Here is a 70,062-nt window from a genome sequence, read left to right on the forward strand (position 1 = left end):
CTCTGCGCGCGGCCTCACTCTCTGACCACTCTGCAATCAGCCTCACTCTCTGACCACTCTGCGCGCGGCCTCTCTCTCTGACCACTCTGCAATCAGCCTCAGTCTCTGACCACTCTGCGCGCGGATCCTCTCTCTCTGACCTCTCTGCGCGCCGCCTCTCTCTCTGACCACTCTGCGCGCAGCCTCTCTCTCTGACCACTCTGCGCGCCGCCTCTCTCTCTGACCACTCTGAGCGCCGCCTCTCTCTCTGACCACTCGGCGCGCCGCCTCTCTCTCTGACCACTCTGCGCGCGGCCTCTCTCTCTGACCTCTCTGCGCGCCGCCTCTCTCTCTGACCACTCTGCGCGCCGCCTCTCTCTCTGACCACTCTGCGCGCCGCCTCTCTCTCTGACCACTCTGCGCGCCGCCTCTCTCTCTGACCACTCTGCGCGCCGCCTCTCTCTCTGACCACTCTGCGCGCCGCCTCTCTCTCTGACCACTCTGCGCGCCGCATCCCTCTCTGACCACTCTGCGTGCCGCCTCCCTCTCTGACCGCTCTGCGCGCCGCATCCCTCTCTGACCACTCTGCGCGCCGCCTCCCTCTCTGACCACTCTGCGCGCAGCCTCCCTCTCTGACCACGCTGCGCGCAGCCTCCCTCTCTGACCACTCTGCGCGCAGCCTCCCTCTCTCACCACTCTGCGCGCCGCATCCCTCTCTGACCACTCTGCGCGCCGCCTCCCTCTCTGACCACTCTGCGCGCAGCCTCCCTCTCTGACCACTCGGCGCGCCGCCTCTCTCTCTGACCACTCTGCGCGCCGCCTCTCTCTCTGACCTCTCTGCGCGCCGCCTCCCTCTCTGACCACTCTGCGCGCAGCCTCCCTCTCTGACCACTCTGCACTCAGCCTCCCTCTCTGACCACTTTGCGCGCAGCCTCCCCCTCTGACCACTCTGCACGCAGCCTCACTTTCTGCGCAGAATCACTCTCTGACCACTCTGCAATCAGCCTCACTCTCTGACCACTCTGCGCGCGGCCTCTCTCTCTGACCACTCTGCAATCAGCCTCACTCTCTGACCACTCTGCGCGCGGATCCTCTCTCTCTGACCACTCTGCGCGCCGCCTCTCTCTCTGACCACTCTGCGCGCAGCCTCCCTCTCTGACCACTCTGCGCGCAGCCTCCCTCTCTGACCACTCTGCGCGCAGCCTCCCTCTCTGACCACTCTGCGCGCAGCCTCCCTCTCTGACCACTCTGCGCGCAGCCTCCCTCTCTCACCACTCTGTGCGCAGCCTCCCTCTCTCACCACTCTGCGCGCAGCCTCCCTCTCTGACCACTCTGCGCGCAGCATCCCTCTCTGACCACTCTGCGCGCAGCCTCCCTCTCTGACCACTCTGCGCGCAGCCTCCCTCTCTGACCACTCTGCACGCAGCCTCCCTCTCTGACCACTCTGCGCACAGTCTCCCTCTCTCACCACTCGGCGCGCAGCCTCCCTCTCTCACCACTCTGCGCGCCGCCTCCCTCTCTGACCGCTCTGCGCGCCGCATCCCTCTCTGACCATTCTGCGCGCCGCCTCCCTCTCTGACCACTCTGCGCGCAGCCTCCCTCTCTGACCACTCTGCGCGCAGCCTCCCTCTCTCACCACTCTGCGCGCCGCATCCCTCTCTGACCACTCTGCGCGCCGCCTCCCTCTCTGACCACTCTGCGCGCAGCCTCCCTCTCTGACCACTCGGCGCGCCGCCTCTCTCTCTGACCACTCTGCGCGCCGCCTCTCTCTCTGACCTCTCTGCGCGCCGCCTCCCTCTCTGACCACTCTGCGCGCAGCCTCCCTCTCTGACCACTCTGCACGCAGCCTCCCTCTCTGACCACTTTGCGCGCAGCCTCCCCCTCTGACCACTCTGCACGCTGCCTCACTTTCTGCGCAGAATCACTCTCTGACCACTCTGCAATCAGCCTCACTCTCTGACCACTCTGCGCGCGGCCTCTCTCTCTGACCACTCTGCAATCAGCCTCACTCTCTGACCACTCTGCGCGCGGATCCTCTCTCTCTGACCACTCTGCGCGCCGCCTCTCTCTCTGACCACTCTGCGCGCAGCCTCCCTCTCTGACCACTCTGCGCGCAGCCTCCCTCTCTGACCACTCTGCGCGCAGCCTCCCTCTCTGACCACTCTGCGCGCAGCCTCCCTCTCTGACCACTCTGCGCGCAGCCTCCCTCTCTCACCACTCTGTGCGCAGCCTCCCTCTCTCACCACTCTGCGCGCACCCTCCCTCTCTGACCACTCTGCGCGCAGCCTCCCTCTCTGACCACTCTGCGCGCTGCCTCCCTCTCTGACCACTCTGCGCGCAGTCTCCCTCTCTCACCACTCGGCGCGCAGCCTCCCTCTCTGACCACTCTGCGCGCCGCCTCCCTCTCTGACCACTCTGCGCGCCGACTCTCTCTCTGACCACTCTGCGCGCCGCCTCTCTCTCTGACCTCTCTGCGCGCCGCCTCTCTCTCCGAACTCTCTGCGCGCCGCCATCTCTCTCTGACCTCTCTGCGCGCCGCCTCTCTCTCTGACCACTCTGCGCGCCGCCTCTCTCTCTGACCTCTCTGCGCGCCGCCTCTCTCTCTGACCACTCTGCGCACCGCCTCTCCCTCTGACCACTCTGCGCGCCGCCTCTCCATCTGACCACTCTGCGCGCCGCCTCTCTCTCTGACCTCTCTGCGCGCCGCCTCCCTCTCTGACCACTCTGCGCGCAGCCTCCCTCTCTGACCACTCTGCACGCAGCCTCCCTCTCTGACCACTTTGCGCGCAGCCTCCCCCTCTGACCACTCTGCACGCTGCCTCACTTTCTGCGCAGAATCACTCTCTGACCACTCTGCGCGCGGCCTCACTCTCTGACCACTCTGCAATCAGCCTCACTCTCTGACCACTCTGCGCGCGGCCTCTCTCTCTGACCACTCTGCAATCAGCCTCAGTCTCTGACCACTCTGCGCGCGGATCCTCTCTCTCTGACCTCTCTGCGCGCCGCCTCTCTCTCTGACCACTCTGCGCGCAGCCTCTCTCTCTGACCACTCTGCGCGCCGCCTCTCTCTCTGACCACTCTGAGCGCCGCCTCTCTCTCTGACCACTCGGCGCGCCGCCTCTCTCTCTGACCACTCTGCGCGCGGCCTCTCTCTCTGACCTCTCAGCGCGCCGCCTCTCTCTCTGACCACTCTGCGCGCCGCCTCTCTCTCTGACCACTCTGCGCGCCGCCATCTCTCTCTGACCACTCTGCGCGCCGCCTCTCTCTCTGACCACTCTGCGCGCCGCCTCTCTCTCTGACCACTCTGCGCGCCGCCTCTCTCTCTGACCACTCTGCGCGCCGCATCCCTCTCTGACCACTCTGCGTGCCGCCTCCCTCTCTGACCGCTCTGCGCGCCGCATCCCTCTCTGACCACTCTGCGCGCCGCCTCCCTCTCTGACCACTCTGCGCGCAGCCTCCCTCTCTGACCACGCTGCGCGCAGCCTCCCTCTCTGACCACTCTGCGCGCAGCCTCCCTCTCTCACCACTCTGCGCGCCGCATCCCTCTCTGACCACTCTGCGCGCCGCCTCCCTCTCTGACCACTCTGCGCGCAGCCTCCCTCTCTGACCACTCGGCGCGCCGCCTCTCTCTCTGACCACTCTGCGCGCCGCCTCTCTCTCTGACCTCTCTGCGCGCCGCCTCCCTCTCTGACCACTCTGCGCGCAGCCTCCCTCTCTGACCACTCTGCACTCAGCCTCCCTCTCTGACCACTTTGCGCGCAGCCTCCCCCTCTGACCACTCTGCACGCAGCCTCACTTTCTGCGCAGAATCACTCTCTGACCACTCTGCAATCAGCCTCACTCTCTGACCACTCTGCGCGCGGCCTCTCTCTCTGACCACTCTGCAATCAGCCTCACTCTCTGACCACTCTGCGCGCGGATCCTCTCTCTCTGACCACTCTGCGCGCCGCCTCTCTCTCTGACCACTCTGCGCGCAGCCTCCCTCTCTGACCACTCTGCGCGCAGCCTCCCTCTCTGACCACTCTGCGCGCAGCCTCCCTCTCTGACCACTCTGCGCGCAGCCTCCCTCTCTGACCACTCTGCGCGCAGCCTCCCTCTCTCACCACTCTGTGCGCAGCCTCCCTCTCTCACCACTCTGCGCGCAGCCTCCCTCTCTGACCACTCTGCGCGCAGCATCCCTCTCTGACCACTCTGCGCGCAGCCTCCCTCTCTGACCACTCTGCGCGCAGTCTCCCTCTCTCACCACTCGGCGCGCAGCCTCCCTCTCTCACCACTCTGCGCGCCGCCTCCCTCTCTGACCGCTCTGCGCGCCGCATCCCTCTCTGACCATTCTGCGCGCCGCCTCCCTCTCTGACCACTCTGCGCGCAGCCTCCCTCTCTGACCACTCTGCGCGCAGCCTCCCTCTCTCACCACTCTGCGCGCCGCATCCCTCTCTGACCACTCTGCGCGCCGCCTCCCTCTCTGACCACTCTGCGCGCAGCCTCCCGCTCTGACCACTCGGCGCGCCGCCTCTCTCTCTGACCACTCTGCGCGCCGCCTCTCTCTCTGACCTCTCTGAGCGCCGCCTCCCTCTCTGACCACTCTGCGCGCAGCCTCCCTCTCTGACCACTCTGCACGCAGCCTCCCTCTCTGACCACTTTGCGCGCAGCCTCCCCCTCTGACCACTCTGCACGCAGCCTCACTTTCTGCGCAGAATCACTCTCTGACCACTCTGCAATCAGCCTCACTCTCTGACCACTCTGCGCGCGGCCTCTCTCTCTGACCACTCTGCAATCAGCCTCACTCTCTGACCACTCTGCGCGCGGATCCTCTCTCTCTGACCACTCTGCGCGCCGCCTCTCTCTCTGACCACTCTGCGCGCAGCCTCCCTCTCTGACCACTGCGCGCAGCCTCCCTCTCTGACCACTCTGCGCGCAGCCTCCCTCTCTGACCACTCTGCGCGCAGCCTCCCTCTCTGACCACTCTGCGCGCAGCCTCCCTCTCTCACCACTCTGTGCGCAGCCTCCCTCTCTCACCACTCTGCGCGCAGCCTCCCTCTCTGACCACTCTGCGCGCAGTCTCCCTCTCTCACCACTCGGCGCGCAGCCTCCCTCTCTGACCACTCTGCGCGCCGACTCCCTCTCTGACCACTCTGCGCGCCGACTCTCTCTCTGACCACTCTGCGCGCCGCCTCTCTCTCTGACCTCTCTGCGCGCCGCCTCTCTCTCCGAACTCTCTGCGCGCCGCCATCTCTCTCTGACCTCTCTGCGCGCCGCCTCTCTCTCTGACCACTCTGCGCGCCGCCTCTCTCTCTGACCTCTCTGCGCGCCGCCTCTCTCTCTGACCACTCTGCGCACCGCCTCTCCCTCTGACCACTCTGCGCGCCGCCTCTCCATCTGACCACTCTGCGCGCCACCTCTCTCTCTGACCACTCTGCGCGCAGCCTCCCTCTCTGACCCCTCTGCGTGCAGCCTCCCTCTCTGACCACTCTGCACGCAGCCTCCCTCTCTGACCACTCTGCGCGCAGCCTCCCCCTCTGACCACTCTGCACGCAGCCTCACTTTCTGCGCAGCATCACTCTCTGACCACTCTGCGCGCGGCCTCACTCTCTGACAACTCTGCAATCAGCCTCTCTCTCTGACCACTCTGCGCGCGGCCTCTCTCTCTGACCACTCTGCAATCAGCCTCACTCTCTGACCACTCTGCGCGCCGCCTCCCTCTCTGACCACTCTGCGCGCAGCCTCCCTCTCTGACCACTCTGCGCGCAGCATCCCTCTCTGACCACTCTGCGCGCAGCCTCCCTCTCTGACCACTCTGCGCGCAGCCTCCCTCTCTGACCACTCTGCACGCAGCCTCCCTCTCTGACCACTCTGCGCGCAGTCTCCCTCTCTCACCACTCGGCGCGCAGCCTCCCTCTCTCACCACTCTGCGCGCCGCCTCCCTCTCTGACCGCTCTGCGCGCCGCATCCCTCTCTGACCATTCTGCGCGCCGCCTCCCTCTCTGACCACTCTGCGCGCAGCCTCCCTCTCTGACCACTCTGCGCGCAGCCTCCCTCTCTCACCACTCTGCGCGCCGCATCCCTCTCTGACCACTCTGCGCGCCGCCTCCCTCTCTGACCACTCTGCGCGCAGCCTCCCTCTCTGACCACTCGGCGCGCCGCCTCTCTCTCTGACCACTCTGCGCGCCGCCTCTCTCTCTGACCTCTCTGCGCGCCGCCTCCCTCTCTGACCACTCTGCGCGCAGCCTCCCTCTCTGACCACTCTGCACGCAGCCTCCCTCTCTGACCACTTAGCGCGCAGCCTAGCCCTCTGACCACTCTGCACGCAGCCTCACTTTCTGCGCAGAATCACTCTCTGACCACTCTGCAATCAGCCTCACTCTCTGACCACTCTGCGCGCGGCCTCTCTCTCTGACCACTCTGCAATCAGCCTCACTCTCTGACCACTCTGCGCGCGGATCCTCTCTCTCTGACCACTCTGCGCGCCGCCTCTCTCTCTGACCACTCTGCGCGCAGCCTCCCTCTCTGACCACTCTGCGCGCAGCCTCCCTCTCTGACCACTCTGCGCGCAGCCTCCCTCTCTGACCACTCTGCGCGCAGCCTCCCTCTCTGACCACTCTGCGCGCAGCCTCCCTCTCTCACCACTCTGTGCGCAGCCTCCCTCTCTCACCACTCTGCGCGCAGCCTCCCTCTCTGACCACTCTGCGCGCAGCATCCCTCTCTGACCACTCTGCGCGCAGCCTCCCTCTCTGACCACTCTGCGCGCAGCCTCCCTCTCTGACCACTCTGCGCGCAGCCTCCCTCTCTGACCACTCTGCGCGCAGCCTCCCTCTCTGACCACTCTGCGCGCATTCTCCCTCTCTCACCACTCGGCGCGCAGCCTCCCTCTCTGACCACTCTGCGCGCCGCCTCCCTCTCTGACCACTCTGCGCGCCGACTCTCTCTCTGACCACTCTGCGCGCAGCCTCTCTCTCTGACCTCTCTGCGCGCCGCCTCTCTCTCCGAACTCTCTGCGCGCCGCCATCTCTCTCTGACCTCTGTGCGCGCCGCCTCTCTCTCTGACCACTCTGCGCGCCGCCTCTCTCTCTGACCTCTCTGCGCGCCGCCTCTCTCTCTGACCACTCTGCGCACCGCCTCTCCCTCTGACCACTCTGCGCGCCGCCTCTCCATCTGACCACTCTGCGCGCCACCTCTCTCTCTGACCACTCTGCGCGCAGCCTCCCTCTCTGACCCCTCTGCGTGCAGCCTCCCTCTCTGACCACTCTGCACGCAGCCTCCCTCTCTGACCACTCTGCGCGCAGCCTCCCCCTCTGACCACTCTGCACGCAGCCTCACTTTCTGCGCAGCATCACTCTCTGACCACTCTGCGCGCGGCCTCACTCTCTGACAACTCTGCAATCAGCCTCACTCTCTGACCACTCTGCGCGCGGCCTCTCTCTCTGACCACTCTGCAATCAGCCTCACTCTCTGACCACTCTGCGCGCGGATCCTCTCTCTCTGACCACTCTGCGCGCCGCCTCTCTCTCTCTGACCACTCTGCGCGCCGCCTCCCTCTCTGACCACTCTGCGCGCCGCCTCCCTCTCTGACCACTCTGCGCGCAGCCTCTCTCTCTGACCACTCTGCGCGCCGCCTCCCTCTCTGACCACTCTGCGCGCCGCCTCCCTCTCTGACCACTCTGCGCGCCGCCTCCCTCTCTGACCACTCTGCGCGCCGCCTCCCTCTCTGACCACTCTGCATGCCGCCTCCCTCTCTGACCACTCTGCGCGCCGCCTCCCTCTCTGACCACTCTGCGCGCCGCCTCTCTCTCTGACCACTCTGCGCGCCGCCTCCCTCTCTGACCACTCTGCATGCCGCCTCCCTCTCTGACCACTCTGCGCGCCGCCTCCCTCTCTGACCACTCTGCGCGCAGCCTCCCTCTCTGACCACTCTGCGCGCAGCATCCCTCTCTGACCACTCTGCGCGCAGCCTCCCTCTCTGACCACTCTGCGCGCAGCCTCCCTCTCTGACCACTCTGCACGCAGCCTCCCTCTCTGACCACTCTGCGCGCAGTCTCCCTCTCTCACCACTCGGCGCGCAGCCTCCCTCTCTCACCACTCTGCGCGCCGCCTCCCTCTCTGACCGCTCTGCGCGCCGCATCCCTCTCTGACCATTCTGCGCGCCGCCTCCCTCTCTGACCACTCTGCGCGCAGCCTCCCTCTCTGACCACTCTGCGCGCAGCCTCCCTCTCTCACCACTCTGCGCGCCGCAACCCTCTCTGACCACTCTGCGCGCCGCCTCCCTCTCTGACCACTCTGCGCGCAGCCTCCCTCTCTGACCACTCGGCGCGCCGCCTCTCTCTCTGACCACTCTGCGCGCCGCCTCTCTCTCTGACCTCTCTGCGCGCCGCCTCCCTCTCTGACCACTCTGCGCGCAGCCTCCCTCTCTGACCACTCTGCACGCAGCCTCCCTCTCTGACCACTTAGCGCGCAGCCTCCCCCTCTGACCACTCTGCACGCAGCCTCACTTTCTGCGCAGAATCACTCTCTGACCACTCTGCAATCAGCCTCACTCTCTGACCACTCTGCGCGCGGCCTCTCTCTCTGACCACTCTGCAATCAGCCTCACTCTCTGACCACTCTGCGCGCGGATCCTCTCTCTCTGACCACTCCGAGCGCCGCCTCTCTCTCTGACCACTCTGCGCGCAGCCTCCCTCTCTGACCACTCTGCGCGCAGCCTCCCTCTCTGACCACTCTGCGCGCAGCCTCCCTCTCTGACCACTCTGCGCGCAGCCTCCCTCTCTGACCACTCTGCGCGCAGCCTCCCTCTCTCACCACTCTGTGCGCAGCCTCCCTCTCTCACCACTCTGCGCGCAGCCTCCCTCTCTGACCACTCTGCGCGCAGCATCCCTCTCTGACCACTCTGCGCGCAGCCTCCCTCTCTGACCACTCTGCGCGCAGCCTCCCTCTCTGACCACTCTGCGCGCAGCCTCCCTCTCTGACCACTCTGCGCGCAGCCTCCCTCTCTGACCACTCTGCGCGCATTCTCCCTCTCTCACCACTCGGCGCGCAGCCTCCCTCTCTGACCACTCTGAGCGCCGCCTCCCTCTCTGACCACTCTGCGCGCCGACTCTCTCTCTGACCACTCTGCGCGCAGCCTCTCTCTCTGACCTCTCTGCGCGCCGCCTCTCTCTCCGAACTCTCTGCGCGCCGCCATCTCTCTCTGACCTCTCTGCGCGCCGCCTCTCTCTCTGACCACTCTGCGCGCCGCCTCTCTCTCTGACCTCTCTGCGCGCCGCCTCTCTCTCTGACCACTCTGCGCACCGCCTCTCCCTCTGACCACTCTGCGCGCCGCCTCTCCATCTGACCACTCTGCGCGCCACCTCTCTCTCTGACCACTCTGCGCGCAGCCTCCCTCTCTGACCCCTCTGCGTGCAGCCTCCCTCTCTGACCACTCTGCACGCAGCCTCCCTCTCTGACCACTCTGCGCGCAGCCTCCCCCTCTGACCACTCTGCACGCAGCCTCACTTTCTGCGCAGCATCACTCTCTGACCACTCTGCGCGCGGCCTCACTCTCTGACAACTCTGCAATCAGCCTCACTCTCTGACCACTCTGCGCGCGGCCTCTCTCTCTGACCACTCTGCAATCAGCCTCACTCTCTGACCACTCTGCGCGCGGATCCTCTCTCTCTGACCACTCTGCGCGCCGCCTCTCTCTCTGACCACTCTGCGCGCCGCCTCCCTCTCTGACCACTCTGCGCGCCGCCTCCCTCTCTGACCACTCTGCGCGCCGCCTCTCTCTCTGACCACTCTGCGCGCCGCCTCCCTCTCTGACCACTCTGCGCGCCGCCTCCCTCTCTGACCACTCTGCGCGCCGCCTCCCTCTCTGACCACTCTGCGCGCCGCCTCCCTCTCTGACCACTCTGCATGCCGCCTCCCTCTCTGACCACTCTGCGCGCCGCCTCCCTCTCTGACCACTCTGCGCGCAGCCTCCCTCTCTGACCACTCTGCGCGCAGCCTCCCTCTCTGACCACTCTGCGCGCAGCCTCCCTCTCTGACCACTCTGCGCGCAGCCTCCCTCTCTGACCACTCTGCGCGCAGCCTCCCTTTCTGACCACTCTGCACGCAGCCTCCCTCTCTCACCACTCTGCGTGCAGCCTCCCTCTCTGACCACTCTGCGCGCAGCCTCCCTCTCTGACCACTCTGCGCGCAGCCTCCCTCTCTGACCACTCTGCGCGCAGCCTCCGTCTCTCACCACTCTGCGCGCAGCCTCCCTCTCTCACCACTCTGCGCGCAGCCTCCCTCTCTGACCACTCTGCGCACAGCCTCCCTCTCTGACCACTCTGCGCGGACCCTCCCTCTCTGACCACTCTGCGCGCAGCCTCCCTCTCTGACCACTCTGCGCGCAGCCTCCCTCTCTGACCACTCGGCGCGCCGCCTCCCTCTCTGACCACTCTGCGCACCGCCTCTCTCTCTGACCTCTCTGAGCGCCGCCTCCCCCTCTGACCACTCTGCACGCAGCCTCACTTTCTGCGCAGCATCACTCTCTGACCACTCTGCGCGCGGCCTCACTCTCTGACCACTCTGCAATCAGCCTCACTCTCTGACCACTCTGCGCGCGGCCTCTCTCTCTGACCACTCTGCAATCAGCCTCACTCTCTGACCACTCTGCGCGCGGATCCTCTCTCTCTGACCACTCTGCGCGCCGCCTCTCTCTCTGACCACTCTGCGCGCCGCCTCTCTCTCTGACCACTCTGCGCGCCGCCTCTCTCTCTGACCACTCTGCGCGCCGCCTCTCTCTCTGACCACTCTGCGCGCCGCCTCTCTCTCTGACCACTCAGCGCGCCGCCTCTCTCTCTGACCACTCTGCGCGCCGCCTCCCTCTCTGACCACTCAGCGCGCCGCCTCTCTCTCTGACCACTCTGCAATCAGCCTCACTCTCTGACCACTCTGCGCGCGGCCTCTCTCTCTGACCACTCTGCAATCAGCCTCACTCTCTGACCACTCTGCGCGCGGATCCTCTCTCTCTGACCAGTCTGCGCGCCGCCTCTCTCTCTGACCACTCTGCGCGCAGCCTCCCTCTCTGACCACTCTGCCCGCAGCCTCCCTCTCTGACCACTTTGCGCGCAGCCTCCCCCTCTGACCACTCTGCACGCAGCCTCACTTTCTGCGCAGCATCACTCTCTGACCACTCTGCGTGCGGCCTCACTCTCTGACCACTCTGCAATCAGCCTCACTCTCTGACCACTCTGCGCGCGGCCTCTCTCTCTGACCACTCTGCAATCATCCTCACTCTCTGATCACTCTGCGCGCGGATCCTCTCTCTCTGACCACTCTGCGCGCCGCCTCTCTCTCTGACCACTCTGCGCGCCGCCTCTCTCTCTGACCACTCTGCGCGCCGCCTCTCTCACTGACCACTCAGCGCGCCGCCTCTCTCTCTGACCACTCTGCAATCAGCCTCACTCTCTGACCACTCTGCGCGCAGCCTCTCTCTCTGACCACTCTGCAATCAGCCTCACTCTCTGACCACTCTGCGCGCGGATCCTCTCTCTCTGACCAGTCTGCGCGCCGCCTCTCTCTCTGACCACTCTGCGCGCCGCCTCTCTCTCTGACCACTCTGCGCGCCGCCTCTCTCTCTGACCACTCTGCGCGCCGCCTCTCTCTCTGACCACTCGGCGCGCCGCCTCTCTCTCTGACCACTCTGCGCGCCGCCTCTCTCTCTGACATCTCTGCGCGCCGCCTCTCTCTCTGACCACTTTGCGCGCCGCCTCTCTCTCTGACCACACTGCGCGCCGCCTCTCTCTCTGACCACTCTGCGCGCCGCCTCCCTCTCTGACCACTCTGCGCGCCGCCTCCCTCTCTGACCACTCTGCGCGCCGCATCCCTCTCTGACCACTCTACGCACCGCCTCCCTCTCTGACCACTCTGCGCGCAGCCTCCCTCTCTGACCACTCTGCGCGCAGCCTCCCTCTCTGACCACTCTGCGCGCAGCCTCCCTGTGTCTGCGTGGGTTTTCTCCGGGTGCTCCGGTTTCCTCCCACAAGCCAAAAGACTTGCAGGTTGATAGGTAAATTGGCCATTATAAATTGTCACTAGTGTAGGTAGGTGGTAGGGAAATATAGGGACAGGTGGGGATGTTTGGTAGGAATATGGGATTAGTGTAGGATTAGTGTAAATGGGTGGTTGATGTTCGGCACAGACTCGGTGGGCCGAAGGGCCTGTTTCAGTGCTGTATCTCTAATCTAATCTATTAATCTAATCTCCCTCTCTGACCACTCTGTGCGCAGCCTCCCTCTCTCACCACTCTGCGCGCAGCCTCCCTCTCTCACCACTCTGCGCGCCGCCTCCCTCTCTGACCACTCTGCGCGCCATCTCCCTCTCTGAGCACTCTGCGCGCTGCCTCCTTCTCTGACCACTCTGTGCGCAGCCTCCCTCTCTGACCACTCTGCGCGCAGCCTCCCTCTCTGACCACTCTGCGCGCAGTCTCCCTCTCTGACCACTCTGCGCGCAGCCTCCCTCTCTCACCACTCTGCGCGAAGCCTCCCTCTCTGACCACTCTGCGCGCTGCCTCCCTCTCTGACCACTCTGCGCGCAGCCTCCCTCTCTGACCACTCTGCGCGCAGCCTCCCTCTCTCACCACTCTGCGCGCAGCCTCCCTCTCTGACCACTCTGCGCGCAGCATCCCTCTCTGACCACTCTGCGCGCTGCCTCCCTCTCTGACCACTCTGCGTGCAGCCTCCCTCTCTGACCACTCTGCGCGCAGCCTCCCTCTCTGACCACTCTGCGCGCAGCCTCCCTCTCTGACCACTCTGCGCGCAGTCTCCCTCTCTCACCACTCGGCGCGCAGCCTCCCACTCTGACCACTCTGCGCGCCGCCTCCCTCTCTGACCACTCTGCGCGCCGCCTCTCTCTCTGACCACTCTGCGCGCCGCCTCTCTCTCTGACCACTCTGCGCGCCGCCTCTGTCTCTGACCTCTCTGCGCGCCGCCTCTCTCTCCGAACTCTCTGCGCGCCGCCATCTCTCTCTGACCTCTCTGCGCGCCGCCTCTCTCTCTGACCACTCTGCGCGCCGCCTCTCTCTCTGACCGCTCTGCGCGCCGCCTCTCTCTCTGACCACTCTGCGCACCGCCTCTCCCTCTGACCACTCTGCGCGCCGCCTCTCCATCTGACCACTCTGCGCGCCGCCTCTCTCTCTGACCCCTCTGCGCGCAGCCTCCCTCTCTGACCCCTCTGCGCGCAGCCTCCCTCTCTGACCACTCTGCACGCAGCCTCCCTCTCTGACCACAGTGCGCGCAGCCTCCCCCTCTGACCACTCTGCACGCAGCCTCACTTTCTGCGCAGCATCACTCTCTGACCACTCTGCGCGCGGCCTCACTCTCTGACAACTCTGCAATCAGCCTCACTCTCTGACCACTCTGCGCGCGGCCTCTCTCTCTGACCACTCTGCAATCAGCCTCACTCTCTGACCACTCTGCGCGCGGATCCTCTCTCTCTGACCACTCTGCGCGCCGCCTCTCTCTCTGACCACTCTGCGCGCCGCCTCCCTCTCTGACCACTCTGCGCGCCGCCTCCCTCTCTGACCACTCTGCGCGCCGCCTCCCTCTCTGACCACTCTGCGCGCCGCCTCCCTCTCTGACCACTCTGCACGCAGCCTCCCTCTCTGACCACTTAGCGCGCAGCCTCCCCCTCTGACCACTCTGCACGCAGCCTCACTTTCTGCGCAGAATCACTCTCTGACCACTCTGCAATCAGCCTCACTCTCTGACCACTCTGCGCGCGGCCTCTCTCTCTGACCACTCTGCAATCAGCCTCACTCTCTGACCACTCTGCGCGCGGATCCTCTCTCTCTGACCACTCTGCGCGCCGCCTCTCTCTCTGACCACTCTGCGCGCAGCCTCCCTCTCTGACCACTCTGCGCGCAGCCTCCCTCTCTGACCACTCTGCGCGCAGCCTCCCTCTCTGACCACTCTGCGCGCAGCCTCCCTCTCTGACCACTCTGCGCGCAGCCTCCCTCTCTCACCACTCTGTGCGCAGCCTCCCTCTCTCACCACTCTGCGCGCAGCCTCCCTCTCTGACCACTCTGCGCGCAGCATCCCTCTCTGACCACTCTGCGCGCAGCCTCCCTCTCTGACCACTCTGCGCGCAGCCTCCCTCTCTGACCACTCTGCGCGCGGCCTCCCTCTCTGACCACTCTGCGCGCAGCCTCCCTCTCTGACCACTCTGCGCGCATTCTCCCTCTCTCACCACTCGGCGCGCAGCCTCCCTCTCTGACCACTCTGCGCGCCGCCTCCCTCTCTGACCACTCTGCGCGCCGACTCTCTCTCTGACCACTCTGCGCGCCGCCTCTCTCTCTGACCTCTCTGCGCGCCGCCTCTCTCTCCGAACTCTCTGCGCGCCGCCATCTCTCTCTGACCTCTCTGCGCGCCGCCTCTCTCTCTGACCACTCTGCGCGCCGCCTCTCTCTCTGACCTCTCTGCGCGCCGCCTCTCTCTCTGACCACTCTGCGCACCGCCTCTCCCTCTGACCACTCTGCGCGCCGCCTCTCCATCTGACCACTCTGCGCGCCACCTCTCTCTCTGACCACTCTGCGCGCAGCCTCCCTCTCTGACCCCTCTGCGTGCAGCCTCCCTCTCTGACCACTCTGCACGCAGCCTCCCTCTCTGACCACTCTGCGCGCAGCCTCCCCCTCTGACCACTCTGCACGCAGCCTCACTTTCTGCGCAGCATCACTCTCTGACCACTCTGCGCGCGGCCTCACTCTCTGACAACTCTGCAATCAGCCTCACTCTCTGACCACTCTGCGCGCGGCCTCTCTCTCTGACCACTCTGCAATCAGCCTCACTCTCTGACCACTCTGCGCGCGGATCCTCTCTCTCTGACCACTCTGCGCGCCGCCTCTCTCTCTGACCACTCTGCGCGCCGCCTCCCTCTCTGACCACTCTGCGCGCCGCCTCCCTCTCTGACCACTCTGCGCGCCGCCTCTCTCTCTGACCACTCTGCGCGCCGCCTCCCTCTCTGACCACTCTGCGCGCCGCCTCCCTCTCTGACCACTCTGCGCGCCGCCTCCCTCTCTGACCACTCTGCGCGCCGCCTCCCTCTCTGACCACTCTGCATGCCGCCTCCCTCTCTGACCACTCTGCGCGCCGCCTCCCTCTCTGACCACTCTGTGCGCAGCCTCCCTCTCTGACCACTCTGCGCGCAGCCTCCCTCTCTGACCACTCTGCGCGCAGCCTCCCTCTCTGACCACTCTGCGCGCAGCCTCCCTCTCTGACCACTCTGCGCGCGGCCTCCCTTTCTGACCACTCTGCACGCAGCCTCCCTCTCTCACCACTCTGCGTGCAGCCTCCCTCTCTGACCACTCTGCGCGCAGCCTCCCTCTCTGACCACTCTGCGCGCAGCCTCCCTCTCTGACCACTCTGCGCGCAGCCTCCCTCTCTCACCACTCTGCGCGCTGCCTCCCTCTCTCACCACTCTGCGCGCAGCCTCCCTCTCTGACCACTCTGCGCACAGCCTCCCTCTCTGACCACTCTGCGCGGACCCTCCCTCTCTGACCACTCTGCGCGCAGCCTCCCTCTCTGACCACTCTGCGCGCAGCCTCCCTCTCTGACCACTCGGCGCGCCGCCTCCCTCTCTGACCACTCTGCGCACCGCCTCTCTCTCTGACCTCTCTGCGCGCCGCCTCCCCCTCTGACCACTCTGCACGCAGCCTCACTTTCTGTGCAGCATCACTCTCTGACCACTCTGCGCGCGGCCTCACTCTCTGACCACTCTGCAATCAGCCTCACTCTCTGACCACTCTGCGCGCGGCCTCTCTCTCTGACCACTCTGCAATCAGCCTCACTCTCTGACCACTCTGCGCGCGGATCCTCTCTCTCTGACCACTCTGCGCGCCGCCTCTCTCTCTGACCACTCTGCGCGCCGCCTCTCTCTCTGACCACTCTGCGCGCCGCCTCTCTCTCTGACCACTCTGCGCGCCGCCTCTCTCTCTGACCACTCTGCGCGCCGCCTCTCTCTCTGACCACTCAGCGCGCCGCCTCCCTCTCTGACCACTCAGCGCGCCGCCTCTCTCTCTGACCACTCTGCAATCAGCCTCACTCTCTGACCACTCTGCGCGCGGCCTCTCTCTCTGACCACTCTGCAATCAGCCTCACTCTCTGACCACTCTGCGCGCGGATCCTCTCTCTCTGACCAGTCTGCGCGCCGCCTCTCTCTCTGACCACTCTGCGCGCAGCCTCCCTCTCTGACCACTCTGCCCGCAGCCTCCCTCTCTGACCACTTTGCGCGCAGCCTCCCCCTCTGACCACTCTGCACGCAGCCTCACTTTCTGCGCAGCATCACTCTCTGACCACTCTGCGTGCGGCCTCACTCTCTGACCACTCTGCAATCAGCCTCACTCTCTGACCACTCTGCGCGCGGCCTCTCTCTCTGACCACTCTGCAATCATCCTCACTCTCTGATCACTCTGCGCGCGGATCCTCTCTCTCTGACCACTCTGCGCGCCGCCTCTCTCTCTGACCACTCTGCGCGCCGCCTCTCTCTCTGACCACTCTGCGCGCCGCCTCTCTCACTGACCACTCAGCGCGCCGCCTCTCTCTCTGACCACTCTGCAATCAGCCTCACTCTCTGACCACTCTGCGCGCAGCCTCTCTCTCTGACCACTCTGCAATCAGCCTCACTCTCTGACCACTCTGCGCGCGGATCCTCTCTCTCTGACCAGTCTGCGCGCCACCTCTCTCTCTGACCACTCTGCGCGCCGCCTCTCTCTCTGACCACTCTGCGCGCCGCCTCTCTCTCTGACCACTCTGCGCGCCGCCTCTCTCTCTGACCACTCGGCGCGCCGCCTCTCTCTCTGACCACTCTGCGCGCCGCCTCTCTCTCTGACATCTCTGCGCGCCGCCTCTCTCTCTGACCACTTTGCGCGCCGCCTCTCTCTCTGACCACTCTGCGCGCCGCCTCTCTCTCTGACCACTCTGCGCGCCGCCTCCCTCTCTGACCACTCTGCGCGCCGCCTCCCTCTCTGACCACTCTGCGCGCCGCATCCCTCTCTGACCACTCTACGCACCGCCTCCCTCTCTGACCACTCTGCGCACAGCCTCCCTCTCTGACCACTCTGCGTGCAGCCTCCCTCTCTGACCACTCTGCGCGCAGCCTCCCTCTCTGACCACTCTGTGCGCAGCCTCCCTCTCTCACCACTCTGCGCGCAGCCTCCCTCTCTCACCACTCTGCGCGCCGCCTCCCTCTCTGACCACTCTGCGCGCCATCTCCCTCTCTGAACACTCTGCGCGCAGCCTCCCTCTCTGACCACTCTGTGCGCAGCCTCCCTCTCTGACCACTCTGCGCGCAGCCTCCCTCTCTGACCACTCTGCGCGCAGCCTCCCTCTCTGACCACTCTGCGCGCAGCCTCCCTCTCTCACCACTCTGCGCGCAGCCTCCCTCTCTGACCACTCTGCGCGCAGCCTCCCTCTCTGACCACTCTGCGCGCAGCCTCCCTCTCTCACCACTCTGCGCGCAGCCTCCCTCTCTGACCACTCTGCGCGCAGCATCCCTCTCTGACCACTCTGCGCGCAGCCTCCCTCTCTGACCACTCTGCGTGCAGCCTCCCTCTCTGACCACTCTGCGCGCAGCCTCCCTCTCTGACCACTCTGCGCGCAGCCTCCCTCTCTGACCACTCTGCGCGCAGTCTCCCTCTCTCACCACTCGGCGCGCAGCCTCCCACTCTGACCACTCTGCGCGCCGCCTCCCTCTCTGACCACTCTGCGCGCCGCCTCTCTCTCTGACCACTCTGCGCGCCGCCTCTCTCTCTGACCACTCTGCGCGCCGCCTCTGTCTCTGACCTCTCTGCGCGCCGCCATTCTCTCCGAACTCTCTGCGCGCCGCCATCTCTCTCTGACCTCTCTGCGCGCCGCCTCTCTCTCTGACCACTCTGCGCGCCGCCTCTCTCTCTGACCGCTCTGCGCGCCGCCTCTCTCTCTGACCACTCTGCGCACCGCCTCTCCCTCTGACCACTCTGCGCGCCGCCTCTCCATCTGACCACTCTGCGCGCCGCCTCTCTCTCTGACCCCTCTGCGCGCAGCCTCCCTCTCTGACCCCTCTGCGCGCAGCCTCCCTCTCTGACCACTCTGCACGCAGCCTCCCTCTCTGACCACAGTGCGCGCAGCCTCCCCCTCTGACCACTCTGCACGCAGCCTCACTTTCTGCGCAGCATCACTCTCTGACCACTCTGCGCGCGGCCTCACTCTCTGACAACTCTGCAATCAGCCTCACTCTCTGACCACTCTGCGCGCGGCCTCTCTCTCTGACCACTCTGCAATCAGCCTCACTCTCTGACCACTCTGCACGCGGATCCTCTCTCTCTGACCACTCTGCGCGCCGCCTCTCTCTCTGACCACTCTGCGCGCCGCCTCCCTCTCTGACCACTCTGCGCGCCGCCTCCCTCTCTGACCACTCTGCGCGCCGCCTCCCTCTCTGACCACTCTGCGCGCCGCCTCCCTCTCTGACCACTCGGCGCGCCGCCTCCCTCTCTGACCACTCTGCGCGCCGCCTCCCTCTCTGACCACTCTGCATGCCGCCTCCCTCTCTGACCACTCTGCGCGCCGCCTCCCTCTCTGACCACTCTGCGCACAGCCTCCCTCTCTGACCACTCTGCGCGCAGCCTCCCTCTCTGACCACTCTGAGCGCAGCCTCCCTCTCTGACCACTCTGCGCGCAGCCTCCCTCTCTGACCACTCTGCACGCAGCCTCCCTCTCTCACCACTCTGCGCGCAGCCTCCCTCTCTGACCACTCTGCGCGCAGCCTCCCTCTCTGACCACTCTGCGCGCAGCCTCCCTCTCTCACCACTCTGCGCGCAGCCTCCCTCTCTCACCACTCTGCGCGCAGCCTCCCTCTCTGACCACTCTGCGCACTGCCTCCCTCTCTGACCACTCTGCGCGGACCCTCCCTCTCTGACCACTCTGCGCGCAGCCTCCCTCTCTGACCACTCTGCGCGCAGCCTCCCTCTCTGACCACTCGGCGCGCCGCCTCCCTCTCTGACCACTCTGCGCGCCGCCTCTCTCTCTGACCTCTCTGCGCGCCGCCTCCCCCTCTGACCACTCTGCACGCAGCCTCACTTTCTGCGCAGCATCTCTCTCTGACCACTCTGCGCGTGGCCTCACTCTCTGACCACTCTGCAATCAGCCTCACTCTCTGACCACTCTGCGCGCGGCCTCTCTCTCTGACCACTCTGCAATCAGCCTCACTCTCTGACCACTCTGCGCGCCGCCTCTCTCTCTGACCACTCTGCGCGCCGCCTCTCTCTCTGACCACTCTGCGCGCCGCCTCTCTCTGACCACTCTGCGCGCCGCCTCTCTCTCTGACCACTCTGCGCGCCGCCTCTCTCTCTGACCACTCAGCGCGCCGCCTCTCTCTCTGACCACTCTGCGCGCCGCCTCTCTCTCTGACCACTCAGCGCGCCGCCTCTCTCTCTGACCACTCTGCAATCAGCCTCACTCTCTGACCACTCTGCGCGCGGCCTCTCTCTCTGACCACTCTGCAATCAGCCTCACTCTCTGACCACTCTGCGCGCGGATCCTCTCTCTCTGACCAGTCTGCGCGCCGCCTCTCTCTCTGACCACTCTGCGCGCCGCCTCCCTCTCTGACCACTCTGCCCGCAGCCTCCCTCTCTGACCACTTAGCGCGCAGCCTCCCCCTCTGACCACTCTGCACGCAGCCTCACTTTCTGCGCAGCATCACTCTCTGACCACTCTGCGCGCGGCCTCACTCTCTGACCACTCTGCAATCAGCCTCACTCTCTGACCACTCTGCGCGCGGCCTCTCTCTCTGACCACTCTGCAATCAGCCTCACTCTCTGACCACTCTGCGCGCGGATCCTCTCTCTCTGACCACTCTGCGCGCCGCCTCTCTCTCTGACCACTCTGCGCGCCGCCTCTCTCTCTGACCACTCTGCGCGCCGCCTCTCTCTCTGACCACTCAGCGCGCCGCCTCTCTCTCTGACCACTCTGCAATCAGCCTCACTCTCTGACCACTCTGCGCGCGGCCTCTCTCTCTGACCACTCTGCAATCAGCCTCACTCTCTGACCACTCTGCGCGCGGATCCTCTCTCTCTGACCAGTCTGCGCGCCGCCTCTCTCTCTGACCACTCTGCGCGCCGCCTCTCTCTCTGACCACTCTGCGCGCCGCCTCTCTCTCTGACCACTCTGCGCGCCGCCTCTCTCTCTGACCACTCGGCGCGCCGCCTCTCTCTCTGACCACTCTGCGCGCCGCCTCTCTCTCTGACATCTCTGTGCGCCGCCTCTCTCTCTGACCACTTTGCGCGCCGCCTCTCTCTCTGACCACTCTGCGCGCCGCCTCTCTCTCTGACCACTCTGCGCGCCGCCTCCCTCTCTGACCACTCTGCGCGCCGCCTCCCTCTCTGACCACTCTGCGCGCCGCATCCCTCTCTGACCACTCTACGCACCGCCTCCCTCTCTGACCACTCTGCGCGCAGCCTCCCTCTCTGATCACTCTGCGCGCAGCCTCCCTCTCTGACCACTCTGCGCGCAGCCTCCCTCTCTGACCACTCTGTGCGCAGCCTCCCTCTCTCACCACTCTGCGCGCAGCCTCCCTCTCTCACCACTCTGCGCGCAGCCTCCCTCTCTCACCACTCTGCGCGCCGCCTCCCTCTCTGACCACTCTGCGCGCCATCTCCCCCTCTGAGCACTCTGCGAGCAGCCTCCCTCTCTGACCACTCTGCGCGCAGCCTCCCTCTCTGACCACTCTGCGCGCAGCCTCCCTCTCTGACCACTCTGCGCGCAGCCTCCCTCTCTCACCACTCTGCGCGCAGCCTCCCTCTCTGACGACTCTGCGCGCAGCATCCCTCTCTGACCACTCTGCGCGCAGCCTCCCTCTCTGACCACACTGCGCGCAGCCTCCCTCTCTGACCACTCTGCGCGCAGCCTCCCTCTCTGACCACTCTGCGCGGAGCCTCCCTCTCTGACCACTCTGCGCGCAGCCTCCCTCTCTGACCACTCTGCGCGCAGCCTCCCTCTCTGACCACTCGGCGCGCCGCCTCTCACTCTGACCACTCTGCGCGCCGCCTCTCTCTCTGACCTCTCTGCGCGCCGCCTCCCTCTCTGACCACTCTGCGCGCAGCCTCTCTCTCTGACCACTCTGCGCGCCGCCTCTCTCTCTGACCACTCAGCGCGCCGCCTCTCTCTCTGACCACTCTGCAATCAGCCTCACTCTCTGACCACTCTGCGCGCGGCCTCTCTCTCTGACCACTCTGCAATCAGCCTCACTCTCTGACCACTCTGCGCGCGGATCCTCTCTCTCTGACCAGTCTGCGCGCCGCCTCTCTCTCTGACCACTCTGTGCGCCGCCTCTCTCTATGACCACTCTGCGCGCCGCCTCTCTCTCTGACCACTCTGCGCGCCGCCTCTCTCTCTGACCACTCGGCGCGCCGCCTCTCTCTCTGACCACTCTGCGCGCCGCCTCTCTCTCTGACATCTCTGTGCGCCGCCTCTCTCTCTGACCACTTTGCGCGCCGCCTCTCTCTCTGACCACTCTGCGCGCCGCCTCTCTCTCTGACCACTCTGCGCGCCGCCTCCCTCTCTGACCACTCTGCGCGCCGCCTCCCTCTCTGACCACTCTGCGCGCCGCATCCCTCTCTGACCACTCTACGCACCGCCTCCCTCTCTGACCACTCTGCGCGCAGCCTCCCTCTCTGACCACTCTGCGCGCAGCCTCCCTCTCTGACCACTCTGCGCGCAGCCTCCCTCTCTGACCACTCTGTGCGCAGCCTCCCTCTCTCACCACTCTGCGCGCAGCCTCCCTCTCTCACCACTCTGCGCGCAGCCTCCCTCTCTCACCACTCTGCGCGCCGCCTCCCTCTCTGACCACTCTGCGCGCCATCTCCCCCTCTGAGCACTCTGCGAGCAGCCTCCCTCTCTGACCACTCTGCGCGCAGCCTCCCTCTCTGACCACTCTGCGCGCAGCCTCCCTCTCTGACCACTCTGCGCGCAGCCTCCCTCTCTCACCACTCTGCGCGCAGCCTCCCTCTCTGACGACTCTGCGCGCAGCATCCCTCTCTGACCACTCTGCGCGCAGCCTCCCTCTCTGACCACACTGCGCGCAGCCTCCCTCTCTGACCACTCTGCGCGCAGCCTCCCTCTCTGACCACTCTGCGCGGAGCCTCCCTCTCTGACCACTCTGCGCGCAGCCTCCCTCTCTGACCACTCTGCGCGCAGCCTCCCTCTCTGACCACTTGGCGCGCCGCCTCTCTCTCTGACCACTCTGCGCGCCGCCTCTCTCTCTGACCTCTCTGCGCGCCGCCTCCCTCTCTGACCACTCTGCGCGCAGCCTCCCTCTCTGACCACTCTGCACGCAGCCTCCCTCTCTGACCACTTTGCGCGCAGCCTCCCCCTCTGACCACTCTGCACGCTGCCTCACTTTCTGCGCAGAATCACTCTCTGACCACTCTGCGCGCGGCCTCACTCTCTGACCACTCTGCAATCAGCCTCACTCTCTGACCACTCTGCGCGCGGCCTCTCTCTCTGACCACTCTGCAATCAGCCTCAGTCTCTGACCACTCTGCGCGCGGATCCTCTCTCTCTGACCACTCTGCGCGCCGCCTCTCTCTCTGACCACTCTGCGCGCAGCCTCTCTCTCTGACCACTCTGCGCGCCGCCTCTCTCTCTGACCACTCTGAGCGCCGCCTCTCTCTCTGACCACTCGGCGCGCCGCCTCTCTCTCTGACCACTCTGCGCGCCGCCTCTCTCTCTGACCTCTCTGCGCGCCGCCTCTCTCTCTGACCACTCTGCGCGCCGCCTCTCTCTCTGACCACTCTGCGCGCCGCCTCTCTCTCTGACCACTCTGCGCGCCGCCTCTCTCTCTGACCACTCTGCGCGCTGCCTCCCTCTCTGACCACTCTGCGCGCCGCATCCCTCTCTGACCACTCTACGCACCGCCTCCCTCTCTGACCACTCTGCGCGCAGCCTCCCTCTCTGACCACTCTGCGCGCAGCCTCCCTCTCTGACCACTCTGCGCGCAGCCTCCCTCTCTGACCACTCTGTGCGCAGCCTCCCTCTCTCACCACTCTGCGCGCAGCCTCCCTCTCTCACCACTCTGCGCGCCGCCTCCCTCTCTGACCACTCTGCGCGCCATCTCCCTCTCTGAGCACTCTGCGAGCAGCCTCCCTCTCTGACCACTCTGCGCGCAGCCTCCCTCTCTGACCACTCTGCGCGCAGCCTCCCTCTCTGACCACTCTGCGCGCAGCCTCCCTCTCTCACCACTCTGCGCGGAGCCTCCCTCTCTGACCACTCTGCGCGCAGCCTCCCTCTCTGACCACTCTGCGCGCAGCCTCCCTCTCTGACCACTCTGCGCGCAGCCTCCCTCTCTGACCACTCTGCGCGCAGCCTCCCTCTCTGACCACTCTGCGCGCAGCCTCCCTCTCTGACCACTCGGCGCGCCGCCTCTCTCTCTGACCACTCTGCGCGCCGCCTCTCTCTCTGAGCTCTCTGCGCGCCGCCTCCCTCTCTGACCACTCTGCGCGCAGCCTCCCTCTCTGACCACTCTGCACGCAGCCTCCCTCTCTGACCACTTTGCGCGCAGCCTCCCCCTCTGACCACTCTGCACGCTGCCTCACTTTCTGCGCAGAATCACTCTCTGACCACTCTGCGCGCGGCCTCACTCTCTGACCACTCTGCAATCAGCCTCACTCTCTGACCACTCTGCCCGCAGCCTCTCTCTCTGACCACTCTGCGCGCCGCCTCTCTCTCTGACCACTCTGAGCGCCGCCTCTCTCTCTGACCACTCGGCGCGCCGCCTCTCTCTCTGACCACTCTGCGCGCCGCCTCTCTCTCTGACCACTCTGCGCGCCGCCTCTCTCTCTGACCACTCTGCGCGCCGCCTCTCTCTCTGACCACTCTGCGCGCCGCCTCTCTCTCTGACCACTCTGCGCGCCGCCTCCCTCTCTGACCACTCTGCGCGCCGCATCCCTCTCTGACCACTCTGCGTGCCGCCTCCCTCTCTGACCACACTGCGCGCCGCATCCCTCTCTGACCACTCTGCGCGCCGCCTCCCTCTCTGACCACTCTGCGCGCACCCTCCCTCTCTGACCACTCTGCGCGCAGCCTCCCTCTCTGACCACGCTGCGCGCAGCCTCCCTCTCTGACCACTCTGCGCGCAGCCTCCCTCTCTCACCACTCTGCGCGCCGCATCCCTCTCTGACCACTCTGCGCGCCGCCTCCCTCTCTGACCACTCTGCGCGCAGCCTCCCTCTCTGACCACTCGGCGCGCCGCCTCTCTCTCTGACCACTCTGCGCGTCGCCTCTCTCTCTGACCTCTCTGTGCGCCGCCTCCCTCTCTGACCACTCTGCGCGCTGCCTCCCTCTCTGACCACTCTGCACGCAGCCTCCCTCTCTGACCACTCTGCGCGCAGTCTCCCTCTCTCACCACTCGGCGCGCAGCCTCCCTCTCTGACCACTCTGCGCGCCGCCTCTCTCTCTGACCACTCTGCGCGCAGCCTCCCTCTCTGACCACTCGGCGCGCCGCCTCCCTCTCTGACCACTCTGCGCGCCGCCTCTCTCTCTGACCTCTCTGCGCGCCGCCTCCCCCTCTGACCACTCTGCACGCAGCCTCACTTTCTGCGCAGCATCACTCTCTGACCACTCTGCGCGTGGCCTCACTCTCTGACCACTCTGCAATCAGCCTCACTCTCTGACCACTCTGCGCGCGGCCTCTCTCTCTGACCACTCTGCAATCAGCCTCACTCTCTGACCACTCTGTGCGCCGCCTCTCTCTCTGACCACTCTGCGCGCCGCCTCTCTCTCTGACCACTCTGCGCGCCGCCTGTCTCTGACCACTCTGCGCGCCGCCTCTCTCTCTGACCACTCTGCGCGCCGCCTCTCTCTCTGACCACTCAGCGCGCCGCCTCTCTCTCTGACCACTCTGCGCGCCGCCTCTCTCTCTGACCACTCAGCGCGCCGCCTCTCTCTCTGACCACTCTGCAATCAGCCTCACTCTCTGACCACTCTGCGCGCGGCCTCTCTCTCTGACCACTCTGCAATCAGCCTCACTCTCTGACCACTCTGCGCGCGGATCCTCTCTCTCTGACCAGTCTGCGCGCCGCCTCTCTCTCTGACCACTCTGCGCGCAGCCTCCCTCTCTGACCACTCTGCCCGCAGCCTCCCTCTCTGACCACTTAGCGCGCAGCCTCCCCCTCTGACCACTCTGCACGCAGCCTCACTTTCTGCGCAGCATCACTCTCTGACCACTCTGCGCGCGGCCTCACTCTCTGACCACTCTGCAATCAGCCTCACTCTCTGACCACTCTGCGCGCGGCCTCTCTCTCTGACCACTCTGCAATCAGCCTCACTCTCTGACCACTCTGCGCGCGGATCCTCTCTCTCTGACCACTCTGCGCGCCGCCTCTCTCTCTGACCACTCTGCGCGCCGCCTCTCTCTCTGACCACTCTGCGCGCCGCCTCTCTCTCTGACCACTCAGCGCGCCGCCTCTCTCTCTGACCACTCTGCAATCAGCCTCACTCTCTGACCACTCTGCGCGCGGCCTCTCTCTCTGACCACTCTGCAATCAGCCTCACTCTCTGACCACTCTGCGCGCGGATCCTCTCTCTCTGACCAGTCTGCGCGCCGCCTCTCTCTCTGACCACTCTGTGCGCCGCCTCTCTCTCTGACCACTCTGCGCGCCGCCTCTCTCTCTGACCACTCTGCGCGCCGCCTCTCTCTCTGACCACTCGGCGCGCCGCCTCTCTCTCTGACCACTCTGCGCGCCGCCTCTCTCTCTGACATCTCTGTGCGCCGCCTCTCTCTCTGACCACTTTGCGCGCCGCCTCTCTCTCTGACCACTCTGCGCGCCGCCTCTCTCTCTGACCACTCTGCGCGCCGCCTCCCTCTCTGACCACTCTTCGCGCCGCCTCCCTCTCTGACCACTCTGCGCGCCGCATCCCTTTCTGACCACTCTACGCACCGCCTCCCTCTCTGACCACTCTGCGCGCAGCCTCCCTCTCTGACCACTCTGCGCGCAGCCTCACTCTCTGACCACTCTGCGCGCAGCCTCCCTCTCTGACCACTCTGTGCGCAGCCTCCCTCTCTCACCACTCTGCGCGCAGCCTCCCTCTCTCACCACTCTGCGCGCAGCCTCCCTCTCTCACCACTCTGCGCGCCGCCTCCCTCTCTGACCACTCTGCGCGCCATCTCCCCCTCTGAGCACTCTGCGAGCAGCCTCCCTCTCTGACCACTCTGCGCGCAGCCTCCCTCTCTGACCACTCTGCGCGCAGCCTCCCTCTCTGACCACTCTGCGCGCAGCCTCCCTCTCTCACCACTCTGCGCGCAGCCTCCCTCTCTGACGACTCTGCGCGCAGCATCCCTCTCTGACCACTCTGCGCGCAGCCTCCCTCTCTGACCACACTGCGCGCAGCCTCCCTCTCTGACCACTCTGCGCGCAGCCTCCCTCTCTGACCACTCTGCGCGGAGCCTCCCTCTCTGACCACTCTGCGCGCAGCCTCCCTCTCTGACCACTCTGCGCGCAGCCTCCCTCTCTGACCACTTGGCGCGCCGCCTCTCTCTCTGACCACTCTGCGCGCCGCCTCTCTCTCTGACCTCTCTGCGCGCCGCCTCCCTCTCTGACCACTCTGCGCGCAGCCTCCCTCTCTGACCACTCTGCACGCAGCCTCCCTCTCTGACCACTTTGCGCGCAGCCTCCCCCTCTGACCACTCTGCACGCTGCCTCACTTTCTGCGCAGAATCACTCTCTGACCACTCTGCGCGCGGCCTCACTCTCTGACCACTCTGCAATCAGCCTCACTCTCTGACCACTCTGCGCGCGGCCTCTCTCTCTGACCACTCTGCAATCAGCCTCAGTCTCTGACCACTCTGCGCGCGGATCCTCTCTCTCTGACCACTCTGCGCGCCGCCTCTCTCTCTGACCACTCTGCGCGCAGCCTCTCTCTCTGACCACTCTGCGCGCCGCCTCTCTCTCTGACCACTCTGAGCGCCGCCTCTCTCTCTGACCACTCGGCGCGCCGCCTCTCTCTCTGACCACTCTGCGCGCCGCCTCTCTCTCTGACCTCTCTGCGCGCCGCCTCTCTCTCTGACCACTCTGCGCGCCGCCTCTCTCTCTGACCACTCTGCGCGCCGCCTCTCTCTCTGACCACTCTGCGCGCCGCCTCTCTCTCTGACCACTCTGCGCGCTGCCTCCCTCTCTGACCACTCTGCGCGCCGCATCCCTCTCTGACCACTCTACGCACCGCCTCCCTCTCTGACCACTCTGCGCGCAGCCTCCCTCTCTGACCACTCTGCGCGCAGCCTCCCTCTCTGACCACTCTGCGCGCAGCCTCCCTCTCTGACCACTCTGTGCGCAGCCTCCCTCTCTCACCACTCTGCGCGCAGCCTCCCTCTCTCACCACTCTGCGCGCCGCCTCCCTCTCTGACCACTCTGCGCGCCATCTCCCTCTCTGAGCACTCTGCGAGCAGCCTCCCTCTCTGACCACTCTGCGCGCAGCCTCCCTCTCTGACCACTCTGCGCGCAGCCTCCCTCTCTGACCACTCTGCGCGCAGCCTCCCTCTCTCACCACTCTGCGCGCAGCCTCCCTCTCTGACGACTCTGCGCGCAGCATCCCTCTCTGAACACTCTGCGCGCAGCCTCCCTCTCTGACCACACTGCGCGCAGCCTCCCTCTCTGACCACTCTGCGCGCAGCCTCCCTCTCTGACCACTCTGCGCGGAGCCTCCCTCTCTGACCACTCTGCGCGCAGCCTCCCTCTCTGACCACTCTGCGCGCAGCCTCCCTCTCTGACCACTCGGCGCGCCGCCTCTCTCTCTGACCACTCTGCGCGCCGCCTCTCTCTCTGACCTCTCTGCGCGCCGCCTCCCTCTCTGACCACTCTGCGCGCAGCCTCCCTCTCTGACCACTCTGCACGCAGCCTCCCTCTCTGACCACTTTGCGCGCAGCCTCCCCCTCTGACCACTCTGCACGCTGCCTCACTTTCTGCGCAGAATCACTCTCTGACCACTCTGCGCGCGGCCTCACTCTCTGACCACTCTGCAATCAGCCTCACTCTCTGACCACTCTGCGCGCGGCCTCTCTCTCTGACCACTCTGCAATCAGCCTCAGTCTCTGACCACTCTGCGCGCGGATCCTCTCTCTCTGACCACTCTGCGCGCCGCCTCTCTCTCTGACCACTCTGCCCGCAGCCTCTCTCTCTGACCACTCTGCGCGCCGCCTCTCTCTCTGACCACTCTGAGCGCCGCCTCTCTCTCTGACCACTCGGCGCGCCGCCTCTCTCTCTGACCACTCTGCGCGCCGCCTCTCTCTCTGACCACTCTGCGCGCCGCCTCTCTCTCTGACCACTCTGCGCGCCGCCTCTCTCTCTGACCACTCTGCGCGCCGCCTCTCTCTCTGACCACTCTGCGCGCCGCCTCCCTCTCTGACCACTCTGCGCGCCGCATCCCTCTCTGACCACTCTGCGTGCCGCCTCCCTCTCTGACCACACTGCGCGCCGCATCCCTCTCTGACCACTCTGCGCGCCGCCTCCCTCTCTGACCACTCTGCGCGCAGCCTCCCTCTCTGACCACTCTGCGCGCAGCCTCCCTCTCTGACCACGCTGCGCGCAGCCTCCCTCTCTGACCACTCTGCGCGCAGCCTCCCTCTCTCACCACTCTGCGCGCCGCATCCCTCTCTGACCACTCTGCGCGCCGCCTCCCTCTCTGACCACTCTGCGCGCAGCCTCCCTCTCTGACCACTCGGCGCGCCGCCTCTCTCTCTGACCACTCTGCGCGTCGCCTCTCTCTCTGACCTCTCTGCGCGCCGCCTCCCTCTCTGACCACTCTGCGCGCTGCCTCCCTCTCTGACCACTCTGCACGCAGCCTCCCTCTCTGACCACTTTGCGCGCAGCCTCCCCCTCTGACCACTCTGCACGCAGCCTCACTTTCTGCGCAGAATCACTCTCTGACCACTCGGCGCGCCGCCTCTCTCTCTGACCACTCTGCGCGTCGCCTCTCTCTCTGACCTCTCTGCGCGCCGCCTCCCTCTCTGACCACTCTGCGCGCAGCCTCCCTCTCTGACCACTCTGCACGCAGCCTCCCTCTCTGACCACTTTGCGCGCAGCCTCCCCCTCTGACCACTCTGCACGCAGCCTCACTTTCTGCGCAGAATCACTCTCTGACCACTCTGCGCGCCGCCTCTCTCTCTGACCACTCTGCGCGCAGCCTCCCTCTCTGACCACTCTGCGCGCAGCCTCCCTCTCTGGCCACTCTGCGCGCCGCCTCCCTCTCTGACCACTCTGCGCGCAGCCTCCCTCTCTGACCACTCTGCGCGCAGCCTCCCTCTCTCACCACTCTGTGCGCAGCCTCCCTTTCTCACCACTCTGCGCGCAGCCTCCCTCTCTGACCACTCTGCGCGCAGCATCCCTCTCTGACCACTCTGCGCGCAGCCTCCCTCTCTGACCACTCTGCGCGCAGCCTCCCTCTCTGACCACTCTGCGCGCAGCCTCCCTCTCTGACCACTCTGCGCGCAGCCTCCCTCTCTGACCACTCTGCGCGCAGTCTCCCTCTCTCACCACTCGGCGCGCAGCCTCCCTCTCTGACCACTCTGCGCGCCGCCTCCCTCTCTGACTACTCTGCGCGCCGCCTCTCTCTCTGACCACTCTGCGCGCCGCCTCTCTCTCTGACCACTCTGCGCGCCGCGTCTCTCTCTGATCACTCTGCGCGCAGCCTCCCTCTCTGACCACTCTGCGCGCAGCCTCCCTCTCAGACCACTCTGCGCGCAGCCTCCCTCTCTCACCACTCTGCGCGCAGCCTCCCTCTCTCACCACTCTGCCCGCAGCCTCCCTCTCTGACCACTTAGCGCGCAGCCTCCCCCTCTGACCACTCTGCACGCAGCCTCACTTTCTGCGCAGCATCACTCTCTGACCACTCTGCGCGCGGCCTCACTCTCTGACCACTCTGCAATCAGCCTCACTCTCTGACCACTCTGCGCGCGGCCTCTCTCTCTGACCACTCTGCAATCAGCCTCACTCTCTGACCACTCTGCGCGCGGATCCTCTCTCTCTGACCACTCTGCGCGCCGCCTCTCTCTCTGACCACTCTGCGCGCCGCCTCTCTCTCTGACCACTCTGCGCGCCGCCTCTCTCTCTGACCACTCTGCGCGCCGCCTCTCTCTCTGACCACTCAGCGCGCCGCCTCTCTCTCTGACCACTCTGCAATCAGCCTCACTCTCTGACCACTCTGCGCGCGGCCTCTCTCTCTGACCACTCTGCAATCAGCCTCACTCTCTGACCACTCTGCGCGCGGATCCTCTGTCTCTGACCAGTCTGCGCGCCGCCTCTCTCTCTGACCACTCTGCGCGCCGCCTCTCTCTCTGACCACTCTGCGCGCCGCCTCTCTCTCTGACCACTCTGCGCGCCGCCTCTCTCTCTGACCACTCGGCGCGCCGCCTCTCTCTCTGACCACTCTGCGCGCCGCCTCTCTCTCTGACATCTCTGTGCGCCGCCTCTCCCTCTGACCACTTTGCGCGCCGCCTCTCTCTCTGACCACTCTGCGCGCCGCCTCTCTCTCTGACCACTCTGCGCGCCGCCTCCCTCTCTGACCACTCTGCGCGCCGCCTCCCTCTCTGACCACTCTGCGCGCCGCATCCCTCTCTGACCACTCTACGCACCGCCTCCCTCTCTGACCACTCTGCGCGCAGCCTCCCTCTCTGACCACTCTGCGCGCAGCCTCCCTCTCTGACCACTCTGCGCGCAGCCTCCCTCTCTGACCACTCTGTGCGCAGCCTCCCTCTCTCACCACTCTGCGCGCAGCCTCCCTCTCTCACCACTCTGCGCGCAGCCTCCCTCTCTCACCACTCTGCGCGCCGCCTCCCTCTCTGACCACTCTGCGCGCCATCTCCCCCTCTGAGCACTCTGCGAGCAGCCTCCCTCTCTGACCACTCTGCGCGCAGCCTCCCTCTCTGACCACTCTGCGCGCAGCCTCCCTCTCTGACCACTCTGCGCGCAGCCTCCCTCTCTCACCACTCTGCGCGCAGCCTCCCTCTCTGACGACTCTGCGCGCAGCATCCCTCTCTGACCACTCTGCGCGCAGCCTCCCTCTCTGACCACACTGCGCGCAGCCTCCCTCTCTGACCACTCTGCGCGCAGCCTCCCTCTCTGACCACTCTGCGCGGAGCCTCCCTCTCTGACCACTCTGCGCGCAGCCTCCCTCTCTGACCACTCTGCGCGCAGCCTCCCTCTCTGACCACTCGGCGTGCCGCCTCTCACTCTGACCACTCTGCGCGCCGCCTCTCTCTCTGACCTCTCTGCGCGCCGCCTCCCTCTCTGACCACTCTGCGCGCAGCCTCCCTCTCTGACCACTCTGCACGCAGCCTCCCTCTCTGACCACTTTGCGCGCAGCCTCCCCCTCTGACCACTCTGCACGCTGCCTCACTTTCTGCGCAGAATCACTCTCTGACCACTCTGCGCGCGGCCTCACTCTCTGACCACTCTGCAATCAGCCTCACTCTCTGACCACTCTGCGCGCGGCCTCTCTCCCTGACCACTCTGCAATCAGCCTCAGTCTCTGACCACTCTGCGCGCGGATCCTCTCTCTCTGACCACTCTGCGCGCCGCCTCTCTCTCTGACCACTCTGCGCGCAGCCTCTCTCTCTGACCACTCTGCGCGCCGCCTCTCTCTCTGACCACTCTGAGCGCCGCCTCTCTCTCTGACCACTCGGCGCGCCGCCTCTCTCTCTGACCACTCTGCGCGCCGCCTCTCTCTCTGACCTCTCTGCGCGCCGCCTCTCTCTCTGACCACTCTGCGCGCCGCCTCTCTCTCTGACCACTCTGCGCGCCGCCTCTCTCTCTGACCACTCTGCGCGCCGCCTCTCTCTCTGACCACTCTGCGCGCTGCCTCCCTCTCTGACCACTCTGCGCGCCGCATCCCTCTCTGACCACTCTACGCACCGCCTCCCTCTCTGACCACTCTGCGCGCTGCCTCCCTCTCTGACCACTCTGCGCGCAGCCTCCCTCTCTGACCACTCTGCGCGCAGCCTCCCTCTCTGACCACTCTGTGCGCAGCCTCCCTCTCTCACCACTCTGCGCGCAGCCTCCCTCTCTCACCACTCTGCGCGCCGCCTCCCTCTCTGACCACTCTGCGCGCCATCTCCCTCTCTGAGCACTCTGCGAGCAGCCTCCCTCTCTGACCACTCTGCGCGCAGCCTCCCTCTCTGACCACTCTGCGCGCAGCCTCCCTCTCTGACCACTCTGCGCGCAGCCTCCCTCTCTCACCACTCTGCGCGCAGCCTCCCTCTCTGACGACTCTGCGCGCAGCATCCCTCTCTGAACACTCTGCGCGCAGCCTCCCTCTCTGACCACACTGCGCGCAGCCTCCCTCTCTGACCACTCTGCGCGCAGCCTCCCTCTCTGACCACTCTGCGCGGAGCCTCCCTCTCTGACCACTCTGCGCGCAGCCTCCCTCTCTGACCACTCTGCGCGCAGCCTCCCTCTCTGACCACTCGGCGCGCCGCCTCTCTCTCTGACCACTCTGCGCGCCGCCTCTCTCTCTGACCTCTCTGCGCGCCGCCTCCCTCTCTGACCACTCTGCGCGCAGCCTCCCTCTCTGACCACTCTGCACGCAGCCTCCCTCTCTGACCACTTTGCGCGCAGCCTCCCCCTCTGACCACTCTGCACGCTGCCTCACTTTCTGCGCAGAATCACTCTCTGACCACTCTGCGCGCGGCCTCACTCTCTGACCACTCTGCAATCAGCCTCACTCTCTGACCACTCTGAGCGCCGCCTCTCTCTCTGACCACTCGGCGCGCCGCCTCTCTCTCTGACCACTCTGCGCGCCGCCTCTCTCTCTGACCTCTCTGCGCGCCGCCTCTCTCTCTGACCACTCTGCGCGCCGCCTCTCTCTCTGACCACTCTGCGCGCCGCCTCTCTCTCTGACCACTCTGCGCGCCGCCTCTCTCTCTGACCACTCTGCGCGCTGCCTCCCTCTCTGACCACTCTGCGCGCCGCATCCCTCTCTGACCACTCTACGCACCGCCTCCCTCTCTGACCACTCTGCGCGCAGCCTCCCTCTCTGACCACTCTGCGCGCAGCCTCCCTCTCTGACCACTCTGCGCGCAGCCTCCCTCTCTGACCACTCTGTGCTCAGCCTCCCTCTCTCACCACTCTGCGCGCAGCCTCCCTCTCTCACCACTCTGCGCGCCGCCTCCCTCTCTGACCGCTCTGCGCGCCATCTCCCTCTCTGAGCACTCTGCGAGCAGCCTCCCTCTCTGACCACTCTGCGCGCAGCCTCCCTCTCTGACCACTCTGCGCGCAGCCTCCCTCTCTGACCACTCTGCGCGCAGCCTCCCTCTCTCACCACTCTGCGCGCAGCCTCCCTCTCTGACGACTCTGCGCGCAGCATCCCTCTCTGAACACTCTGCGCGCAGCCTCCCTCTCTGACCACACTGCGCGCAGCCTCCCTCTCTGACCACTCTGCGCGCAGCCTCCCTCTCTGACCACTCTGCGCGGAGCCTCCCTCTCTGACCACTCTGCGCGCAGCCTCCCTCTCTGACCACTCTGCGCGCAGCCTCCCTCTCTGACCACTCGGCGCGCCGCCTCTCTCTCTGACCACTCTGCGCGCCGCCTCTCTCTCTGACCTCTCTGCGCGCCGCCTCCCTCTCTGACCACTCTGCGCGCAGCCTCCCTCTCTGACCACTCTGCACGCAGCCTCCCTCTCTGACCACTTTGCGCGCAGCCTCCCCCTCTGACCACTCTGCACGCTGCCTCACTTTCTGCGCAGAATCACTCTCTGACCACTCTGCGCGCGGCCTCACTCTCTGACCACTCTGCAATCTGCCTCACTCTCTGACCACTCTGCGCGCGGCCTCTCTCTCTGACCACTCTGCAATCAGCCTCAGTCTCTGACCACTCTGCGCGCGGATCCTCTCTCTCTGACCACTCTGCGCGCCGCCTCTCTCTCTGACCACTCTGCCCGCAGCCTCTCTCTCAGACCACTCTGCGCGCCGCCTCTCTCTCTGACCACTCTGAGCGCCGCCTCTCTCTCTGACCACTCGGCGCGCCGCCTCTCTCTCTGACCACTCTGCGCGCCGCCTCTCTCTCTGACCACTCTGCGCGCCGCCTCTCTCTCTGACCACTCTGCGCGCCGCCTCTCTCTCTGACCACTCTGCGCGCCGCCTCTCTCTCTGACCACTCTGCGCGCCGCCTCCCTCTCTGACCACTCTGCGCGCCGCATCCCTCTCTGACCACTCTGCGTGCCGCCTCCCTCTCTGACCACACTGCGCGCCGCATCCCTCTCTGACCACTCTGCGCGCCGCCTCCCTCTCTGACCACTCTGCGCGCAGCCTCCCTCTCTGACCACTCTGCGCGCAGCCTCCCTCTCTGACCACGCTGCGCGCAGCCTCCCTCTCTGACCACTCTGCGCGCAGCCTCCCTCTCTCACCACTCTGCGCGCCGCATCCCTCTCTGACCACTCTGCGCGCCGCCTCCCTCTCTGACCACTCTGCGCGCAGCCTCCCTCTCTGACCACTCGGCGCGCCGCCTCTCTCTCTGACCACTCTGCGCGTCGCCTCTCTCTCTGACCTCTCTGCACGCCGCCTCCCTCTCTGACCACTCTGCGCGCTGCCTCCCTCTCTGACCACTCTGCACGCAGCCTCCCTCTCTGACCACTTTGCGCGCAGCCTCCCCCTCTGACCACTCTGCACGCAGCCTCACTTTCTGCGCAGAATCACTCTCTGACCACTCGGCGCGCCGCCTCTCTCTCTGACCACTCTGCGCGTCGCCTCTCTCTCTGACCTCTCTGCGCGCAGCCTCCCTCTCTCACCACTCTGTGCGCAGCCTCCCTCTCTCACCACTCTGCGCGCAGCCTCCCTCTCTCACCACTCTGCGCGCAGCATCCCTCTCTGACCACTCTGCGCGCAGCCTCCCTCTCTGACCACTCTGCGCGCAGCCTCCCTCTCTGACCACTCTGCGCGCAGCCTCCCTCTCTGACCACTCTGCGCGCAGCCTCCCTCTCTGACCACTCTGCGCGCAGTCTCCCTCTCTCACCACTCGGCGCGCAGCCTCCCTCTCTGACCACTCTGCGCGCCGCCTCCCTCTCTGACTACTCTGCGCGCCGCCTCTCTCTCTGACCACTCTGCGCGCCGCCTCTCTCTCTGACCACTCTGCGCGCCGCCTCTCTCTCTGATCACTCTGCGCGCAGCCTCCCTCTCTGACCACTCTGCGCGCAGCCTCCCTCTCAGACCACTCTGCGCGCAGCCTCCCTCTCTCACCACTCTGCGCGCAGCCTCCCTTTCTCACCACTCTGTGCGCAGCCTCCCTCTCTCACCACTCTGCGCGCAGCCTCCCTCTCTGACCACTCTGCGCGCAGCCTCCCTCTCTGACCACTCTGCGCGCAGTCTCCCTCTCTCACCACTCGGCGCGCCGCCTCTCTCTCTGACCACTCTGCGCGCCGCCTCTCTCTCTGACCACTCTGCGCGCCGCCTCTCTCTCTGACCACTCTGCGCGCCGCCTCTCTCTCTGACCACTCTGCGCGCCGCCATCTCTCTCAGACCTCTCTGCGCGCCGCCTCTCTCTCTGACCACTCTGCGCACCGCCTCTCTCTCTGACCTCTCTGCGCGCCGCCTCTCTCTCTGACCACTCTGCGCGCCGCCTCTCTCTCTGACCACTCTGCGCGCAGCCTCTCTCTCTGACCACTCTGCGCGTCGCCTCTCTCTCTGACCTCTCTGCGCGCCGCCTCCCTCTCTGACCACTCTGCGCGCAGCCTCCCTCTCTGACCACTCTGCACGCAGCCTCCCTCTCTGACCACTTTTCGCGCAGCCTCCCTCTCTGACCACTCTGCACGCAGCCTCACTTTCTGCGCAGAATCACTCTCTGACCACTCTGCGCGCCGCCTCTCTCTCTGACCACTCTGCGCGCAGCCTCCCTCTCTGACCACTCTGCGCGCAGCCTCCCTCTCTGACCACTCTGCGCGCAGCCTCCCTCTCTGACCACTCTGCGCGCAGCCTCCCTCTCTGACCACTCTGCGCGCAGCCTCCCTCTCTCACCACTCTGTGCGCAGCCTCCCTCTCTCACCACTCTGCGCGCAGCCTCCCTCTCTGACCACTCTGCGCGCAGCATCCCTCTCTGACCACTCTGCGCGCAGCCTCCCTCTCTGACCACTCAGCGCGCTGCCTCCCTCTCTGACCACTCTGCGCGCAGCCTCCCTCTCTGACCACTCTGCGCGCAGCCTCCCTCTCTGACCACTCTGCGCGCAGACTCCCTCTCTCACCACTCGGCGCGCAGCCTCCCTCTCTGACCACTCTGCGCGCCGCCTCCCTCTCTGACTACTCTGCGCGCCGCCTCTCTCTCTGACCACTCTGCGCGCCGCCTCTCTCTCTGACCACTCTGCGCGCCGCCTCTCTCTCTGATCACTCTGCGCGCAGCCTCCCTCTCTGACCACTCTGCGCGCAGCCTCCCTCTCTGACCACTCTGCGCGCAGCCTCCCTCTCTCACCACTCTGCGCGCAGCCTCCCTCTCTCACCACTCTGTGCGCAGCCTCCCTCTCTCACCACTCTGCGCGCAGCCTCCCTCTCTGACCACTCTGCGCGCAGCCTCCCTCTCTGACCACTCTGCGCGCAGTCTCCCTCTCTCACCACTCGGCGCGCACCCTCCCTCTCTGACCACTCTGCGCGCAGCCTCTCTCTCTGACCACTCTGCGCGCAGCCTCTCTCTCTGACCACTCTGCGCGCCGCCTCTCTCTCTGACCACTCTGCGCGCCGCCTCTCTCTCTGACCACTCTGCGCGCCGCCTACTCTCTCTGACCTCTCTGCGCGCCGCCTCTCTCTCTGACCACTCTGCGCACCGCCTCTCTCTCTGACCTCTCTGCGCGCCGCCTCTCTCTCTGACCACTCTGCGCGCCGCCTCTCTCTCTGACCACTCTGCGCGCCGCCTCTCTCTCTGACCACTCTGCGCGCCGCCATCTCTCTCTGACCTCTCTGCGCGCCGCCTCTCTCTCTGACCACTCTGCGCACCGCCTCTCTCTCTGACCTCTCTGCGCGCCGCCTCTCTCTCTGACCACACTGCCCGCCGCCTCTCTCTCTGACCACTCTGCGCGCCGCCTCTCTCTCTGACCACTCTGCGCACAGCCTCCCTCTCTGACCACTCTGCACGCAGCCTCCCTCTCTGACCACAGTGCGCGCAGCCTCCCCCTCTGACCACTCTGCACGCAGCCTCACTTTCTGCGCAGCATCACTCTCTGACCACTCTGCGCGCGGCCTCACTCTCTGACAACTCTGCAATCAGCCTCACTCTCTGACCACTCTGCGCGCGGCCTCTCTCTCTGACCACTCTGCAATCAGCCTCACTCTCTGACCACTCTGCGCGCGGATCCTCTCTCTCTGACCACTCTGCGCGCCGCCTCTCTCTCTGACCACTCTGCGCGCCGCCTCTCTCTCTGACCACTCTGCGCGCCGCCTCCCTCTCTGACCACTCTGCACGCCGCCTCCCTCTCTGACCACTCTGCGCGCCGCCTCCCTCTCTGACCACTCTGCGCGCCGCCTCCCTCTCTGACCACTCTGCGCGCCGCCTCCCTCTCTGACCACTCTGCGCGCCGCCTCCCTCTCTGACCACTCTGCGCGCCGCCTCCCTCTCTGACCACTCTGCGCGCAGCATCCATCTCTGACCACTCTGCGCGCAGCCTCCCTCTCTGACCACTCTGCGCGCAGCCTCCCTCTATGACCACTCTGCGCGCAGCCTCCCTCTCTCACCACTCTGCGCGCAGCCTCCCTCTCTGACCACTCTGCGCGCAGCCTCCCTCTCTGACCACTCTGCGCGCTGCCTCCCTCTCTGACCACTCTGCGCGCAGCCTCCCTCTCTCACCACTCTGCGCGCAGCCTCCCTCTCTGACCACTCTGCGCGCAGCCTCCCTCTCTGACCACTCTGCGCACAGCCTCCCTCTCTGACCACTCTGCGCGGACCCTCCCTCTCTGACCACTCTGCGCGCAGCCTCCCTCTCTGACCACTCTGCGCGCAGCCTCCCTCTCTGACCACTCGGCGCGCCGCCTCCCTCTCTGACCACTCTGCGCGCCGCCTCTCTCTCTGACCTCTCTGCGCACCGCCTCCCTCTCTGACCACTCTGCGCGCAGCCTCCCCCTCTGACCACTCTGCACGCAGCCTCACTTTCTGCGCAGCATCACTCTCTGACCACTCTGCGCGCGGCCTCACTCTCTGACCACTCTGCAATCAGCCTCACTCTCTGACCACTCTGCGCGCGGCCTCTCTCTCTGACCACTCTGCAATCAGCCTCACTCTCTGACCACTCTGTGCGCGGATCCTCTCTCTCTGACCACTCTGCGCGCCGCCTCTCTCTCTGACCACTCTGCGCGCCGCCTCTCTCTCTGACCACTCTGCGCGCCGCCTCTCTCTCTGACCACTCTGCGCGCCGCCTCTCTCTCTGACCACTCAGCGCGCCGCCTCTCTCTCTGACCACTCTGCAATCAGCCTCACTCTCTGACCACTCTGCGCGCGGCCTCTCTCTCTGACCACTCTGCAATCAGCCTCACTCTCTGACCACTCTGCGCGCGGATCCTCTCTCTCTGACCAGTCTGCGCGCCGCCTCTCTCTCTGACCACTCTGCGCGCCGCCTCTCTCTCTGACCACTCTGCGCGCCGCCTCTCTCTCTGACCACTCTGCGCGCCGGCTCTCTCTCTGACCACTCGGCGCGCCGCCTCTCTCTCTGACCACTCTGCGCGCCGCCTCTCTCTCTGACATCTCTGCGCGCCGCCTCTCTCTCTGACCACTCTGCGCGCCGCCTCTCTCTCTGACCACTCTGCGCGCCGCCTCTCTCTCTGACCACTCTGCGCACCGCCTCTCTCTCTGACCACTCTGCGTGCTGCCTCTATCTCTGACCACTCTGCGCGCCGCCTCCCTCTCTGACCACTCTGCGGCCGCATCCCTCTCTGACCACTCTGCGCGCCGCCTCCCTCTCTGACCACTCTGCGCGCCTCATCCCTCTCTGACCACTCTACGCACAGCCTCCCTCTCTGACCACTCTGCGCGGAGCCTCCCTCTCTGACCACTCTGCGCGCAGCCTCCCTCTCTGACCACTCTGCGCGCAGCCTCCCTCTCTGACCACTCTGTGCGCTGCCTCCCTCTCTCACCACTCTGCGCGCAGCCTCCCTCTCTCACCACTCTGCGCGCAGCCTCCCTCTCTCACCACTCTGCGCGCCGCCTCCCTCTCTGACCACTCTGCGCGCCATCTCCCTCTCTGAGCACTCTGCGCGCCGCCTCCCTCTCTGACCACTCTGCGCGCAGCCTCCCTCTCTGACCACTCTGCGCGCAGCCTCCCTCTCTGACCACTCTGCGCGCAGCCTCCCTCTCTGACCACTCTGCGCGCAGCCTCCCTCTCTCACCACTCTGCGCGCTGCCTCCCTCTCTCACCACTCTGCGCGCAGCCTCCCTCTCTGACGACTCTGCGCGCAGCATCCCTCTCTGACCACTCTGCGCGCAGCCTCCCTCTCTGACCACACTGCGCGCAGCCTCCCTCTCTGACCACTCTGCGCGCAGCCTCCCTCTCTGACCACTCTGCGCGGAGCCTCCCTCTCTGACCACTCTTCGCGCAGCCTCCCTCTCTGACCACTCTGCGCGCAGCCTCCCTCTCTGACCACTCGGCGCGCCGCCTCTCTCTCTGACCATTCTGCGCGCCGCCTCTCTCTCTGACCTCTCTGCGCGCCGCATCCCTCTCTGACCACTCTGCGTGCCGCCTCCCTCTCTGACCACTCTGCGCGCCGCCTCCCTCTCTGACCACTCTGCGCGCCGCCTCCCTCTCTGACCACTCTGCGCGCAGCCTCTCTCTCTGACCACTCTGCGCGCAGCCTCCCTCTCTGACCACGCTGCGCGCAGCCTCCCTCTCTGACCACTCTGCGCGCCGCCTCCCTCTCTCACCACTCTGCGCGCCGCATCCCTCTCTGACCACTCTGCGCGCCGCCTCCCTCTCTGACCACTCTGCGCGCAGCCTCCCTCTCTGACCACTCTGCGCGCAGCCTCCCTCTCTGACCACTCTGCGCGCAGCCTCCCTCTCTGACCACTCTGTGTGCAGCCTCCCTCTCTCACCACTCTGCGCGCAGCCTCCCTCTCTCACCACTCTGCGCGCAGCCTCCCTCTCTGACCACTCTGCGCGCCGCCTCCCTCTCTGACCACTCTGCGCGCCGCCTCCCTCTCTGAGCACTCTGCGCGCCGCCTCCCTCTCTGACCACTCTGCGCGCAGCCTCCCTCTCTGACCACTCTGCGCGCAGCCTCCCTCTCTGACCACTCTGCGCGCAGCCTCCCTCTCTGACCACTCTGCGCGCAGCCTCCCTCTCTGACCACGCTGCGCGCAGCCTCCCTCTCTGACCACTCTGCGCGCAGCCTCCCTCTCTCACCACTCTGCGCGCCGCATCCCTCTCTGACCACTCTGTGCGCCGCCTCCCTCTCTGACCACTCTGCGCGCAGCCTCCCTCTCTGACCACTCTGCGCGCAGCCTCCCTCTCTGACCACTCTGCGCGCAGCCTCCCTCTCTGACCACTCTGTGCGCAGCCTCCCTCTCTCACCACTCTGCGCGCAGCCTCCCTCTCTCACCACTCTGCGCGCAGCCTCCCTCTCTGACCACTCTGCGCGCCGCCTCCCTCTCTGACCACTCTGCGCGCCGCCTCCCTCTCTGAGCACTCTGCGCGCCGCCTCCCTCTCTGACCACTCTGCGCGCAGCCTCCCTCTCTGACCACTCTGCGCGCAGCCTCCCTCTCTGACCACTCTGCGCGCAGCCTCCCTCTCTGACCACTCTGCGCGCAGCCTCCCTCTCTGACCACTCTGCGCGCAGCCTCTCTCTCTGACCACTCTGCGCGCAGCCTCCCTCTCTGACCACTCTGCGCGCAGCCTCCCTCTCTGACCACTCTGCGCGCAGACTCCCTCTCTGACCACTCTGCGCGCAGCCTCCCTCTCTGACCACTCTGCGCGCAGCCTCCCTCTCTCACCACTCTGCGCGCAGCCTCCCTCTCTGCCCACTCTGCGCGCAGCCTCCCTCTCTGACCACTCTGCGCGCCGCCTCCCTCTCTGACCACTCTGCGAGCCGCCTCTCTCTCTGACCACTCTGCGCGCCGCCTCTCTCTCTGACCTCTCTGCGCGCCGCCTCTCTCCCTGACCTCTCTGCGCGCCGCCATCTCTCTCTGACCTCTCTGCGCGCCGCCTCTCTCTCTGACCACCCTGCGCGCCGCCTCTCTCTCTGACCTCTCTGCGCGCCGCCTCTCTCTCTGACCACTCTGCGCGCCGCCTCTCCCTCTGACCACTCTGCGCGCCGCCTCTCCATCTGACCTCTCTGCGCGCCGCCTCTCTCTCTGACCACTCTGCGCGCAGCCTCCCTCTCTGACCACTCTGCGCGCATCCTCCCTCTCTGACCACTCTGCACGCAGCCTCCCTCTCTGACCACAGTGCGCGCGGCCTCACCCTCTGACCACTCTGCGCGCGGCCTCACTCTCTGACAACTCTGCAATCAGCCTCACTCTCTGACCACTCTGCGCGCGGCCTCTCTCTCTGACCACTCTGCAATCAGCCTCACTCTCTGACCACTCTGCGCACGGATCCTCTCTCTCTGACCACTCTGCGCGCCGCCTCTCTATCTGACCACTCTGTGCGCTGCCTCTCTCTCTGACCAGTCTGCGCGCCGCCTCTCTCTCTGACCACTCTGCGCGCCGCCTCTCTCTCTGACCACTCTGCGCGCCGCCTCTCTCTCTGACCTCTCTGCGCGCCGCCTCTCTCTCTGACCACTCTGCGCGCCGCCTCCCTCTCTGACCACTCTGCGCGCCGCCTCTCTCTCTGACCACTCTGCGCGCCACCTCCATCTCTGACCACTCTGCGCGCCGCCTCTCTCTGTGACCACTCTGCGCCCCGCCTCTCTCTCTGACCACTCTGCGCGCCGCCTCTCTCTCTGACCACACTGCGCGCCGCCTCTCTCTCTGACCACTCTGCGCGCCGCCTCTCTCTCTGACCACTCTGCGCGCCGCCTCCCTCTCTGACCACTCTGCGCGCCGCCTCCCTCTCTGACCACTCTGCGCGCCGCCTCCCTCTCTGACCACTCTGCGCGCCGCCTCCCTCTCTGACCACTCTGCGCGCCGCCTCCCTCTCTGACCACTCTGCGCGCCGCCTCCCTCTCTGACCACTCTGTGCGCCGCCTCCCACTCTGAGCACTCTGCGCGCCGCCTCCCTCTCTGACCACTCTGCGCGCAGCCTCCCTCTCTGACCACTCTGCGCGCAGCCTCCCTCTCTGACCCCTCTGCGCGCAGCCTCCCTCTCTGACCACTCTGCGCGCAGCCTCCCTCTCTGACCACTGCGCGCAGCCTCCCTCTCTGACCACTCTGCGCGCCACCTCCCTCTCTGACCACTCTGCACGCCGCCTCCCTCTCTGACCACTCTGCGCGCCGCCTCTCTCTCTGACCACTCTGCGCGCCGCCTCTCTCTCTGACCTCTCTGCGCGCCGCCTCTCTCTCTGACCTCTCTGCGCGCCGCCATCTCTCTCTGACCTCTCTGCGCGCCGCCTCTCTCTCTGACCACTCTGCGCGCCGCCTCTCTCTCTGACCTCTCTGCGCGTCGCCTCTCTCTCTGACCACTCTGCGCGCCGCCTCTCCCTCTGACCACTCTGCGCGCCGCCTCTCCCTCTGACCACTCTGCGCGCCGCCTCTCTCTCTGACCACTCTGCGCGCGGCCTCCCTCTCTGACCCCTCTGCGCGCAGCCTCCCTCTCTGACCACTCTGCACGCTGCCTCCCTCTCTGACCACAGTGCGCGCAGCCTCCCCCTCTGACCACTCTGCACGCAGCCTCACTTTCTGCGCAGCATCACTCTCTGACCACTCTGCGCGCGGTCTCACTCTCTGACCACTCTGCAATCAGCCTCACTCTCTGACCACTCTGCGCGCGGCCTCTCTCTCTGACCACTCTGCAATCAGCCTCACTCTCTTACCACTCTGCGCGCGGATCCTCTCTCTCTGACCACTCTGTGCGCCGCCTCTCTATCTGACCACTCTGCGCGCTGCCTCTCTCTCTGACCACTCTGCGCGCCGCCTCTCTCTCTGACCACTCTGCGCGCCGCCTCTCTCTCTGACCACTCTGCGCGCCGCCTCTCTCTCTGACCTCTAAGCGCGCCGCCTCTCTCTCTGACCAATCTGCGCGCCGCCTCTCTCTCTGACCACTCTGCGCGCCGCCTCTCTCTCTGACCACTCTGCGCGCCGCCTCTCTCTCTGACCACTCTGCGCGCCGCCTCCCTCTCTGACCACTCTGCGCGCCGCCTCTCTCTCTGACCACTCTGCGCGCCGCCTCTCTCTCTGACCACTCTGCGCGCCGCCTCTCTCTCTGACCACTCTGCGCGCCGCCTCTCTCTCTGACCACTCTGCGCGCCGCCTCCCTCTCTGACCACTCTGCGCGCCGCCTCTCTCTCTGACCACTCTGCGCGCCGCCTCTCTCTCTGACCTCTCTGCGCGCCGCCTCTCTCTCTGACCTCTCTGCGCGCCGCCATCTCTCTCTGACCTCTCTGCGCGCCGCCTCTCTCTCTGACCACTCTGCGCGCCGCCTCACTCTCTGACCTCTCTGCACGCCGCCTCTCTCTCTGACCACTCTGCGCGCCGCCTCTCCCTCTGACCACTCTGCGTGCCGCCTCTCCATCTGACCACTCTGCGCGCCGCCTCTCTCTCTGACCACTCTGCGCGCAGCCTCCCTCTCTGACCACTCTGCGCGCAGCCTCCCTCTCTCACCACTCTGTGCGCAGCCTCCCTCTCTGACCACTCTGCGCGCAGCATCCCTCTCTGACCACTCTGCGTGCAGCCTCCCTCTCTGACCACTCTGCGCGCAGCCTCCCTCTCTGACCACTCTGCGCACAGCCTCCCTCTCTGACCACTCTGCGCGCAGCCTCCCTCTCTGACCACTCTGCGCGCAGCCTCCCTCTCTGACAACTCTGCGCGCAGCCTCCCTCTCTCATCACTCTGCTCGCAGCCTCCCTCTCTGACCACACTGCGCGCAGCCTCCCTCTCTGACCACTCTGCGCGCCGCCTCCCTCTCTGACCACTCTGCGCGCCGCCTCTCTCTCTGACCACTCTGCGCGCTGCCTCTCTCTCTGACCTCTCTGCGCGCCGCCTCTCTCTCTGACCTCTCTGCGCGCCGCCATCTCTCTCAGACCTCTCTGCGCGCCGCCTCTCTCTCTGACCACCCTGCGCGCCGCCTCTCTCTCTGACCTCTCTGCGCGCCGCCTCTCTCTCTGACCACTCTGCGCGCCGCCTCTCCCTCTGACCACTCTGCGCGCCGCCTCTCCATCTGACCACTCTGCGCGCCGCCTCCCTCTCTGACCACTCTGCGCGCCGCCTCCCTCTCTGACCACTCTGCGCGCCGCCTCCCTCTCTGAGCACTCTGCGCGCCGCCTCCCTCTCTGACCACTCTGCGCGCAGCCTCCCTCTCTGACCACTCTGCGCGCAGCCTCCCTCTCTGACCACTCTGCGCGCTGCCTCCCTCTCTGACCACTGCTCGCAGCCTCCCTCTCTGACCACTCTGCGCGCCACCTCCCTCTCTGACCACTCTGCACGCCGCCTCCCTCTCTGACCACTCTGCGCGCCGCCTCTCTCTCTGACCACTCTGCGCGCCGCCTCTCTCTCTGACCTCTCTGCGCGCCGCCTCTCTCTCTGACCTCTCTGCCCGCCGCCATCTCTCTCTGACCTCTCTGCGCGCCGCCTCTCTCTCTGACCACTCTGCGCGCCGCCTCTCTCTCTGACCTCTCTGCGCGCCGCCTCTCTCTCTGACCACTCTGCGCGCCGCCTCTCCCTCTGACCACTCTGCGCGCCGCCTCTCCCTCTGACCACTCTGCGCGCCGCCTCTCTCTCTGACCACTCTGCGCGCATCCTCCCTCTCTGACCCCTCTGCGCGCAGCCTCCCTCTCTGACCACTCTGCACGCAGCCTCCCTCTCTGACCACAGTGCGCGCAGCCTCCCCCTCTGACCACTCTGCACGCAGCCTCACTTTCTGCGCAGCATCACTCTCTGACCACTCTGCGCGCAGTCTCACTCTCTGACCACTCTGCAATCTGCCTCACTCTCTGACCACTCTGCGCGCGGCCTCTCTCTCTGACCACTCTGCAATCAGCCTCACTCTCTTACCACTCTGCGCGCGGATCCTCTCTCTCTGACCACTCTGTGCGCCACCTCTCTATCTGACCACTCTGCGCGCTGCCTCTCTCTCTGACCACTCTGCGCGCCGCCTCTCTCTCTGACCACTCTGCGCGCCGCCTCTCTCTCTGACCACTCTGCGCGCCGCCTCTCTCTCTGACCTCTAAGCGCGCCGCCTCTCTCTCTGACCACTCTGCGCGCCGCCTCTCTCTCTGACCACTCTGCGCGCCGCCTCTCTCTCTGACCTCTAAGCGCGCCGCCTCCCTCTCTGACCACTCTGCGCGCCGCCTCCCTCTCTGACCACTCTGCGCGCCGCCTCCCTCTCTGACCACTCTGCGCGCCGCCTCCCTCTCTGACCACTCTGCGCGCCGCCTCCCTCTCTGAGCACTCTGCGCGCCGCCTCCCTCTCTGACCACTCTGCGCGCAGCCTCCCTCTCTGACCACTCTGCGCGCAGCCTCCCTCTCTGACCACTCTGCGCGCAGCCTCCCTCTCTGACCACTCTGCGCGCAGCCTCCCTCTCTGACAACTCTGCGCGCAGCCTCCCTCTCTGACCACTGCGCGCAGCCTCCCTCTCTGACCACTCTGCGCGCCACCTCCCTCTCTGACCACTCTGCACGCCGCCTCCCTCTCTGACCACTCTGCGCGCCGCCTCTCTCTCTGACCACTCTGCGCGCCGCCTCTCTCTCTGACCTCTCTGCGCGCCGCCTCTCTCTCTGACCTCTCTGCGCGCCGCCATCTCTCTCTGACCTCTCTGCGCGCCGCCTCTCTCTCTGACCACTCTGCGCGCCGCCTCTCTCTCTGACCTCTCTGCGCGCCGCCTCTCTCTCTGACCACTCTGCGCGCCGCCTCTCCCTCTGACCACTCTGCGCGCCGCCTCTCCCTCTGACCACTCTGCGCGCCGCCTCTCTCTCTGACCACTCTGCGCGCGGCCTCCCTCTCTGACCCCTCTGCGCGCAGCCTCCCTCTCTGACCACTCTGCACGCAGCCTCCCTCTCTGACCACAGTGCGCGCAGCCTCCCCCTCTGACCACTCTGCACGCAGCCTCACTTTCTGCGCAGCATCACTCTCTGACCACTCTGCGCGCGGTCTCACTCTCTGACCACTCTGCAATCAGCCTCACTCTCTGACCACTCTGCGCGCGGCCTCTCTCTCTGACCACTCTGCAATCAGCCTCACTCTCTTACCACTCTGCGCGCTGATCCTCTCTCTCTGACCACTCTGTGCGCCGCCTCTCTATCTGACCACTCTGCGCGCTGCCTCTCTCTCTGACCACTCTGCGCGCCGCCTCTCTCTCTGACCACTCTGCGCGCCGCCTCTCTCTCTGACCACTCTGCGCGCCGCCTCTCTCTCTGACCTCTAAGCGCGCCGCCTCTCTCTCTGACCACTCTGCGCGCCGCCTCTCTCTCTGACCACTCTGCGCGCCGCCTCTCTCTCTGACCACTCTGCGCGCCGCCTCTCTCTCTGACCACTCTGCGCGCCGCCTCCCTCTCTGACCACTCTGCGCGCCGCCTCTCTCTCTGACCACTCTGCGCGCCGCCTCTCTCTCTGACCACTCTGCGCGCCGCCTCTCTCTCTGACCACTCTGCGCGCCGCCTCCCTCTCTGACCACTCTGCGCGCCGCCTCTCTCTCTGACCACTCTGCGCGCCGCCTCTCTCTCTGACCTCTCTGCGCGCCGCCTCTCTCTCTGACCTCTCTGCGCGCCGCCATCTCTCTCTGACCTCTCTGCGCGCCGCCTCTCTCTCTGACCACTCTGCGCGCAGCCTCTCTCTCTGACCTCTCTGCACGCCGCCTCTCTCTCTGACCACTCTGCGCGCCGCCTCTCCCTCTGACCACTCTGCGCGCCGCCTCTCCATCTGACCACTCTGCGCGCCGCCTCTCTCTCTGACCACTCTGCGCGCAGCCTCCCTCTCTGACCACTCTGCGCGCAGCCTCCCTCTCTCACCACTCTGTGCGCAGCCTCCCTCTCTGACCACTCTGTGCGCAGCATCCCTCTCTGACCACTCTGCGCGCAGCCTCCCTCTCTGACCACTCTGCGCGCAGCCTCCCTCTCTGACCACTCTGCGCGCAGCGTCCCTCTCTGACCACTCTGCGCGCAGCCTCCCTCTCTGACCACTCTGCGCGCAGCCTCCCTCTCTGACAACTCTGCGCGCAGCCTCCCTCTCTCACCACTCTGCTCGCAGCCTCCCTCTCTGACCACACTGCGCGCAGCCTCCCTCTCTGACCACTCTGCGCGCCGCCTCCCTCTCTGACCACTCTGCGCGCCGCCTCTCTCTCTGACCACTCTGCGCGCTGCCTCTCTCTCTGACCTCTCTTCGCGCCGCCTCTCTCTCTGACCTCTCTGCGCGCCGCCATCTCTCTCAGACCTCTCTGCGCGCCGCCTCTCTCTCTGACCACCCTGCGCGCCGCCTCTCTCTCTGACCTCTCTGCGCGCCGCCTCTCTCTCTGACCACTCTGCGCGCCGCCTCTCCCTCTGACCACTCTGCGCGCCGCCTCTCCATCTGACCACTCTGCGCGCCGCCTCCCTCTCTGACCACTCTGCGCGCCGCCTCCCTCTCTGACCACTCTGCGCGCCGCCTCCCTCTCTGAGCACTCTGCGCGCCGCCTCCCTCTCTGACCACTCTGCGCGCAGCCTCCCTCTCTGACCACTCTGCGCGCAGCCTCCCTCTCTGACCACTCTGCGCGCAGCCTCCCTCTCTGACCACTCTGCGCGCAGCCTCCCTCTCTGACCACTGCGCGCAGCCTCCCTCTCTGACCACTCTGCGCGCCACCTCCCTCTCTGACCACTCTGCACGCCGCCTCCCTCTCTGACCACTCTGCGCGCCGCCTCTCTCTCTGACCACTCTGCGCGCCGCCTCTCTCTCTGACCTCTCTGCGCGCCGCCTCTCTCTCTGACCTCTCTGCCCGCCGCCATCTCTCTCTGACCTCTCTGCGCGCCGCCTCTCTCTCTGACCACTCTGCGCGCCGCCTCTCTCTCTGACCTCTCTGCGCGCCGCCTCTCTCTCTGACCACTCTGCGCGCCGCCTCTCCCTCTGACCACTCTGCGCGCCGCCTCTCCCTCTGACCACTCTGCGCGCCGCCTCTCTCTCTGACCACTCTGCGCGCAGCCTCCCTCTCTGACCCCTCTGCGCGCAGCCTCCCTCTCTGACCACTCTGCACGCAGCCTCCCTCTCTGACCACAGTGCGCGCAGCCTCCCCCTCTGACCACTCTGCACGCAGCCTCACTTTCTGCGCAGCATCACTCTCTGACCACTCTGCGCGCGGTCTCACTCTCTGACCACTCTGCAATCTGCCTCACTCTCTGACCACTCTGCGCGCGGCCTCTCTCTCTGACCACTCTGCAATCAGCCTCACTCTCTTACCACTCTGCGCGCGGATCCTCTCTCTCTGACCACTCTGTGCGCCGCCTCTCTATCTGACCACTCTGCGCGCGGCCTCTCCCTCTGACCACTCTGCGCGCCGCCTCTCCCTCTGACCACTCTGCGCGCCGCCTCTCTCTCTGACCACTCTGCGCGCGGCCTCCCTCTCTGACCCCTCTGCGCGCAGCCTCCCTCTCTGACCACTCTGCATGCAGCCTCCCTCTCTGACCACAGTGCGCGCAGCCTCCCCCTCTGACCACTCTGCACGCAGCCTCACTTTCTGCGCAGCATCACTCTCTGACCACTCTGCGCGCGGTCTCACTCTCTGACCACTCTGCAATCAGCCTCACTCTCTGACCACTCTGCGCGCGGCCTCTCTCTCTGACCACTCTGCAATCAGCCTCACTCTCTTACCACTCTGCGCGCTGATCCTCTCTCTCTGACCACTCTGTGCGCCGCCTCTCTATCAGACCACTCTGCGCGCTGCCTCTCTCTCTGACCACTCTGCGCGCCGCCTCTCTCTCTGACCACTCTGCGCGCCGCCTCTCTCTCTGACCACTCTGCGCGCCGCCTCTCTCTCTGACCTCTAAGCGCGCCGCCTCTCTCTCTGACCACTCTGCGCGCCGCCTCTCTCTCTGACCACTCTGCGCGCCGCCTCTCTCTCTGACCACTCTGCGCGCCGCCTCTCTCTCTGACCACTCTGCGCGCCGCCTCCCTCTCTGACCACTCTGCGCGCCGCCTCTCTCTCTGACCACTCTGCGCGCCGCCTCTCTCTCTGACCACTCTGCGCGCCGCCTCTCTCTCTGACCACTCTGCGCGCCGCCTCTCTCTCTGACCACTCTGCGCGCCGCCTCCCTCTCTGACCACTCTGCGGGCCGCCTCTCTCTCTGACCACTCTGTGCGCCGCCTCTCTCTCTGACCTCTCTGCGCGCCGCCTCTCTCTCTGACCTCTCTGCGCGCCGCCATCTCTCTCTGACCTCTCTGCGCGCCGCCTCTCTCTCTGACCACTCTGCACGCCGCCTCTCTCTCTGACCTCTCTGCACGCCGCCTCTCTCTCTGACCACTCTGCGCGCCGCCTCTCCCTCTGACCACTCTGCGCGCCGCCTCTCCATCTGACCACTCTGCGCGCCGCCTCTCTCTCTGACCACTCTGCGCGCAGCCTCCCTCTCTGACCACTCTGCGCGCAGCCTCCCTCTCTCACCACTCTGTGCGAAGCCTCCCTCTCTGACCACTCTGCGCGCCGCATCCCTCTCTGACCACTCTGCGCGCAGCCTCCCTCTCTGACCACTCTGCGCGCAGCCTCCCACTCTGACCACTCTGCGCGCAGCCTCCGTCTCTGACCACTCTGCGCGCAGCCTCCCTCTCTGACCACTCTGCGCGCAGCCTCCCTCTCTGACAACTCTGCGCGCAGCCTCCCTCTCTCACCACTCTGCTCGCAGCCTCCCTCTCTGACCACACTGCGCGCAGCCTCCCTCTCTGACCACTCTGCGCGCCGCCTCCCTCTCTGACCACTCTGCGCGCCGCCTCTCTCTCTGACCACTCTGCGCGCTGCCTCTCTCTCTGACCTCTCTGCGCGCCGCCTCTCTCTCTGACCTCTCTGCGCGCCGCCATCTCTCTCAGACCTCTCTGCGCGCCGCCTCTCTCTCTGACCACCCTGCGCGCCGCCTCTCTCTCTGACCTCTCTGCGCGCCGCCTCTCTCTCTGACCACTCTGCGCGCCGCCTCTCCCTCTGACCACTCTGCGCGCCGCCTCTCCATCTGACCACTCTGCGCGCCGCCTCCCTCTCTGACCACTCTGCGCGCCGCCTCCCTCTCTGACCACTCTGCGCGCCGCCTCCCTCTCTGAGCACTCTGCGCGCCGCCTCCCTCTCTGACCACTCTGCGCGCAGCCTCCCTCTCTGACCACTCTGCGCGCAGCCTCCATCTCTGACCACTCTGCGCGCAGCCTCCCTCTCTGACCACTCTGCGCGCTGCCTCCCTCTCTGACCACTGCGCGCAGCCTCCCTCTCTGACCACTCTGCGCGCCACCTCCCTCTCTGACCACTCTGCACGCCGCCTCCCTCTCTGACCACTCTGCGCGCCGCCTCTCTCTCTGACCACTCTGCGCGCCGCCTCTCTCTCTGACCTCTCTGCGCGCCGCCTCTCTCTCTGACCTCTCTGCCCGCCGCCATCTCTCTCTGACCTCTCTGCGCGCCGCCTCTCTCTCTGACCACTCTGCGCGCCGCCTCTCTCTCTGACCTCTCTGCGCGCCGCCTCTCTCTCTGACCACTCTGCGCGCCGCCTCTCCCTCTGACCACTCTGCGCGCCGCCTCTCCCTCTGACCACTCTGCGCGCCGCCTCTCTCTCTGACCACTCTGCGCGCAGCCTCCCTCTCTGACCCCTCTGCGCGCAGCCTCCCTCTCTGACCACTCTGCACGCAGCCTCCCTCTCTGACCACAGTGCGCGCAGCCTCCCCCTCTGACCACTCTGCACGCAGCCTCACTTTCTGCGCAGCATCACTCTCTGACCACTCTGCGCGCGGTCTCACTCTCTGACCACTCTGCAATCTGCCTCACTCTCTGACCACTCTGCGCGCGGCCTCTCTCTCTGACCACTCTGCAATCAGCCTCACTCTCTTACCACTCTGCGCGCGGATCCTCTCTCTCTGACCACTCTGTGCGCCGCCTCTCTATCTGACCACTCTGCGCGCTGCCTCTCTCTCTGACCACTCTGCGCGCCGCCTCTCTCTCTGACCACTCTGCGCGCCGCCTCTCTCTCTGACCACTCTGCGCGCCGCCTCTCTCTCTGACCTCTAAGCGCGCCGCCTCTCTCTCTGACCACTCTGCGCGCCGCCTCTCTCTCTGACCACTCTGCGCGCCGCCTCTCTCTCTGACCACTCTGCGCGCCGCCTCTCTCTCTGACCACTCTGCGCGCCGCCTCCCTCTCTGACCACTCTGCGCGCCGCCTCTCTCTCTGACCACTCTGCGCGCCGCCTCTCACTCTGACCACTCTGCGCGCCGCCTCTCTCTCTGACCACTCTGCGCGCCGCCTCTCTCTCTGACCACTCTGCGCGCCGCCTCCCTCTCTGACCACTCTGCGCGCCGCCTCTCTCTCTGACCACTCTGCGCGCCGCCTCTCTCTCTGACCTCTCTGCGCGCCGCCTCTCTCTCTGACCTCTCTGCGCGCCGCCATCTCTCTCTGACCTCTCTGCGCGCCGCCTCTCTCTCTGACCACTCTGCGCGCCGCCTCTCTCTCTGACCACTCTGCACGCCGCCTCTCTCTCTGACCACTCTGCGCGCCGCCTCTCCCTCTGACCACTCTGCGCGCCGCCTCTCCATCTGACCACTCTGCGCGCCGCCTCTCTCTCTGACCACTCTGCGCGCAGCCTCCCTCTCTTTCCACTCTGCGCGCAGCCTCCCTCTCTCACCACTCTGCGCGCAGCCTCCCTCTCTGACCACTCTGCGCGCAGCATCCCTCTCTGACCACTCTGCGCGCAGCCTCCCTCTCTGACCACTCTGCGCGCAGCCTCCCTCTCTGACCACTCTGCGCGCAGCCTCCCTCTCTGACCACTCTGCGCGCAGCCTCCCTCTCTGACAACTCTGCGCGCAGCCTCCCTCTCTCACCACTCTGCTCGCAGCCTCCCTCTCTGACCACACTGCGCGCAGCCTCCCTCTCTGACCACTCTGCGCGCCGCCTCCCTCTCTGACCACTCTGCGCGCCGCCTCTCTCTCTGACCACTCTGCGCGCTGCCTCTCTCTCTGACCTCTCTGCGCGCCGCCTCTCTCTCTGACCACTCTGCGCGCTGCCATCTCTCTCAGACCTCTCTGCGCGCCGCCTCTCTCTCTGACCACCCTGCGCGCCGCCTCTCTCTCTGACCTCTCTGCGCGCCGCCTCTCTCTCTGACCACTCTGCGCGCCGCCTCTCCCTCTGACCACTCTGCGCGCCGCCTCTCCATCTGACCACTCTGCGCGCCGCCTCTCTCTCTGACCCCTCTGCGCGCAGCCTCCCTCTCTGACCACTCTGCACGCAGCCTCCCTCTCTGACCACAGTGCGCGCAGCCTCCCCCTCTGACCACTCTGCACGCAGCCTCACTTTCTGCGCAACATCACTCTCTGACCACTCTGCGCACGGCCTCACTCTCTGACAACTCTGCAATCAGCCTCACTCTCTGACCACTCTGCGCGCGGCCTCTCTCTCTGACCACTCTGCAATCAGCCTCACTCTCTGACCACTCTGCGCGCGGATCCTCTCTCTCTGACCACTCTGCGCGCCGCCTCTCTATCTGACCTCTCTGCGCGCCGCCTCTGTCTCTGACCTCTCTGCGCGCCGCCATATCTCTCTGACCTCCCTGCGCGCCGCCTCTCTCTCTGACCACTCTGCGCGCCGCCTCTCTCTATGACCTCTCTGCGCGCCGCCTCTCTCTCTGACCACTCTGCGCGCCGCCTCTCCCTCTGACCACTCTGCGCGCCGCCTCTCCATCTGACCACTCTGCACGCCGCCTCTCTCTCTGACCACTCTGCGTGCAGCCACCCTCTCTGACCACTCTGCACGCTGCCTCCCTCTCTGACCACAGTGCGCGCAGCCTCCCCCTCTGACCACTCTGCACGCAGCCTCACTTTCTGCGCAGCATCACTCTCTGACCACTCTGCGTGCGGCCTCACTCTCTGACAACTCTGCAATCAGCCTCACTCTCTGACCACACTGCGCGTGGCCTCTCTCTCTGACCACTCTGCGCGCCGCCTCCCTCTCCGACCACTCTGCGCGCCGTCTCCCTCTCTGACCACTCTGCGCGCCGCCTCCCTCTCTGACCACTCTGCGCGCCGCCTCCCTCTCTGACCACTCTGCGTGCCGCCTCCCTCTCTGACCACTCTGCGCGCCGCCTCCCTCTCTGAGCACTCTGCGCGCCGCCTCCCTCTCTGACCACTCTGCGCGCAGCCTCCCTCTCTGACCACTCTGCGCGCAGCCTCCCACTCTGACCACTCTGCGCGCAGCCTCCCTCTCTGATCACTCTGCGAGCAGCCTCCCTCTCTGACCACTCTGCGCGCAGCCTCCCTCTCTGACCACTCTGCGCGCTGCCTCCCTCTCTGACCACTCTGCGCGCCGCCTCCCTCTCTGACCACTCTGCGCGCCGCCTCCCTCTCTGACCACTCTGCGCGCCGCCTCCCTCTCTGACCACTCTGCGCGCCGCCTCTCTCTCTGACCACTCTGCGCGCCGCCTCTCTCTCTGACCTCTCTGCGCGCCGCCTCTCTCTCTGACCTCTCTGCGCGCCGCCATCTCTCTCTGACCTCTCTGCGCGCCGCCTCTCTCTCTGACCACTCTGCGCGCCGCCTCTCTCTCTGACCTCTCTGCGCGCCGCCACTCTCTCTGACCACTCTGCGCGCCGCCTCTCTCTCTGACCACTCTGCGCGCCGCCTCTCTCTCTGACCTCTCTGCGCGCCGCCTCTCCCTCTGACCACTCTGCGCGCCGCCTCTCCCTCTGACCACTCTGCGCGCCGCCACTCCCTCTGACCAGGGTGCGCGCCGCCTCTCTCTCTGACCACTCTGCGCGCAGCCTCCCTCTCTGACCACTCTGCGCGCAGCCTCCCTCTCTGACCACTCTGCATGCAGCCTCCCTCTCTGACCACTGTGCGCGCAGCCTCCCCCTCTGACCACTCTGCACGCAGCCTCACTTTCTGCGCAGCATCACTCTCTGACCACTCTGCGCGCGGCCTCACTCTCTGACAACTCTGCAATCAGCCTCACTCTCTGACCACTCTGCGCGCGGCCTCTCTCTCTGACCACTCTGCATTCAGCCTCACTCTCTGACCACTCTGCGCGCGGATCCTCTCTCTCTGACCACTCTGCGCGCCGCCTCTCTATCTGACCACTCTGCGCGCTGCCTCTCTCTCTGACCACTCTGCGCGCCGCCTCTCTCTCTGACCACTCTGCGCGCCGCCTCTCTCTCTGACCACTCTGCGCGCCGCCTCTCTCTCTGACCTCTAAGCGCGCCGCCTCCACCTCTGGCCACTCTGCGCGCCGCCTCTCTCTCTGACCACTCTGCGCGCTGCCTCTCTCTCTGACCACTCTGCGCGCCGCCTCTCTCTCTAACCACTCTGTGCGCCGCCTCTCTCTCTGACCACTCTGCGCGCCGCCTCTCTCTCTGACCTCTCTGCGCGCCGCCTCTCTCTCTGACCACTCTGCGCGCCGCCTCTCTCTCTGACCACTCTGCGCGCCGCCTCTCTCTCTGACCACTTTGTGTGCCGCCTCTCTCTCTGACCACTCTGCGCGCCGCCTCTCTCTCTGACCACTCTGCGCGCCGCCTCTCTCTCTGACCACACTGCGCGCCGCCTCTCTCTCTGACCACTCTGCGCGCCGGCTCTCTCTCTGACCACTCTGCGCGCCGCCTCCCTCTCTGACCACTCTGCGCGCCGCCTCCCTCTCTGACCACTCTGCGCGCCGCCTCCCTCTCTGACCACTCTGCGCGACGCCTCCCTCTCTGACCACTCTGCGCGCCGCCTCCCTCTCTGACCACTCTGCGCGCCGCCTCCCTCTATGACCACTCTGCGCGCCGCCTCCCTCTCTGAGCACTCTGCGCGCCACCTCCCTCTCTGACCACTCTGCGCGCAGCCTCCCTCTCTGACCACTCTGCGCGCAGACTCCCTCTCTGACCACGCTGCGCGCAGCCTCCCTCTCTGACCACTCTGCGCGCAGACTCCCTCTCTGACCACTCTGCGCGCAGCCTCCCTCTCTGACCACTCTGCGCGCCGCCTCCCTCTCTGACCACTCTGCGCGCCGCCTCCCTCTCTGACCACTCTGTGCGCCGCCTCCCTCTCTGACCACTCTGCGCGCCGCCTCCCTCTCTGACCACTCTGCGCGCCGCCTCTCTCTCTGACCACTCTGCGCGCCGCCTCTCTCTCTGACCTCTCTGCGCGCCGCCTCTCTCTCTGACCTCTCTGCGCGCCGCCATCTCTCTCTGACCTCTCTGCGCGCCGCCTCTCTCTCTGACCACTCTGCGCGCCGCCTCTCTCTCTGACCTCTCTGCGCGCCGCCTCTCTCTCTGACCACTCTGCGCGCCGCCTCTCCCTCTGACCACTCTGCGCGCCGCCTCTCCCTCTGACCACTCTGCGCGCCGCCTCTCTCTCTGACCACTCTGCGCGCAGCCTCCCTCTCTGACCACTCTGCGCGCAGCCTCCCTCTCTGACCACTCTGCGCGCCGCCTCCCTCTCTGACCACTCTGCGCGCCGCCTCTCTCTCTGACCACTCTGCGCGCCGCCTCTCTCTCTGACCACTCTGCGCGCCGCCTCCCTCTCTGACCACTCTGCGCGCCGCCTCCCTCTCTGACCACTCTGCGCGCCGCCTCCCTCTCTGACGACTCTGCGCGACGCCTCCCTCTCTGACCACTCTGCGCGCCGCCTCCCTCTCTGACCACTCTGCGCGCCGCCTCCCTCTCTGACCACTCTGCGCGCCGCCTCCCTCTCTGAGCACTCTGCGCGCCGCCTCCCTCTCTGACCACTCTGCGCGCAGCCTCCCTCTCTGACCACTCTGCGCGCAGACTCCCTCTCTGACCACGCTGCGCGCAGCCTCCCTCTCTGACCACTCTGCGCGCAGACTCCCTCTCTGACCACTCTGCGCGCAGCCTCCCTCTCTGACCACTCTGCGCGCCGCCTCCCTCTCTGACCACTCTGCGCGCCGCCTCCCTCTCTGACCACTCTGCGTGCCGCCTCCCTCTCTGACCACTCTGCGCGCAGCCTCCCTCTCTGACCACTCTGCGCGCAGCCTCCCTCTCTCACCACTCTGTGCGCAGCCTCCCTCTCTGACCACTCTGCGCGCAGCATCCCTCTCTGACCACTCTGCGCGCAGCCTCCCTCTCTGACCACTCTGCGCGCAGCCTCCCTCTCTGACCACTCTGCGCGCAGCCTCCCTCTCTGACCACTCTGCGCGCAGCCTCCCTCTCTGACCACTCTGCGCGCAGCCTCCCTCTCTGACAACTCTGCGCGCAGCCTCCCTCTGTCACCACTCTGCTCGCAGCCTCCCTCTCTGACCACACTGCACGCAGCCTCCCTCTCTGACCACTCTGCGCGCCGCCTCCCTCTCTGACCACTCTGTGCGCCGCCTCTCTCTCTGACCACTCTGCGCGCCGCCTCTCTCTCTGACCTCTCTGCGCGCCGCCTCTCTCTCTGACCTCTCTGCGCGCCGCCATCTCTCTCTGACCTCTCTGCGCGCCGCCTCTCTCTCTGACCACCCTGCGCGCCGCCTCTCTCTCTGACCTCTCTGCGCGCCGCCTCTCTCTCTGACCACTCTGCGCGCCGCCTCTCCCTCTGACCACTCTGCGCGCCGCCTCTCCATCTGACCACTCTGCTCGCCGCCTCTCTCTGTGACCACTCTGCGCGCAGCCTCCCTCTCTGACCACTCTGCACGCAGCCTCCCTCTCTGACCACAGTGCGCGCAGCCTCCCCCTCTGACCACTCTGCACGCAGCCTCACTTTCTGCGCAACATCACTCTCTGACCACTCTGCGCGCGGCCTCACTCTCTGACAACTCTGCAATCAGCCTCACTCTCTGACCACTCTGCGCGCGGCCTCTCTCTCTGACCACTCTGCAAACAGCCTCACTCTCTGACCACTCTGCGCGCGGATCCTCTCTCTCTGACCACTCTGCGCGCCGCCTCTCTATCTGACCTCTCTGCGCGCCGCCTCTGTCTCTGACCTCTCTGCGCGCCGCCATATCTCTCTGACCTCCCTGCGCGCCGCCTCTCTCTCTGACCACTCTGCGCGCCGCCTCTCTCTCTGACCTCTCTGCGCGCCGCCTCTCTCTCTGACCACTCTGCGCGCCGCCTCTCCCTCTGACCACTCTGCGCGCCGCCTCTCCATCTGACCACTCTGCGCGCCGCCTCTCCATCTGACCACTCTGCGCGCCGCCTCTCTCTCTGACCACTCTGCGCGCCGCCTCTCCCTCTGACCACTCTGTGCGCCGCCTCTCCATCTGACCACTCTGCGCGCCGCCTCCCTCTCTGACCACTCTGCGCGCCGCCTCCCTCTCTGAGCACTCTGCGCGCCGCCTCCCTCTCTGACCTCTCTGCGCGCCGCCTCTCTCTCTGACCTCTCTGCGCGCCGCCATCTCTCTCTGACCTCTCTGCGCGCCGCCTCTCTCTCTGACCACTCTGCGCGCCGCCTCTCTCTCTGACCTCTCTGCGCGCCGCCTCTCTCTCTGACCACTCTGCGCGCCGCCTCTCCCTCTGACCACTCTGCGCGCCGCCTCTCCCTCTGACCACTCTGCGCGCCGCCTCTCTCTCTGACCACTCTGCGCGCAGCCTCCCTCTCTGACCACTCTGCGCGCAGCCTCCCTCTCTGACCACTCTGCGCGCCGCCTCCCTCTCTGACCACTCTGCGCGCCGCCTCTCTCTCTGACCACTCTGCGCGCCGCCTCTCTCTCTGACCACTCTGCGCGCCGCCTCCCTCTCTGACCACTCTGCGCGCCGCCTCCCTCTCTGACCACTCTGCGCGCCGCCTCCCTCTCTGACGACTCTGCGCGACGCCTCCCTCTCTGACCACTCTGCGCGCCGCCTCCCTCTCTGACCACTCTGCGCGCCGCCTCCCTCTCTGACCACTCTGCGCGCCGCCTCCCTCTCTGAGCACTCTGCGCGCCGCCTCCCTCTCTGACCACTCTGCGCGCAGCCTCCCTCTCTGACCACTCTGCGCGCAGACTCCCTCTCTGACCACGCTGCGCGCAGCCTCCCTCTCTGACCACTCTGCGCGCAGACTCCCTCTCTGACCACTCTGCGCGCAGCCTCCCTCTCTGACCACTCTGCGCGCCGCCTCCCTCTCTGACCACTCTGCGCGCCGCCTCCCTCTCTGACCACTCTGCGTGCCGCCTCCCTCTCTGACCACTCTGCGCGCAGCCTCCCTCTCTGACCACTCTGCGCGCAGCCTCCCTCTCTCACCACTCTGTGCGCAGCCTCCCTCTCTGACCACTCTGCGCGCAGCATCCCTCTCTGACCACTCTGCGCGCAGCCTCCCTCTCTGACCACTCTGCGCGCAGCCTCCCTCTCTGACCACTCTGCGCGCAGCCTCCCTCTCTGACCACTCTGCGCGCAGCCTCCCTCTCTGACCACTCTGCGCGCAGCCTCCCTCTCTGACAACTCTGCGCGCAGCCTCCCTCTGTCACCACTCTGCTCGCAGCCTCCCTCTCTGACCACACTGCACGCAGCCTCCCTCTCTGACCACTCTGCGCGCCGCCTCCCTCTCTGACCACTCTGTGCGCCGCCTCTCTCTCTGACCACTCTGCGCGCCGCCTCTCTCTCTGACCTCTCTGCGCGCCGCCTCTCTCTCTGACCTCTCTGCGCGCCGCCATCTCTCTCTGACCTCTCTGCGCGCCGCCTCTCTCTCTGACCACCCTGCGCGCCGCCTCTCTCTCTGACCTCTCTGCGCGCCGCCTCTCTCTCTGACCACTCTGCGCGCCGCCTCTCCCTCTGACCACTCTGCGCGCCGCCTCTCCATCTGACCACTCTGCGCGCCGCCTCTCTCTCTGACCACTCTGCGCGCAGCCTCCCTCTCTGACCACTCTGCACGCAGCCTCCCTCTCTGACCACAGTGCGCGCAGCCTCCCCCTCTGACCACTCTGCACGCAGCCTCACTTTCTGCGCAACATCACTCTCTGACCACTCTGCGCGCGGCCTCACTCTCTGACAACTCTGCAATCAGCCTCACTCTCTGACCACTCTGCGCGCGGCCTCTCTCTCTGACCACTCTGCAAACAGCCTCACTCTCTGACCACTCTGCGCGCGGATCCTCTCTCTCTGACCACTCTGCGCGCCGCCTCTCTATCTGACCTCTCTGCGCGCCGCCTCTGTCTCTGACCTCTCTGCGCGCCGCCATATCTCTCTGACCTCCCTGCGCGCCGCCTCTCTCTCTGACCACTCTGCGCGCCGCCTCTCTCTCTGACCTCTCTGCGCACCGCCTCTCTCTCTGACCACTCTGCGCGCCGCCTCTCCCTCTGACCACTCTGCGCGCCGCCTCTCCATCTGACCACTCTGCGCGCCGCCTCTCTCTCTGACCACTCTGCGCGCAGCCACCCTCTCTGACCACTCTGCACGCAGCCTCCCTCTCTGACCACAGTGCGCGCAGCCTCCCCCTCTGACCACTCTGCACGCAGCCTCACTTTCTGCGCAGCATCACTCTCTGACCACTCTGCGCGCGGCCTCACTCTCTGACAACTCTGCAATCAGCCTCACTCTCTGACCACACTGCGCGCGGCCTCTCTCTCTGACCACTCTGCGCGCCGCCTCCCTCTCCGACCACTCTGCGCGCCGCCTCCCTCTCTGACCACTCTGCGCGCCGCCTCCCTCTCTGACCACTCTGCGCGCCGCCTCCCTCTCTGACCACTCTGCGCGCCGCCTCTCCCTCTGACCACTCTGCGCGCCGCCTCTCCCTCTGACCACTCTGCGCGCCGCCTCTCTCTCTGACCACTCTGCGCGCAGCCTCCCTCTCTGACCACTCTGCGCGCAGCCTCCCTCTCTGACCACTCTGCGCGCCGCCTCCCTCTCTGACCACTCTGCGCGCCGCCTCTCTCTCTGACCACTCTGCGCGCAGCCTCTCTCTCTGACCACTCTGCGCGCCGCCTCCCTCTCTGACCACTCTGCGCGCCGCCTCCCTCTCTGACCACTCTGCGCGCCGCCTCCCTCTCTGACGACTCTGCGCGACGCCTCCCTCTCTGACCACTCTGCGCGCCGCCTCCCTCTCTGACCACTCTGCGCGCCGCCTCCCTCTCTGACCACTCTGCGCGCCGCCTCCCTCTCTGAGCACTCTGCGCGCCGCCTCCCTCTCTGACCACTCTGCGCGCAGCCTCCCTCTCTGACCACTCTGCGCGCAGACTCCCTCTCTGACCACGCTGCGCGCAGCCTCCCTCTCTGACCACTCTGCGCGCAGACTCCCTCTCTGACCACTCTGCGCGCAGCCTCCCTCTCTGACCACTCTGCGCGCCGCCTCCCTCTCTGACCACTCTGCGCGCCGCCTCCCTCTCTGACCACTCTGCGTGCCGCCTCCCTCTCTGACCACTCTGCGCGCAGCCTCCCTCTCTGACCACTCTGCGCGCAGCCTCCCTCTCTCACCACTCTGTGCGCAGCCTCCCTCTCTGACCACTCTGCGCGCAGCATCCCTCTCTGACCACTCTGCGCGCAGCCTCCCTCTCTGACCACTCTGCGCGCAGCCTCCCTCTCTGACCACTCTGCGCGCAGCCTCCCTCTCTGACCACTCTGCGCGCAGCCTCCCTCTCTGACCACTCTGCGCGCAGCCTCCCTCTCTGACAACTCTGCGCGCAGCCTCCCTCTGTCACCACTCTGCTCGCAGCCTCCCTCTCTGACCACACTGCACGCAGCCTCCCTCTCTGACCACTCTGCGCGCCGCCTCCCTCTCTGACCACTCTGTGCGCCGCCTCTCTCTCTGACCACTCTGCGCGCCGCCTCTCTCTCTGACCTCTCTGCGCGCCGCCTCTCTCTCTGACCACTCTGCGCGCCGCCATCTCTCTCTGACCTCTCTGCGCGCCGCCTCTCTCTCTGACCACCCTGCGCGCCGCCTCTCTCTCTGACCTCTCTGCGCGCCGCCTCTCTCTCTGACCACTCTGCGCGCCGCCTCTCCCTCTGACCACTCTGCGCGCCGCCTCTCCATCTGACCACTCTGCGCGCCGCCTCTCTCTCTGACCACTCTGCGCGCAGCCTCCCTCTCTGACCACTCTGCACGCAGCCTCCCTCTCTGACCACAGTGCGCGCAGCCTCCCCCTCTGACCACTCTGCACGCAGCCTCACTTTCTGCGCAACATCACTCTCTGACCACTCTGCGCGCGGCCTCACTCTCTGACAACTCTGCAATCAGCCTCACTCTCTGACCACTCTGCGCGCGGCCTCTCTCTCTGACCACTCTGCAAACAGCCTCACTCTCAGACCACTCTGCGCGCGGATCCTCTCTCTCTGACCACTCTGCGCGCCGCCTCTCTATCTGACCTCTCTGCGCGCCGCCTCTGTCTCTGACCTCTCTGCGCGCCGCCATATCTCTCTGACCTCCCTGCGCGCCGCCTCTCTCTCTGACCACTCTGCGCGCCGCCTCTCTCTCTGACCTCTCTGCGCGCCGCCTCTCTCTCTGACCACTCTGCGCGCCGCCTCTCCCTCTGACCACTCTGCGCGCCGCCTCTCCATCTGACCACTCTGCGCGCCGCCTCTCTCTCTGACCACTCTGCGCGCAGCCACCCTCTCTGACCACTCTGCACGCAGCCTCCCTCTCTGACCACAGTGCGCGCAGCCTCCCCCTCTGACCACTCTGCACGCAGCCTCACTTTCTGCGCAGCATCACTCTCTGACCACTCTGCGCGCGGCCTCACTCTCTGACAACTCTGCAATCAGCCTCACTCTCTGACCACACTGCGCGCGGCCTCTCTCTCTGACCACTCTGCGCGCCGCCTCCCTCTCCGACCACTCTGCGCACCGCCTCCCTCTCTGACCACTCTGCGCGCCGCCTCCCTCTCTGACCACTCTGCGCGCCGCCTCCCTCTCTGACCACTCTGCGCGCCGCCTCCCTCTCTGACCACTCTGCGCGCCGCCTCCCTCTCTGAGCACTCTGCGCCCGCCTCCCTCTCTGACCACTCTGCGCGCAGCCTCCCTCTCTGACCACTCTGCGCGCAGCCTCCCTCTCTGACCACTCTGCGCGCAGCCTCCCTCTCTGACCACTCTGCGCGCCGCCTCCCTCTCTGACCACTCTGTGCGCCGCCTCCCTCTCTGACCACTCTGCGCGCCGCCTCCCTCTCTGACCACTCTGCGCGCCGCCTCTCTCTCTGACCACTCTGCGCGCCGCCTCTCTCTCTGACCTCTCTGCGCGCCGCCTCTCTCTCTGACCTCTCTGCGCGCCGCCATCTCTCTCTGACCTCTCTGCGCGCCGCCTCTCTCTCTGACCACTCTGCGCGCCGCCTCTCTCTCTGACCTCTCTGCGCGCCGCCACTCTCTCTGACCACTCTGCGCGCCGCCTCTCTCTCTGACCACTCTGCGCGCCGCCTCTCTCTCAGACCTCTCTGCGCGCCGCCTCTCCCTCTGACCACTCTGCGCGCCGCCTCTCCCTCTGACCACTCTGCGCGCCGCCACTCCCTCTGACCAGGCTGCGCGCCGCCTCTCTCTCTGACCACTCTGCGCGCAGCCTCCCTCTCTGACCACTCTGCGCGCAGCCTCCCTCTCTGACCACTCTGCATGCAGCCTCCCTCTCTGACCACTGTGCGCGCAGCCTCCCCCTCTGACCACTCTGCACGCTGCCTCACTTTCTGCGCAGCATCACTCTCTGACCACTCTGCGCGCGGCCTCACTCTCTGACCACTCTGCAATCAGCCTCACTCTCTGACCACTCTGCGCGCGGCCTCTCTCTCTGACCACTCTGCAATCAGCCTCACTCTCTGACCACTCTGCGCGCGGATCCTCTCTCTCTGACCACTCTGCGCGCCGCCTCTCTATCTGACCACTCTGCGCGCTGCCTCTCTCTCTGACCACTCTGCGCGCCGCCTCTCTCTCTGACCAATCTGCGCGCCGCCTCTCTCTCTGACCACTCTGCGCGCCGCCTCTCTCTCTGACCTCTAAGCGCGCCGCCTCCACCTCTGGCCACTCTGCGCGCCGCCTCTCTCTCTGACCACTCTGCGCGCTGCCTCTCTCTCTGACCACTCTGCGCGCCGCCTCTCTCTCTAACCACTCTGCGCGCCGCCTCTCTCTCTGACCACTCTGCGCGCCGCCTCTCTCTCTGACCTCTCTGTGCGCCGCCTCTCTCTCTGACCACTCTGCGCGCCGCCTCTCTCTCTGACCACTCTGCGCGCCGCCTCTCTCTCTGACCACTTTGTGCGCCGCCTCTCTCTCTGACCACTCTGCGCGCCGCCTCTCTCTCTGACCACTCTGCGCGCCGCCTCTCTCTCTGACCACACTGCGCGCCGCCTCTCTCTCTGACCACTCTGCACGCCGCCTCTCTCTCTGACCACTCTGCGCGCCGCCTCCCTCTCTGACCACTCTGCGCGCCGCCTCCCTCTCTGACCACTCTGCGCGCCGCATCCCTCTCTGACAACTCTGCGCGACGCCTCCCTCTCTGACCACTCTGCGCGCCGCCTCCCTCTCTGACCACTCTGCGCGCCGCCTCCCTCTCTGACCACTCTGCGCGCCGCCTCCCTCTCTGAGCACTCTGCGCGCCGCCTCCCTCTCTGACCACTCTGCGCGCAGCCTCCCTCTCTGACCACTCTGCGCGCCGCCTCCCTCTCTGACCACTCTGCGCGCCGCCTCCCTCTCTGACCACTCTGCGCGCCGCCTCCCTCTCTGACCACTCTGCGCGCCGCCTCTCTCTCTGACCACTCTGCGCGCCGCCTCTCTCTCTGACCTCTCTGCGCGCCGCCTCTCTCTCTGACCTCTCTGCGCGCCGCCATCTCTCTCTGACCTCTCTGCGCGCCGCCTCTCTCTCTGACCACTCTGCGCGCCGCCTCTCTCTCTGACCTCTCTGCGCGCCGCCTCTCTCTCTGACCACTCTGCGCGCCGCCTCTCCCTCTGACCACTCTGCGCGCCGCCTCTCCCTCTGACCACTCTGCGCGCCGCCTCTCTCTCTGACCACTCTGCGCGCAGCCTCCCTCTCTGACCACTCTGCTCGCAGCCTCCCTCTCTGACCACTCTGCGCGCCGCCTCCCTCTCTGACCACTCTGCGCGCCGCCTCTCTCTCTGACCACTCTGCGCGCCGCCTCTCTCTCTGACCACTCTGCGCGCCGCCTCCCTCTCTGACCACTCTGCGCGCCGCCTCCCTCTCTGACCACTCTGCGCGCCGCCTCCCTCTCTGACCACTCTGCGCGACGCCTCCCTCTCTGACCACTCTGCGCGCCGCCTCCCTCTCTGACCACTCTGCGCGCCGCCTCCCTCTCTGACCACTCTGCGCGCCGCCTCCCTCTCTGAGCACTCTGCGTGCCGCCTCACTCTCTGACCACTCTGCGCGCAGCCTCCCTCTCTGACCACTCTGCGCGCAGACTCCCTCTCTGACCACGCTGCGCGCAGCCTCCCTCTCTGACCACTCTGCGCGCAGACTCCCTCTCTGACCACTCTGCGCGCAGCCTCCCTCTCTGACCACTCTGCGCGCCGCCTCCCTCTCTGACCACTCTGCGCGCCGCCTCCCTCTCTGACCACTCTGCGCGCCGCCTCCCTCTCTGACCACTCTGCGCGCCGCCTCCCTCTCTGACCACTCTGCGCGCCGCCTCTCTCCCTGACCACTCTGCGCGCCGCCTCTCTCTCTGACCTCTCTGCGCGCCGCCTCTCTATCTGACCTCTCTGCGCGCCGCCATCTCTCTCTGACCTCTCTGCGCGCCGCCTCTCTCTCTGACCACTCTGCGCGCCGCCTCTCTCTCTGACCTCTCTGCGCGCCGCCTCTCTCTCTGACCACTCTGCGCGCCGCCTCTCCCTCTGACCACTCTGCGCGCCGCCTCTCCCTCTGACCACTCTGCGCGCCGCCTCTCTCTCTGACCACTCTGCGCGCAGCCTCCCTCTCTGACCACTCTGCGCGCAGCCTCCCTCTCTGACCACTCAGCGCGCCGCCTCCCTCTCTGACCACTCTGCGCGCCGCCTCTCTCTCTGACCACTCTGCGCGTCGCCTCTCTCTCTGACCTCTCTGCGCGCCGCCTCTCTCTCTGACCTCTCTGCGCGCCGCCATCTCTCTCTGACCTCTCTGCGCGCCGCCTCTCTCTCTGACCACTCTGCGCGCCGCCTCTCTCTCTGACCTCTCTGCGCGCCGCCTCTCTCTCTGACCTCTCTGCGCGCCGCCTCTCCCTCTGACCACTCTGCGCGCCGCCTCTCCCTCTGAAAACTCTGCGCGCCGCCTCTCCCTCTGACCACTCTGCGCGCCGCCTCTCTCTCTGACCACTCTGCGCGCAGCCTCCCTCTCTGACCACTCTGCGCGCAGCCTCCCTCTCTGACCACTCTGCGCGCAGCCTCCCTCTCTGACCACTGTGCGCGCGGATCCTCTCTCTCTGACCACTCTGCGCGCCGCCTCCCTCTCTGACCACTCTGCGCGCCGCCTCCCTCTCTGACCACTCTGCGCGCCGCCTCTCTCTCTGACCACTCTGCGCGCCGCCTCTCTCTCTGACCTCTCTGCGCGCCGCCTCTCTCTCTGACCTCTCTGCGCGCCGCCATCTCTCTCTGACCTCTCTGCGCGCCGCCTCTCTCTCTGACCACCCTGCGCGCCGCCTCTCTCTCTGACCTCTCTGCGCGCCGCCTCTCTCTCTGACCACTCTGCGCGCCGACTCTCCCTCTGACCACTCTGCGAGCCGCCTCTCCATCTGACCACTCTGCGCGCCGCCTCTCTCTCTGACCACTCTGCGCGCAGCCTCCCTCTCTGACCACTCTGCACGCAGCCTCCCTCTCTGACCACAGTGCGCGCAGCCTCCCCCTCTGACCACTCTGCACGCAGCCTCACTTTCTGCGCAGCATCACTCTCTGACCACTCTGCGCACGGCCTCACTCTCTGACAACTCTGCAATCAGCCTCACTCTCTGACCACTCTGCGCGCGGCCTCTCTCTCTGACCACTCTGCAATCAGCCTCACTCTCTGACCACTCTGCGCGCGGATCCTCTCTCTCTGACCACTCTGCGCGCCGCCTCTCTATCTGACCACTCTGCGCGCTGCCTCTCTCTCTGACCACTCTGCGCGCCGCCTCTCTCTCTGACCACTCTGCGCGCCGCCTCTCTCTCTGACCACTCTGCGCGCCGCCTCTCTCTCTGACCTCTCTGCGGGCCGCCTCTCTCTCTGACCACTCTGCGCGCCGCCTCTCTCTCTGACCACTCTGCGCGCCGCCTCTCTCTCTGACCACTCTGCGCCCCGCCTCTCTCTCTGACCACTCTGCGCCCCGCCTCTCTCTCTGACCACTCTGCGCGCCGCCTCTCTCTCTGACCACACTGCGCGCCGCCTCTCTCTCTGACCACTCTGCGCGCCGCCTCCCTCTCTGACCACTCTGCGCGCCGCCTCCCTCTCTGACCACTCTGCGCGCCGCCTCCCTCTCTGACCACTCTGCGCGCCGCCTCCCTCTCTGACCACTCTGCGCGCCGCCTCCCTCTCTGAGCACTCTGCGCGCCGCCTCCCTCTCTGACCACTCTGCGCGCCGCCTCCCTCTCTGACCACTCTGCGCGCCGCCTCCCTCTCTGACCACTCTGCACGCCGCCTCTCTCTCTGACCACTCTGCGCGTCGCCTCTCTCTCTGACCTCTCTGCGCGCCGCCTCTCTCTCTGACCTCTCTGCGCGCCGCCATCTCTCTCTGACCTCTCTGCGCGCCGCCTCTCTCTCTGACCACTCTGCGCGCCGCCTCTCTTTCTGACCTCTCTGCGCGCCGCCTCTCTCTCTGACCTCTCTGCGCGCCGCCTCTCCCTCTGACCACTCTGCGCGCTGCCTCTCCCTCTGACCACTCTGCGCGCCGCCTCTCCCTCTGACCACTCTGCACGCCGCCTCTCTCTCTGACCACTCTGCGCGCAGCCTCCCTCTCTGACCACTCTGCGCGCAGCCTCCCTCTCTGACCACTCTGCGCGCAGCCTCCCTCTCTGACCACTGTGCGCGCGGATCCTCTCTCTCTGACCACTCTGCGCGCCGCCTCCCTCTCTGACCACTCTGCGCGCCGCCTCCCTCTCTGACCACTCTGCGCGCCGCCTCTCTCTCTGACCACTCTGCGCGCCGCCTCTCTCTCTGACCTCTCTGCGCGCCGCCTCTCTCTCTGACCTCTCTGCGCGCCGCCATCTCTCTCTGACCTCTCTGCGCGCCGCCTCTCTCTCTGACCACCCTGCGCGCCGCCTCTCTCTCTGACCTCTCTGCGCGCCGCCTCTCTCTCTGACCACTCTGCGCGCCGCCTCTCCCTCTGACCACTCTGCGCGCCGCCTCTCCATCTGACCACTCTGCGCGCCGCCTCTCTCTCTGACCACTCTGCGCACAGCCTCCCTCTCTGACCACTCTGCACGCAGCCTCCCTCTCTGACCACAGTGCGCGCAGCCTCCCCCTCTGACCACTCTGCACGCAGCCTCACTTTCTGCGCAGCATCACTCTCTGACCACTCTGCGCACGGCCTCACTCTCTGACAACTCTGCAATCAGCCTCACTCTCTGACCACTCTGCGCGCGGCCTCTATCTCTGACCACTCTGCAATCAGCCTCACTCTCTGACCACTCTGCGCGCGGATCCTCTCTCTCTGACCACTCTGCGCGCCGCCTCTCTATCTGACCACTCTGCGCGCTGCCTCTCTCTCTGACCACTCTGCGCGCCGCCTCTCTCTCTGACCACTCTGCGCGCCGCCTCTCTCTCTGACCACTCTGCGCGCCGCCTCTCTCTCTGACCTCTCTGCGCGCCGCCTCTCTCTCTGACCACTCTGCGCGCCGCCTCTCTCTCTGACCACTCTGCGCGCCGCCTCTCTCTCTGACCACTCTGCGCCCCGCCTCTCTCTCTGACCACTCTGCGCCCCGCCTCTCTCTCTGACCACTCTGCGCGCCGCCTCTCTCTCTGACCACACTGCGCGCCGCCTCTCTCTCTGACCACTCTGCGCGCCGCCTCCCTCTCTGACCACTCTGCGCGCCACCTCCCTCTCTGACCACTCTGCGCGCCGCCTCCCTCTCTGACCACTCTGCGCGCCGCCTCCCTCTCTGACCACTCTGCGCACCGCCTCCCTCTCTGAGCACTCTGCGCGCCGCCCCCCTCTCTGAGCACTCTGCGCGCCGCCTCCCTCTCTGACCACTCTGCGCGCAGCCTCCCTCTCTGACCACTCTGCGCGCAGCCTCCCTCTCTGACCACTCTGCGCGCAGCCTCCCTCTCTGACCACTCTGCGCGCCGCCTCCCTCTCTGACCACTCTGCGCGCTGCCTCCCTCTCTGACCACTCTGCGCGCCGCCTCCCTCTCTGACCACTCTGCGCGCCGCCTCCCTCTCTGACCACTCTGTGCGCCGCCTCTCTCTCTGACCACTCTGCGCGCCGCCTCTCTCTCTGACCACTCTGCGCGCCGCCTCCCTCTCTGACCACTCTGCGCGCCGCCTCTCTCTCTGACCACTCTGCGCGCCGCATCTCTCTCTGACCTCTCTGCGCGCCGCCTCTGTCTCTGACCTCTCTGCGCGCCGCCATCTCTCTCTGACCTCCCTGCGCGCCGCCTCTCTCTCTGACCACTCTGCGCGCCGCCTCTCTCTCTGACCTCTCTGCGCGCCGCCTCTCTCTCTGACCACTCTGCGCGCCGCCTCTCCCTCTGACCACTCTGCGCGCCGCCTCTCCATCTGACCACTCTGCGCGCCGCCTCTCTCTCTGACCACTCTGCGCGCAGCCTCCCTCTCTGACCACTCTGCACGCAGCCACCCTCTCTGACCACAGTGCGCGCAGCCTCCCCCTCTGACCACTCTGCACGCAGCCTCACTTTCTGCGCAGCATCACTCTCTGACCACTCTGCGCGCGGCCGCACTCTCTGACAACTCTGCAATCAGCCTCACTCTCTGACCACACTGCGCGCGGCCTCTCTCTCTGACCACTCTGCGCGCCGCCTCCCTCTCTGACCACTCTGAGCGCCGCCTCCCTCTCTGACCACTCTGCGCGCCGCCTCCCTCTCTGACCACTCTGCGCGCCGCCTCCCTCTCTGACCACTCTGCGCGCCGCCTCCCTCTCTGACCACTCTGCGCGCCGCCTCCCTCTCTGACCACTCTGTGCGCCGCCTCTCTCTCTGACCACTCTGCGCGCCGCCTCTCTCTCTGACCACTCTGCGCGCCGCCTCCCTCTCTGACCACTCTGCGCGCCGCCTCTCTCTCTGACCACTCTGCGCGCCGCATCTCTCTCTGACCTCTCTGCGCGCCGCCTCTGTCTCTGACCTCTCTGCGCGCCGCCATCTCTCTCTGACCTCCCTGCGCGCCGCCTCTCTCTCTGACCACTCTGCGCGCCGCCTCTCTCTCTGACCTCTCTGCGCGCCGCCTCTCTCTCTGACCACTCTGCGCGCCGCCTCTCCCTCTGACCACTCTGCGCGCCGCCTCTCCATCTGACCACTCTGCGCGCCGCCTCTCTCTCTGACCACTCTGCGCGCAGCCTCCCTCTCTGACCACTCTGCACGAAGCCACCCTCTCTGACCACAGTGCGCGCAGCCTCCCCCTCTGACCACTCTGCACGCAGCCTCACTTTCTGCGCAGCATCACTCTCTGACCACTCTGCGCGCGGCCGCACTCTCTGACAACTCTGCAATCAGCCTCACTCTCTGACCACACTGCGCGCGGCCTCTCTCTCTGACCACTCTGCGCGCCGCCTCCCTCTCTGACCACTCTGAGCGCCGCCTCCCTCTCTGACCACTCTGCGCGCCGCCTCCCTCTCTGACCACTCTGCGCGCTGCCTCCCTCTCTGACCACTCTGCGCGCCGCCTCCCTCTCTGACCACTCTGCGCGCCGCCTCCCTCTCTGAGCACTCTGCGCGCCGCCTCCCTCTCTGAGCACTCTGCGCGCCACCTCCCTCTCTGACCACTCTGCGCGCAGCCTCCCTCTCTGACCACTCTGCGCGCAGCCTCCCTCTCTGACCACTCTGCGCGCAGCCTCCCTCTCTGACCACTCTGCGCGCAGCCTCCCTCTCTGACCACTCTGCGCGCAGCCTCCCTCTCTGACCACTCTGCGCGTAGCCTCCCTCTCTGACCACTCTGCGCGCTGCCTCCCTCTCTGACCACTCTGCG

Source organism: Heterodontus francisci, chromosome 3, assembly GCF_036365525.1.
Source record: "Heterodontus francisci isolate sHetFra1 chromosome 3, sHetFra1.hap1, whole genome shotgun sequence".
Classification (NCBI taxonomy): Eukaryota; Metazoa; Chordata; class Chondrichthyes; order Heterodontiformes; family Heterodontidae; genus Heterodontus; species Heterodontus francisci.